Here is a 71,535-nt window from a genome sequence, read left to right as displayed (position 1 = left end):
ATAGCTTTAAGGACCACAATTTATAAAGACAACAAGAAAAGGGTCCTTATTTAGAACAAGAGAAAACAAGATGGAGGAATTATCTAATGGACCACTTTGAATTCTCAACACACATGTTTTTCTATTGATGAATAAACCAATGAGGTTGTATATATATTTTTCTGTTCTCCTCAACTTTTTTTTTTCACTTATAATTAAAATAAGGAGAAAAGTTCTTTATGGGGGGAGTGTTCTTTATGGAGGGAGTGTGCCGCCCACATCCAAATACAGTGGGGGATGAAAATCATGAAATGACCACTGCCTCCTGTGAAATATTGAAATCCTGTCCCTAAGGTGCCTCTCACCCCCACTCTGCCCCTACCGTACTCTAGCTTGGTAGTTTTCATCGCTCGTTCAGGGTTGACTTGGGATTTTATGGTGGACTTGAAAAGCCACCTACAGACACTTTACGCCCAATCATTCTGGATTAAGCATGCATCCTCTGTATTATCGCGGCTATTGGGACAGAGTTAGCTGATGCTTATTCCTCAGTTACCGTCATTGCTTCTTCTTTGGGAAAAGAAGTTTATAACCCGTCGGCCTTCTTCCTCCCTGTGGCATTGCTCCGTCAGGTTTTCACCCATTATGAAAATTCCCCATTGCTACCTCCCGTAGGAGTCTGGGCTGACGAAATCCCACCCCAAGATACCTCTGCGCCCCCTCTCATTGGTCCAATGCATGTCCAAGAGCTGTGCTTCCCCACAGAGAACAGTTTCCCATAAAATAATTACCTTGTGAGATTTGGTGGTAGAGGTTCTCTCCTTCTTACTGACTTACAAGTCTAGGCATTAGGCATACAACCTTCCCCAAATAAAACTTAAATGTAGTATAATGTATTTGGATTCTATCATTCTAGCAGGCATTTAATAATAATATTATAAATGCATGAACTCAATGTACCATGTGCCTTGTCAATTGTACTCTTTTAAGGTTGGTCGTTGCCACATGCCAATTACGTATGCCTATCAACCTTTTCTCCACACTTGAGTTATTTAAAAGTTAAGTTCTTATGTGAGAACTGTAAATAAGGTTCTTTAAGTGATAATTAATGTGTACCAATTAATAAAGAAGCAAAACAAAGAACAACTTGAAGATTGATTATTACTTAGGATGATGGAGTGTCACATTGGTATATCTTTGAATACAGATATTATGTTCACCTGTCAAATTTTAGTCCAATCTGAATTTGTCAAGTAGATATATACAGTTGGCTGTGAAAGATGTACTCAGTGCACAAGGCTCCCACCACTGCAGGGTTTGAGGAGGGTCATAATATATGCATCCTTATCCTTACCTTTGCGAAGAAATTGTTTCCAGACTCGAACCTGTGACCACTTGGTCAAAATGAAATAACCTTACCGTGGCACCAAGGCCCACCCTCTAGACATACACAGATGAATATTGCAAATAAATGAGAGGATACATTGAATCTCAGTTTCAAATTCGACATGTGGCAAAATCCACATCATTTTCTAAACATCCAATAGTCAAAATTTTCAGACCATTGAAAGCACCAATATTCTCATAATTTGTGTGTGTGGAAATATATTCCCATTGTTTACCATAGGCACTGGAAGCTTTTTTTTTTGTTTTTTCAGTTAGTCATTACCATGTTTACAAGATATTCCTATATAATTTAAATAAAATTACAAACATGTTATATACCACACAACTCTAGTGGCTCCTATTCTTCAAACAATTTCCCCCGTTCTTTCCTCCCTTAAAGTTTTATAAACAATTTTTTTTTTCTTTTCTTTTAGGGTTGAAAATTTCAACCAAATCTTTAGTATGAAAAAAAAAAAAAAAAAAAAAAAAAACTTAAGTATGAAAATGCACCCATATATAATTAATAACTATTGCAATGCATTGAGCTAGCAACTCCTATAAATTCATGGACTCTAGAACATTCGAATGGCCAATGATACTCCTTTTCATATGAATATATAAGTTGGTGGGCTTGGCGTATGAATGTGATTTAAAATATTTGTGTCTATGTTGCTGACAAATTGACAAGATTGAAATATCAAAAGAAAGTTTCTTTAGATGATTCAAAATAAAATATTTCGTCCTCTTTATAGTAATTTATTAGATATAGTGATATTTCTTTACTTGATTGAATATATTTTATGCCAACTAAGAACAATAACAATGCAAGCATGTTAAGATTTTTTTTAATTTCAATTTTCTTCTCCTTTTTGTTTTATTTATTTGTCTTGTTTTTAGGGGTGGGGGAGACTAACCGCACTAGAATACCTAGCTTGGTAGAATGTCTATTGAACGGATAGATACCATTAGTGAGGAAAGTGAACAACAGCATAATAGTAAGCCTTCAACATGAAAAGCAACAATCTAAGTTTGATAAACAATTACTTGAAACCTAGATGTTGTGGAGAATATTTCCTTCAAAGGTATTTTTAGTATTGTTGCACAAAGAATGTTGCCCTCAAGCACTGCACTTTCAAACTAGGCTGGGCTAGGAAAGGTTATGGAAAACGAATACTACTCTATAACGTTTCTTGATTTCTTTATTGATTGAAGAATGAATTACATGGGTGCCAAGACCCTTATTTATACAGGTCCTTTCTCAATCCCTTTCCTATGGTATTTCTTGGATCCGCCAGAGGGCTTTCCTTTCTGTTAAGGTGATCCCCATATGCTCGGATTAGGAAACCCTTGCAAGAAAGGGGGATACTCCCCTCAGATCTCAGGATCTTCCAACTTCTTGAACGTGAATTACGGTTATTAGCCTATATCCATTTGGAGGTTCTCAATTGACTTTGCCGATGTGTCTAGGCCTGCATAACCATTTCGTCCATAACCCCTGCTTTTCTGACCAAGGGCCGATTACTGGTAACCCAAGTCGGTCCATGTGTCAAGCAGGGATAAGATAGATAAAACATGGTATACCAAGTATAAAACTAACTAGAATTATGAGGATGTTGGTGTTGATTCTTAGAATCTATTGCATAGTTAAGTTGAATTTGTATGAGGAGATATTTTGTGAATATCGTTTTTGGTTTATAAGAATTCTAAAATATTTAGTTAAGTTTTCATTTTATCTGTAAATAAAATTGTATACTTCATATGCAAAACTATAATTATGTTTTATGTTTAATCCTAATGTTCTTTATTTCTTAAAAAATAACTAATAAATTTATTTGATTTTCCATGTAAGAAACCATTGAAGTATTTAGAAGTATAATGAGTACTTTCTCTGCATGAGGGAAATATCTTAAGAAACTTCTTTTAGATACCTTAATTGAAATTTCTTTAGAACACTCATTTCACTTGGAACTTTTGGTTGAAATGTAAATTTTCTCCAAGAAAATTAAGCTCAAATAAACTCCATGCATAGGTCTCTCTATTCATCGATGAATTCAATCACAAGCTTCTTATCCAGTAAGAAAGAAATATTTTATTATTCAATCAAATGCTAGTGGCCAACATACTTCTAACAATGTTGAATTTTTGTCTTCCAAGTAGTCCATGTTTGCCGGTAGTTCTTGATATTTCATCAATAACAAAATAAATTCCTTCAACTTATTAATTACAAATAGATTTTTTTTAAAAAAAAATCAATTTCGAACTTATTATGAATATCTTGATACATGGATGAGTATTTTGGCCAAGTCAAGAGAGATCGACTCAATTCCGATGTAAGGCAATCTTGACATATGGAATTTTCTAATTGACACCCCCTTAAAAGGTGTCAAATAATTTGAACCTTATTTTTTACTATTTTAGTATAATACACTATTTTCCAATTAGGATAAATAATATCATTTCACATGAGTCTTGAAAATTGTGTAAGATAATGACAATTTTTGATAATGACATAATAATAAATTGTTTTCATATTTGAGTTATTTCAAAAGTTACATGAGCGTTGTATTTTATCAATATATATATATATATATATAAAAGCCTTGTTAGTGACCATTGATAGTTATGGCATATTAGGTGTAAAATCAAAAAACAAAGCACCTCAAATGTCAAATCCCGAAACTTAAAATATCTGCAATACATATTGCCTTTTTTATTGTAAATGAAGAACTAATCCAAATACTAATTAGCTTGATGTTACATACTATTATATCCTATGTTATAAATCATAATCTACGATGAAATTTGTCGTGTGTGTTTATGTGGGTAAGGGTTGATTAGGTAATGTAGTAGTTACAAAAATTATTTATGTCATTTTCTTTTATGAATTTACTTTTATCTTTTTTACTTTGAAAAAGATGTAGGAAATTTTGAAAACTACATATGTTTCTTTCTCCTACTTCAAACCCTAAAGAATATGTGTTAATGTCATCGTGAAAAAAAAACCCCAAAGAATGTGAAAATAATATAACATAATTGGGAGCAAGAAATAGATACTAAAAAAGGGGGGAAATACTGAAGATACCATTCTTTCACCACATGAGATAAATATAATTGGAAGGATTTGTTACAAAAAATAAAAATTCAAAAACTCATTCTTTTCTACAATGAGATAACTAAATATTTTTCTACCAAAAAAAGAGATAAATAAATATTTAATTGAAGGAGAAAAGGGAATACTATGATACGCATTAGAGGCAACCATGATAGGATGATAAATTGTGACAATAAAAGATTATTAGCTAATTCTATATTCTTTATTAGAGTTGACCTTGAGTATCAATAGAAATTTCGATCCATATCTTTAGATTAAGAAAAAGAATTAGGTTCTAAAATACAATAGAGCTTTCTAGAACCAATAGCCATTGCCCTTCCATTGCTTGAAATAAGATAGATGTATAAAAAGAAAAAAAATATAGATTCTGAAATTTTCCAACATGTGTGCACTATGCAAGTAACATGCAAAGAGAGTGGTGAAATTAAAAATTCATTATCTATTAAAAAATTCTTATGCTAACTAGTGTACACTGTCCACCTAACCCATTAAATTAATATAGGGAAAAAGAAACCCAAGACCTTTGTGTGTAGAATCATACACAGCTTTTTCATATTTCACCTGTGGATCTAATATTCTCTCTCCTTACTAATATTCTTATATCGGACGATCCAATAACCCATCCCCTCATTGGTGGGAAATTGCACTATAGCGTCATAGTGTTTTCTTTCATATTAATGTAATACATGCAGGTCTATTGCCGTGGTGGAAACATTTCCTCATAGGTGGGGGGTCGTTGCCAGTTGGGTGGCTTGCACCAACATGAGAACCAATGATGGTACATACAAGGGCATTAACATGGGTGAGATTTTCGTATTTCATCGAAGTGGGCCATCATTTCACTCTGTGTGTTGTGGCGCAAGTGCCATGCAACCTGGCAGAGATTTTTTTTCCAAAAATTGAAAATAACATGTTGTGTTGTGTGGAGTTGTGGAGGCGCAAGTGCCATGCAACCTGGCAGAGATCTTTTTCCCAAAAATTGAAAATAACATGTTGTGTTGTGTGGAGAGGAGATTGGCAGTTGGTACAATGGACTTGCGACTCACGATAGCAAAACCCATGCACCGAAGTCGGTCGTCACGTTTTTCGAATCTTTTTAAGTGGGCTTCACATGGACTTTATTGTGGAGTTGGTTGGGTCTATAATTCTATATGTATAGTGGTGGGCCTGGTGGTGCTCAATTTCTCCCTAAAAAGGAAAAAAAATGGTCCAACCCAGACCCAGGCCCTACTCTCCACTTACCAAACATAATCAAAAGCCAAAAATGTACATTGTGATCGTACACCCTGTCCCCCTTTGAATGGCTCTTTGGAACTTCGACTGCACGCACCCACATGCATAGGACCCTGGACCCATTCATCCCTTTGTTGGGTTGGTTCTGTCCCTCGGTTCTGGTTCATAATTTGTTGTTGTTAGTAGTTAGCACAAATGAATGGGTGTGTGTGATTTACAAAAAAACGAAAAAAAGGAGGTGTAGGTGCATGGTTTTAGTGCACGGTATCGGTAACTTGTAAAATCAATTTGATAACGACACGGTATAGGTCTGGATCGATTGTATCGAACAAAATTATCCTTGATTTATCTTTAAAAAATTGAGTTTTCTGATTATTTCACCCCTTATCCGTACCGTGCTACCGATATGGTATCGACACGATATCGATCTCAATGACTAGTAAAACCGATATGGCGGCATAGGCATCATTAAAATAGATTCTTTTTTATATTTGAAAATGACCTTAAAATCTCTAAATTGATCAAAATAGATTGATTCAACTACTACGTATGGTGGCATAGGCATCGTTGATTGGATCGATTTTGGATTGGGGTTGTTAATCGGATCTGGGTCTTGCCCATGAGGGGCGACTTGACCCAACCTGCAAGCAAGGGGAGGGAGCCATTCACTTTAAGTGAACTACTCCCTCTTCCCAAGGATTTGTGGTGTGGAGTTCTTCTTCATGGAGAAATCTTTTAAGATATTTGAAGATCATGAGGGAGATCGTTCGAGTTTGTGAAGCTTGTAATCAAACCCATATGAAATCCTCTTCCACTACGTTCCCATGTCTGTTCAGATAACTACACCCTAACGGGTGATGATTTATTTACAAGGGTATTATAACACCAAACCCAAACCGAATCTTATTGAAACTGATAAGAAACTGACTCGATTTTAAAGTCTGATGGAAATCCTCTTCCACTACGTTCCCATGTCTGTTCAGATAACTACACCCTAACGGGTGATGATTTATTTACAAGGGTATTATAACACCAAACCCAAACCGAATCTTATTGAAACTGATAAGAAACTGACTCGATTTTAAAATCTGATGGAAATCAAATCCAAACCGATAAAATTCGATAAGAAACTGATATCAACTCAAAAATAATAAAAAATTTACATAATAAACTGAACCCAAACCGATACAAAACCGGAACCAAACCAAATCTCAAGCAATGCACCTTTATTAAATTGATCTTGAATTCACGCATTTCCACACAAACCGATCCAAACCGTCGGATCGACACCCCTAGGTACCGATCTCGATTCTCGACAATGACGAATACTATGTTTTATTATTAACTTTGTTTGAGAGTAAAAACTGTTTGTCGCCGAGGGCACGAGCGCACATAGCTCACATGCGAGAGAAAGGGGCGTTCACCGGTCAAACCGGTAGCTGCACCTGCACTATACGGCTTTGGGGAGGTTGAGAAATTGAGAAGATAACAACTATAAATTAGGATGGGGCCCACTTCCACGTGGGGACCGATAGAGACTTCCCCTGTATCACATGTCTCATCTGCATTAGCACATGCGCTACCATTACCTTTCTTTGACAGCTGTCACCCATATCTATTATCTATTTTCCCTCACTTTCTCCCTCTTTTCTTAGAAAATTAATTTTAATTGACGCACGAGATGGGAAATGTTTGTTTTCCTCGAATAAACAAGGGAGAGGCCGGGCAGCGTCCCTTTTTCGGTACTGTTTACTGGGATTAGAATATCGAAAAAGATAAAACAAAATAATATATATATTCGATGTTTGTTTACTTTACTTGCGAAAGACATTGGGTATCATTTTTAATTTTTACTTTTTAATTAATAATTTAAATAAAATTTATTTGTGACCATTGTAATGGAATCCTCACTTAGATTTATGAAATGACCAAACCAGGTCCAAATTAGTTCCATTTTTCATTGATTCAGTGTTATTGGTTGAGTCATGTGAAATTCATCGAGTTTGTTTTTTTTATTAGATCATATGCCATTCATAGACCATAAAGGGCGGATCTCGACGTAATGATAAAATTGTTCCATTGCGATCAAGTGGTTGTGGATTCGAGTTAGTAAACAGTCTCTTTGCAAAGTGGGGTAAAGGCATAAAGCTACGTATACTATGACCCTTCTCAAACTCTATAGTGGTGGGAGCCTTGTGCAAAAAATACACTCTTTTATACTATTCATATATCATAAATTTTGTCAAAAATTAAACAAAAACCCTAGAATTTTTGTTTGTTTTTAATATTAGTCCACTATTTACTTTTTCACCTGCGAAGTAATCATAGCTTCAGTTCCTCCTCACTCAAAAAAAGAGAAGGAAGATATTTAAAAAACAAAAAACGACTCACCTGATTTATTAGTTTTTTAAAAGGATGAATCAAGTAGAAAAACCTGGTTTTCCAACTATAAAATGAAATAGTAATGGAGAAAGGATTTACACGTTGTTCACTTGTATTAGTATCTTACTTGATAAACCAATATTGAGGCGAGTAAACATATATTTAATGGGGAGAGAGAAGATGACCCCCATATTTAATGAGAGTTGAAGATCGAGAGAAAGGGATGAACGGGCCAAATGTCAAATTTTAGAACCTAATTCAATCAAGTACCTTCATATGTATTGCCATGCATGCCATGGTGAGTTCAACCACTATCATGCAATGCCGGAGGAGAGTTGTTGAAAAAACATTTGACCGACCGCAAGGATTATGTTGAGTGGTAGGCGTCAATGTCTATAAGACCAATCCTTCCTCCACCCATGAGGACAGACTCGAACTACCTGATCAAAGGAGGTCAAGTTGCATCCCATATTGGTGAGCTTGAGGAGTTATTCCAAGAGCTGTATTCTCCAAGGTCTACATAGCTATCAGTATCGATATCAGTGGTTGAATCAATTACTGTTGATATCGATATTAGTTTGATATTGATATGATACAGATCAGGCTCATACTGAGCATAAATTAGAATGAAAAAAAAAATTAATTTTTTGGACAATATTCGGAATTCATATTGGTATCATATCGATATTGAGTACCACGATACCAATGCGTATTGACTAATATGAAACTGATACCTTGATTCATGGTCTTCCCCAATTGAGAAATGTGTATAGATTGTATACCTGAGAATCAAACATTCTCTTTCATCTTGTATATTTTCTCATTTTTTTAAAACTCTATTTTATCGTTTAGAATGGAAGAGCCAAAGAAGGTTAGGTATGTCGGAAGCTCTCAGTGAACCAACGACATACATCAATCATAGGATGTCCATGTTCTCAGTGCCAGACACACGGGCCTGCCATTCAGGGGTAGGGTGATCATTTCATCCACTTAAATAAAACATTATAAATGAACACGGGCATCTTAGGATTTATATTTGAAAAAAATTTAGGACCCACCTAAATTACCAAGGTAGATATTTAAGACTACATTTAGAGATTTGTACGCCCTTTCTTAAACCAGAAGATTTTTTAATGTCAGATGGTGGGACGAAGTTTCCTTCACCTTTTTTTCCCCTGACATTATTGAAACGTGGAGGGATATTTATCAGCAACCTGACACGTGTGTGGAGCTGATGGGTTACCAATTCCTCGCCGACCTCGCCGAGTAGAAGAATAACGGTTCTGATCGCAGAGTGCGATTTTTTTTTATTTATATTTCATTTAATTAAAAATAAAATAAAATAGGGATTGACGGGTCGGGTTCACCAATGATATTGTAAATAGGCCAAAACGTGCCATCAACATCTATGATCAAACACATGGGCATGGGCCATATTTGACAAACTCATGTCTTCAAATTTATCGGCTTTTTTAATAATAGAAAATGTAAAGATTCTCATTTGGGAGCCCTACAGTTGTCATGTGGGACCCACGTGGGCCCAACAATGGAACCATGCTTTTTGACTCAGGCAAGCACAGTAGTAGGTAAGGGTGTCAACTTCCAACAAAGAATAATAGCTCGAATCGATCGGAACCGACCGGTTCAAACCAAATCGAACTCTGTTCAATTATATATATATATATTTGGATAATAGGAGCTTATATTATATTATAAATGAACAGTAAAAGAGTTACAATTGGATATGTCTCTTTCCCCTGGCATCATCCTGCATAATAGCAAAGAGAGCCGAAAGAAAAGAATCAATACAAAGGGAAATCTCCATAGGAGATCCCACCAAGGAAGCCAACAAATCTGCACAGCCATTAACCTCCCGAACGTGATGCGAAAACGAGCAGCTAAGAAAAGAATCACGAAGGAGCCAAATATCCTCAACCAGCCACCTAACCTTCCACGAGATAAGGAAGGTACCCACGATCATCTGAATGGCAAGCAAGGAATCAGAACGAACCTGTACCCGAGTCAGGTAGAGAGCACTGGCCTTCAAAAGAGCAGCCTTGATGGCCTGTAATTCCATTTGAATAATGCTAACATCGCAAGCACCACCCGCCACGGCAAACAAGGGATGTCCCACGTGGTCACATCCAATCGCACCATAACCACCCCATTCCCCTTTAACCGACCCATCACAATTGAGAGCAACCCAACCGAGTGGGGGAGGTGACCAAACATGCAAACTAGCTTTGGGGTGCACAAAGCACACGTCAATGCCCCACCCGCTAAAGAACTGCCGGCTCCACATGGTGTCAGGGCATTGCTTGCTAAGGAATGAAAAGGCACCACGAGTGTCCGAGACAATACGGCGAAGAACAGTGTCTGCTGAACTGCTCTGGTTCAAAAATATCCTTGCATTCCTCTCCTGCCACAATTTATAAACTGTAGCCGTGAAGCTGAATTTCTTGACCCTGCAAGGATAAGATGAGCCAGAAAAATGGGATTCCAACCAAAGAAGCTCTTCATTCCTAGATCCCAAAGGATCCCTAATAAATCCATTCATGCGAAGGACCTCCCTCCAAACACTAGTCGAGAACGAGCATTGGAAAAGGAGATGGTCCAAACAGTCCTCACCGTCCTGACAAAGAATGCATGAAGTGTAAACAAGCACACCCCAATAAGCAAGCAAACAACGGGTCGTCAACCTCCCTAAGCACGCCAACCATGCAACAAATGAGAAACGTGGTTGGGAAGAAGGAAACCAAACCAAATCATACAAAGACAGTCTAACACCATGGTTACGAACAACATCCCAGGCTGATCGAAGAGAGAACAACCCATTAACCGTGGGGGTCCAAATCGCCAAATCCTCATGAAGCATAGAGTAAACCTTAGTACTCTTCACTTCTTCCTAACGATCAACAATCACTGGATTAGAATTAGGATTCACCCAAGTACACCCATCAACCAAAAGCCTATCCACACGGTCATACATGTCCCTCCCAAGTGCCTCAGCCAAAAGAATACCATGTCCACCTAGCTTGCCCTCTGGATGCCACGGATCACTCCAAAGATGAGTTCCACCGCCATCCTTAATTAAATACCGAACACAACCAATAGCCACCTCTCGAGTGTGTAAGATCTCACGAAAGGAAGAGGAGCATACTGTAGGGGTCGGAAGTGACCAAATGGAGTGACGCCTAAGCCACCTGTGCCTCACAAAAATACACCAACAAGACTCCCTTCCAGAAACCACTGTCCAGACATGCCGCATCAGGGCAGCAGTATTCAAATCACGCAACCATCGTAACCCCAAGCCTCCCTCCTCCTTTGGACAACAGACTGCAGGCCATGAAACTTTGTTAGTTCCCACTTCAGAACACCCCTTCCAGAGAAATTTAGCCATCAACTTTTCCAAAGCCAAAATAGTACTGCATGGTAGCCAAAAAACACTAAGCCAATAACTAATGGTGCCCATAAGAACAGACTGAATAGGTGCCACCCTCCCTGCAAAAGATAGAGACTTGGTAGACCATGACCCCATCCTATTTTGCACCTTTGAAATAAGCTCCAAGAAGTCCTAAGATCTGAGGTTCTTAGAGGCAAGGGGAACCCCTAAGTACCTGAATGGCAAGGAGCCTATAGCAATCCCTGTAGACTGTTCAAAAAAACTCTGCACATCCAGGGGAGTGTTCGCAAAGAAAAGTGATGACTTCCCACTATTAATAGCAAGACCAGATTGGCATGAAAAACCTGTTAATAAACGAACCAACTCACTAGCATTGGCTATGCTAGCCCTACCAAATACAAACAAATCGTCCGCGAAGCAAACCTAAGTAATCTTAGGCTTATCATAGAACTGATGATAAGCAAAAGTACCTGATTGTGCCACCACATCAAGAGAGTCTGTAAAAAATTGTAAGACGATATTGAACAAAAAGGGTGACATTAGGCAACCTTGCCGCAACCCCCTATTAGCAGAAAACCGTGGGGACTGGGATCCATTCAAAAACACCACATAGCTTGGATTTACAATACAAGTAGAAATCCAATTAATGAAACAAAGAGGAAAGTTCAACCGGGATAGGAGCGTGAAGAGGAAGCTCCACTGTACCGAGTCATAAGCCTTTTTTAAATCAATCTTTGCAGCAAATCTAGGCATACCAGTACTAGCATGATAACCATACATGAGCTCTTGGCACAAGAGAACATTATCAGCAATATGTCTACCCTCCACGAATACTGATTGGTTATAAGAAACCAATTTATGAATGACTAACTTCAATCTATTTGCCAAGAGCTTGGAAATAAAGCGATAAACAAAAGAACTCACCGCAATAGGCTTATAAACATTAAACGTGGTCTGTGTCACCCCCTTAGACACAAGAGTTAGCCTGGAGAGCTTAACCTGATCAGGCATATTCAAGTTACCAAAGAAATCCCAGATAGAATTGCACACATTGTCCCCAATAATGCACCAAGCTTTCTTGAAAAAATATGACCAAAGCCATCAGTCCCTGGAGAGCTATCATCATTAGTAGAGAAGACCACCCCCTCAATCTCATCCCTAGTGAAACACCGGGATAGCATGGCACAATCACTGCCATCAAGGGAACGGTCTATAGGAAGATCAAATGGGGAGCAAACAGCCTGAGGAGACCCCATAAACGTAGACTCAAAATGTCGTGCAGCTTCAAGTCGGATGGAATCCTCATCTTCAAGTAAAACACCATTGGAATCATGAATAGAAGTAATCCGATTCCTACTCCTCCTAGACCGTAATGCTCTATGGCAAAATTCTGAATTACAATCCCCTTGTTGCAGCCAGCATACACGAGCTTTTTAGCGCAACTCCGACTCCTTGACATTAAGCAAGCACTTCAGCTGAGAAGAGCAAACCCGCTCTCTTTCCTGCAGAGCTAGATCGAGACCCCCAGAGGCCAATTCACTCTGCAACTGATCCAAATGACAAGAAAGAGAGGCCACACGCTCATCCAAGCAATGAAAAGTCCTCCTACTCCAAGTTTTCAATCGTCCCTTAAGAGTTTTTAACTTGTACATCAGGCAGAGAAATGGAGAACTAGAAGAGGGTAAGCGCCACACATCACTGACCATAGGCAAGAAATCATCATGGTCGGCCCAGTGATTGAAGAAAAAGAAACGCTTCCCCTTACGCACATGTCTCTCAACTAAAGTCACCACCATGGGGCAATGGTCCGAAATGCCAGGATTTCTTAAACAAAGCATGGGAGGTAGGAAAAGAATCCAACCAAGCCGAATCAACCAACACCCTGTCCAGCTTTGAAGCAATGTGATCATTACCAATAGCCCTGTTACTCCAAGTCAGATGACACCCAGACCATTTAAGGTCAACCAACTCAGTCACAGACAAACAATCGACAAGAGGACGTGTCATTGAAGAAGACACATGCCACCCTCCCACCTTCTCAGAAGGGTTACAAATGGAGTTAAAATCACCCAAAGTAACCCGTGGCACGTCGAAAGCACTGAGACTCCTCAAATTAGACCATAATGCCCTCCTCTCAGGGTCAAAATTCGCCCCATAGACAATTGAAGCTTCAAAAGCAAGAGGTGGGTGGTTCACCATCACCTTAACATGGATGAGCTGAGGGGTAGCAAGGATTGGAGAAATCTTAACACACTCTTCATCCCATAGAATCCATATATGACCAGAATCAACCAACTCCGAATTGGTACAACACTTCCAACGATTACCAAACAACCGATAGCAGCTATTAAAATTGCATAACTTCACTCGAGTCTCAACCAAGCCAAAAAACATCAAATTATTCCTACTAGCCCAATCGAGAACAGCCCGACACTTACCAGGGTCATTCATCCCCCTGATATTCCATGCGCCAAACTTCAACATTAGGAAATCGGAGAAGAGGGATGATGCACTGGGCCACCCCTGCCCGGACTGCGTTCCCTTTCCCAAACTGTAGAGCAAGCAGCACCCTGCACCTCCACCAATTGTCCATTATCCAAATCACCCAATGCTACAAAGCGGTTCCCATTAGATGCCAAGGTCCCATGTAGTGAAGAATCTAACGATGAAACCCTGTCAAGCGAACCCGAGGCTTCAAGTAAAGGAGGATCTGACGTAGGCACCACTACAGTGGAACTAACATGCATGCAGCCTGTAGCACTAGGGCTACAGGGATTAACCACAACGCCAATGGTAGCAGGGGCAGTAGGTTTCAAAGGAGGAGAAGCCGCCATGGGAATATCCTTCCCGTTGCCACGCGAAGCAATAGGTTCTAACAACTCAGCACGTGGTTGAACCTTAGGTGAGGAGAACTTTGTCTTTTCAACACTCGAACCAGCAACCGTTAACCCAACAGATGTAATATTTGAATAATCACGATCTGATCAGCCACGTGGTGGCTCAACAACCATGGAGGCCTTAATCGCAGTAACTGCCTTACCAGAGACAGTCGACGAAGGTACTGATCCAGCCGTAGGGTTGTTCTCCTCCGGTGGTAAGGGTCGCTTACCACGTCCAAGACGCCCCCTTGGTCTCTGCCAGCCCTCTTCAACCTGCATGGCCTCAGGCACTGAAGCACCACCCTCTTGAGCACACTGAATTGCAGCAACTGGGCATGCCTTATCACATGGCCAAAAACTTTGCAAGCATTGCACATAGGAGGCATCCAATCATAGTGAACAGATTGTTCAACCAGAGATCCATCCTCTTGTGCAATCAAAATGGTGCTAGGAAGCCCATCAGAAGCCTTAATGGAGACACAAAGTCTCGCAAAAGAGAGCCGCTCTTTCTACGTAGTCCTCCTATCAGAGCAGATAGGCCGGCCAAGCACACTGGCAATGCGTCCTAATGAGCGTTTTCCCCAGTAATGCAAATTAAGTCCATAGAGCCTAATCCAAAGAGGCAATTCAGACTCTTCTTTCTTAGAAAGAGATATCTCTGGTGACCAGGGTCGCAAAATCAGAGGACGATTACCAAGAGCCCAAGGCCCTTCGTCCAAAATCTGTCGACTCAGATCACTTCCTTGAAAATCAAACACGAAGATACCACTCTCTAACCCAAACACTTCAACACCGCCAACATGCCCCCACTTCTCTTTCACAAAATGCTGCATTGCTGAGAACGTAGGCCTTGGACCGAAAACATATCCTACTAAAGCCGCATCCCATCAATCCTTCTCCTCCCCCAACTCTTCAGCAGTACACTGTGCAACTCTTTTGCCATTAACAATACTCGGCTCAAAGTATGGGATTGCACCAGCATCCTCTCTTACTTTTCCACCTCTAAACAGATTCGCCCATGATCGCTGGACACCACTTCGAGACCCATTACCATCCATAGTAATGGGGGAAGGAGCACCATGGGCTACCGGCTTAGAAACTTCGGCAAGCATAAATGATAAAGAACCTTCAGAGAGCACTTCAAGCCGTTGGATTCATTGACCATCCAACCCTTGGTTGGTTTGATTTTTACATCTTATTTCCAATTTTATATTTTATATATATGGAAAACTGAAACTAAACAGATAACAGTCTGTTGAGCTATCCTGATAAAACCAATTGATACCCTAATTTTTAATATGTTCCTTAGGGACCGATTCACTCCGCATAGTTTGATTGAACATAGAAAGCCTTCCATTGGCAGGCGATTGTGTTTTCACAAGATTTCTCGTTACTCATATCAACATTATCATTTCTGATATCTGCAGGTATTGTCGCCAAAACCTTCCTTGGTTGATAGAATGTTATATGATTGATATTAGACCAAGACATAACTTGCTTGTTAGTGCTTATTTGCAGCACCAACATGAACCTTGTGGAAAATTAATTATAATAACAAGATCAATCGTAATTTATAAACTTATTTTTTTTTTTTTGGTAAAGATTTAATGAATATCCAAATCTAATAACACCTTAGGGGTATCAATAAGAAAATCCCATGTTTAAATGCTTCTTGGCGTAGGTGATAATGACAAAAGAGATGCATATTAATTTAAAGGCTTAGGTTGGCTTCACGCTAATTATAACTACCATATGGCAGCTCGGTTAGCATTCAAATTTAGTGATACCAGGAGATGGGAGATGTATTGTCTTTCAAAGGATGCCTTACAATAGAGAGGAGGGTGGTTATTTATAGCTACCCTAGCCAACAACATAGACACTATTACAACTATCAATGGTAACTATTACAACAACAACCACCAACTTTAGTTACTATTACAACTACCACACCCAACAAACCATGGTTACTTTTACAAACCATAGTTACTTTAACCAAACCAAATCAAACCAAATCAAATTAATCAGTGTCTGGACCAGTGTCACTGTCGTAGGACCCATCAATATAATGTTGTGTCAAGAAATCCTCATGGTTCTCCATGATGCGATGGATATCCGGATCTTGAAGAATATCATTAGTCTCTCATGCATTGAACATGTATGCTCACATCATCTGTAGACCATGTGTTAAATTGCTAGCTTGTCTAACCTTTCCATCTATTCTAATGTTTTGAAAAAGTCAACTTTGTAAACGAAACTCTTACATGTTCAAATTGATGTGGCTTATCAAAATCACTTAGCTAAGAATGGTGCTTTCTTTTTATTTTTTAATTCTTTTATATGGCATTAGAGCGATCCTATTTTGAAAATTGACATAGTTTACAAGCCTAACATAGACATCTTCAAAGAGGTTTATTGCTTATCCAATAGTACAAATAGTGGCCTCACTTTCTCTTCCTTTTTTTTATATGTTACCTATTTAGGGTTACATGAATGTTTAAGGGAAATTAGTCAAAATTATATTAAAAAAAAAAAACACAAATTCCTTTTCTGCCACAATATTAGAGTATCTATTGGATTATACAATTTTTTAGAAACATATTGTTGTTGTATATGGAGTTGACACCGCTCTTTCCTTATTTATAATGAGGGCAATTTCTTTCAGATTGGCCTTGTCAAGTCAGCTAAAATATCTATCATGTAATGGATCAGATGGGTCCAAAGAATGCCTAAAGTCTATGTTAACATTAAGATTCTAGATAAAAAAGAATTTACCAATTAATAAAGTAGATGTTTGAAAATTCAGGACCATGGGAGAGTGCACAGTAGTGATCGGAGTATTGTAGGTGTGCATGGATTCTTGGGAATGTATGCCAACACACAGAGATAGTATTTGATTGAACCGGGCTTCAAAATCTGATACGTTGACTAATCCACACAATCTGCTATCTATCAAACAATTAAAATTGTCATATCATCATTCCACATGGCATAATGAAGATGAGTCACTTTGGTAAGCCTATCAAAGCTGGGTTGCTTAAATGAGTTTTTCCTTTTTAAATGTGGTAAAAAAAGAAATTTTTTGAAGATATATGATAATTTCTTTCGTTCTTTTGGTTTGGGTAAATCACATATAAGGATCTGGACATTGAACTTAAACAAATATATATATTTGAAGTCCATTGGATGGATGTAGTCCATATTTTTCAAAAATTGGATTAGAATCTCAAGGACATTTGTATAGATATATGTTTGTTATAGCAAACACCAACAAAATCACGAAAAGAAACAAAAACAAAGCAAAAGAACACAGAGATATAACGTGGTTCACACACCAGTATGGTGTGCTACATCTACGGGCGAAGACGAAGATGATTCACTATGCAAATTAGAGAAAAGATTACAATGGAACTCTCAAGAACACCCAAATCGGTGCTGCTGCTGCTCTCTTAGAAACCCTAGAACGCAAAAATCCCAAATCTTACTCTATCTTTACAATAAAGCGGGTAAGGAACATAAATACTCCTCCATCGGATCCGGGTCGATCCATTGGGTCGGGTCAAACCGTACCGCGGGGGCTTCCCCCCCCCACCCCCAATGAGATCAGTGATGGGCTCGGGCCCAAGCCCTCGCTACCATCACAGATCTCAAAAAAAATTTCATTCGAATCACTACCAAAAATGTCGGAGCGGATCATTCTTCGAAACGGGTCCAAGAATTCGAGACATACATAACAAATTCATGTAGAAGAAATTGTTTATTGGATAATACAGTTGTTTGCCGAAAAATCTGACAATTGAAAGCATCGATGGTAGGCATTCATGTTCATTTTAAATAACTCATAAGAAGAATAGGAAACTACATTCGAGAATATCAATACCCTTTAAGACTTGTTAGCTTAATTTCCGAACACTGTATATCTAAAACAATATTCATAAAGAATTTAGTTACGAGTCTTTGAAGTTATGCTAGTAGGTTGCCTAATTGTTCACTTTGATGTTTAGATACTATTTGACATTGAGTTCCAAAAAAATAAATTGAATTTCTTTTTTGAAAGTCAACCTCCAATTACATTAAATAGGAATAATAGCAATGTTGATCCATGTGTTCAATAAAAAGAGAAAACAAATCACATATGTTACATGCCTTCGACAATTTTGTCAAAAAATAAAATAAAAAACAAAATAACATGCCTCTGGCAAACTATTTTTGGGGAGGGAGAGGGATGCAAATGCAATCTACGTTAAAAAATATCTATATCCTTAGACTCAATATTTAACTACTAACCACCCCACCTAACACAACTATGTGTATAGGAAATTCATATGTTTGAATCTTAGTGCTAAACCTATAAGTTTGACTACTTAATCATTTTTATGTTTGAATATATAAAATAAATTAAACAATAAAATCCCTTCATTATTTTGAGAAGCCAACTCTCGCGTATATATATATATATTTGAAAGAATATTTAATACAAATAGAAATATACATCAACCAAATGATAGAATCCACGTGTTTATTTGACCCAAAAAAAAATATATATTCTTACAATCACAGTTGCACAATTAATATATATTATCAATAATAGGCATTGCGTCCTAAAATGAAAGGGGAGTGGCTAAATAACAACTGATAAGGTTCCAGGGCTCCTTATAGACAAACATTATATTTAAATTTATGCAATAAATAATTAAGTCATCTTTTCTTGAAATTTCTTCTTGTTTAGCAAGATAATAAATTTTGACAAGAAGCAATTTCTCTTGAGTCAAATATGTTTTGATGGGATAATAATTTTTTATACAATAGTTTCACAAGAGTCTGTATATAAAATTATTTTGTATAAGAAAATTACTTGGTGGTGCATTTGGTTAAAATCATATGACTTTACTAGCATTTGTAGCTCAAGAGGTTTAATGAATTTAATTTGTTTGATAAGCATATATACGTTTGAATGTTTATATTGAGTGAAGTGAATGAATTACTCATTTTTATTCTTTGTGTCACTTTTGGGTGGAAGAGAATTCAAAGTAAAGCAATTCTCAAAGTGAAAATTGGGGACAGATATATTATTTTCCCACCCACTACTCATTTTAATTTAACCTTCTTCTTTGTGACAATATTATAGTTGAGAGTTCTAATGCATTAAAACCTTTGATTCATATTTTTCTTGATTAAGTAGGAATTGTTAAACCTATTTAAGAATAAATGTAAATAAAAATTCGAAAGGACCCCATTTTATGGCAGTGTTTATGAATGAATTTCTAATTTATAATTTATAGAAACAAGTTCTGATTGTACTAAAGTTTCAAATCCACTTGAAGATAGAGTACTTAACGGTTCAATCGCTTGATAAACGTTTGTGCTATAATATTTTATGGGAGTGGGGGGGGGGGGGATCACTGCCAAACTGCATGACTCATGCACTAGTGCAGAGACCAATGTGAGCACACTTGGGGGTATCCAATAATGGTGGAATTTTTCATTTCACTAGGGTGAGCAATCATTTTACCCTTCCTGTGTATGGATATAGGCGTCACACAACTTTTTTATCTTCTCATCTTTTATGTATCACTTTCCCATTCAATGAGTTCAAATTGTTGATTAATATTTAATTAATATATTTTTGATACTTTATTTCTAAATTTAATTAGTTGAAAATTTTTCATCTTAATTCTTTTTTGGGAAAGGATTCGTACATGGGAGATTCTTTCCCATCGATGATTCGTAAAATAGGGGTGTTTTGGGTTTTCGATGGATGCTTTTGTTCTCATCCAATGATTTTATGCGTAACTGTGCACCATGCGCAGTAGTGCACAAAGCCTTTTGTCATTTTTTTCTTCAATTTTTTTTAAAACAAACATGGCTAAAGTTTCTTTGAAAGATTTTTTTTTTTTTTTTGGTAAGAAGTTGCTTTAAAAGACAACCGTTTATGTTAAAAAAAGAAAGTTTCATGTTCAGGAGCGTGGTTTCTACACCTGCACCTAGTGTCACTCTCCTCCTCCCTATAAAATGATCTCTTTGTCCCCTATAGATTGAACCAAAAGAGAGCATTGCTTGGGTCTCCGGCAGGTATAGGAGGAACGTTCTCAAACATAAAACACTTCCCCTTATGTTAAATAGGGAGTGACCCCACTTTTAATTAGATCCTATCATTAAAAAAAAGATGGGTGAGAGAATACTTCCTGGGCCTCTAGAGCTTGCATGCACGTGCTGGCCAATGAAAGAGCGCATGCAAACATTGACTTGGGTGGAATTTCCGCTTTTCTATGGTGGCAAGATAATAATACTGTGTTTAGAAACAGAAGTCCCGCTGGCCACTCAACCAGGTACCATTATTTTTCTCAAAAAAAAAAAAAAAAAAAAACTTTTTATCTTTTTCCGGTCTAATCCAAATCCAATAAACTTAAAATCTCCTGTCCAGAGAATATTTTCACTATCCAATCAATGGTAGAGCTTAAAATCCAAAATTCTGATCATGATTGACGCAACCCCATGACCAAGTTGTGTTAAAAAATAATTTAATAAGTGATAGAAATCAACATGGCCGGGTCAGTTCCACAGGTCACACAAACCCTATCCTCATTCTCACGGTCCAACCTGACTCAACATGAGTGGACCTCATCCTCTAATGCAACGAGTCGTTTTTCATGGCTTTGGGTCGGGGAGAGAGTTGGTCTAAACTCTAAAATAACAACAAAAACTTAGTCTTATCTGAACTAAATGAGGTTGGCTACATGGATCTTTGCCCTCCAATTAACACTATTTGATGTCAGACTTGATTAAAGAATTAAGCTATGCATGTCTTTCTCCACTTCTCTTAAGGTCGTTTTAGTATGCCTTTGGTTCTTTTAGTTCTTTTAATCTGAACCAAATCGCTTCTCCGTACTGAGGCATCAAAAAGCCTCTATGAACATGATGACCATATATATCACTTCAAATTATATTGTAACTTAATATGTATCGAAGCTATTCTCAAATCAACTCTAATATGATCATTCTTTACTTTATACCTTCTATTTTTGCTACTCATCCGTTTCAACATCGTCATATTCGTTACATTGAATTTATCTATATGTGTACTTTTTATAAATTCTCATATCCCAAAAGTATTATATGTGGTTGAGTGTTGAGTCTGTTGACCGACTCTTGAGAGATTTTTGAGAATGATCTAAATATTTCTAGAGAAAATGATTTCACTCTGTTTGTTTAACTTATTTATCTATTTTTAATCATTTTAGGTTACTCATGAACTCTTTGCTTAACTTATTTATTTATTTTGAATCATTTTAGGTTACTTATGACAATATTATCCCATGCAAAGTTATAGGTATCGGCATCAATGTCCGTATAGATCTCGACCGTTAATAATACGATATTGATATGGATCGGTTGGAATGTGATTGTATCGAATATAATTTGAAAACTGAATCACTTTTTTATCTGATTAACTTGATCCACATCAATATTGTATTGGTATCGGGATTCGATGATATCAATATCTATCGTCTGGTACAATATCAATACCTAGAACCATGTTACCGCCTATGGGTGTCAAATTCTAGCCCGAATTGGTTGGATTGATCGAAACCAACAGCTTTCAGTCCGATAAGAAATGAATCGAACCCTCAGTGGTTGGGTTACGAGTTGGGGTTTTAAGGAACTGGTAGAAACTGAAAACTGAATCCGGCTTACCAATGCACAGACGGAAGTTGAAAATCATATCAATTAGGATAAAAACCAATATCAATCCAATAGTAATCCGATAGAAACCAAGAAAAAAAAGCCAGGATTCGCCCATCAATTTCATTATGTATACATGTAACCCGAAAATCGAATTGAACCAAACACAATAGTAGTCTGATTACAAAAAACATAATCAAACCAAAATAATTTTTTTTTTTTTGGAATTGAGAGCTTTTTTATATATTTTTTTTAGGTGGGGGGGGGGGGGGAGAAGTTGGGAACTAGGGAGGGGCGAAGGTAATAGCTAGGAGATTCGAACTTGAGACCTCTTGGTGAGCATGGGCATGAAGCGCACCACAACTCACTTTACATTAGGTTCTAGTTTGATCGGTTAAAATCAATTTAATTCGACCAAAACGAGACCAAACTAATCGATTGACACCCTTATCCTTGTGCTATCATCAGGGTGTGAAGTGTATTTTATTGGATGGTCCAATATGAATGATAATGCACGATTTTAAAGGTGATCGATATTGATACCTAGCTGATATTGTACCAGTGTAATGGTACGGGCAAAGACTAAAATCGTTCAAAAAAAAATCTAGAAGTAAACTGGTCCCATACGAATGATTTTGAAGATGGTTGATACTAGATTTGATACCATGCACTAAAACCATGACTATCATGAGGCCGGATCTGGTTCTCCTACACCTACAACCATTCACATGGATTCTAGAGGAGTGGATTGATTGGATTCCATTTGGATGGCTTGCAAGGGTACGTGAATGGTTCTTGTACGAGAGAACCCAATCCGTATTCAAGGAATTTCCTTCTACACTGGCAGCTTGGAGAACTTATCTTTTTCTCAATATTAGATGTAAAAATAAAACTAAAAAAAAAAATTAATTTCAATGGAAAAGAGAGTCACCGAAGAATGAATTGTCACAATTTCCGATTAATCGTCGCAGACGGCTCGGCTGACTCACGAGTGACACTCTCTAGAACTCGTCACGGTGCGCACGATCAGTTGCATCCAAGTGGCATCTGCTTACTTATGAAATGTTGGTTGGCATGGACCACGATTGCTTATTTATTTTTTTTTTTCGTAGAACGGACCGCGATTTCAGAATGTGGGTATTTGTTACTGGAGCACGTGGTTTTCCCACCGGAACAACCGGTGTCGGACCGGTTTTTCCGGTAACCAAGATTCTCATTATCCGACGGTTCAGATTTACAGTCCAAAAGTGTTATTAAAGTCATCCTCTCTCTCTTTCTGCCTGTTTACGGGCAGGCAAGCAGGATTTCGGCGGTGGAGAGAGAGAGCTTTGGTTGTTTTTCTAGTTTTCTTCTTTCCTGGAGTAAAAGAGGGTTTGAAAACTTCTGGAGCTTTAAATCAGTTTTGGGGTTTTGTGTTTTGAGGAAGAAAACGTGAAGAAAGCTGCTCAGTGAGATCTTTTTAACAGTTGTTGAAAGTGGTGTTAGTGAAGTTTTTTGAATCAAAGAGATGGAGAGAGACTTCTTGGGTTTGAATGCGAAGGAGTTGCAGGCGGTGAAGGAGGAGAGCAAGGAAGGATCGCAAGATTCTGGTATGCCTTTGATTCGATTCTGAAGTCTGAACATGAATTGTCGTTTTCTTTTCTCTTTCGTCAATTGTTTTTTTTTTTAATGTGAAACATTGAAGCTTCGAGCTTTTGATTGATTTTACGGTTATTCTGAGTAATTTATTTCCCGCGAGAACTCGTTTTCCCTCGGGATCTTTCATGTAATTTTTTTTTAAAAAAAAAAATTTCAAGTTTAGTTCTATGGCTAACTATGAATAATATTGGAGATCGAACCTATATTCGATTTTTAGGAATCTGTATAATTAATTTAACAATTTTAGCTCCTTAAAATTGCATGTTTTGAATGGAAGTTGGGTTCCATGGATGGTGGGGCTATGTGGTTTGGTTGCAGAAGCATGCCGTGTTTAACCTTCTCCCAACTCCCGACTTGGAGCTTATTCTAGGACTTGCTATTTTCTTCGTCAGAATTAGAATTTTCTACTCTTGGATCTGTTTCAGGTCTTTCTTGTTCCTTTTTTTTCCTAAATAAATCTTTTGGGTACTGGTTTCCCGTTTCTGTTCTGTTCCTTGAAAAACACATGTTGATTTGATTAGGGTTGCAGACTTGCAGTACGGGGAATTGGGTCCTCTCAATTTTTTTGCAATTTTGTATTTCTGTATTTCTTTAGTTGGTTAAGGTCTTTTGCTAACATGCACCCTTCCATGTGAGGAAGGAGCTTCGCTGTGCCAGTTCATATAGGTTAATTTGTTTTGGTCTCTGTTGACTCTGTTCTCTTTCTTCTCTACCAAATCCATAGGAAAACTATTTTATTTAAAAAAATGAGAGAAACTTCTCCCAATTCGAAAATTTAGGTGAAAAATAATATTTTCTTCACACGAAAAAAATTGATATTAAGCATACCTTATATGGGTATGTAATAAAATGTTGTTTTTTTCTCTTGTTTGAGGAAGAGAACATGAAGAGGAGCTGTATTTTCTAGTTAGAGCCAACTCTTCCCAACTACTGTAGACGTGGTTCCACATGAGGAATATCGAGATTCGCGTTTTTTTATGTTTATTGTTTATCTCCATTTTGACCCTGTACTGGCATCTCTTATTATGCTATTCCCAAAGATCTTTAACCTGATTTTAGCTCTTGATCTTCAGTTTTAAACTAGTTTCACGGTTAATCAGGTCAAAATTAGAATTGGGTTTGTGTTATTTTCTTTGAAATTCCTTTTCCTGTATGATTTGTTCTAGTCACACATAACTAATTTAGCTCCCTTTGTTCTTGTATTTGACTTTCAGCTTTCATGAGGGGTTCAGGTCCTTCAGGAATGCAGTGGCCTTTCTCAAACAAAGTCTCTGCCCTGCCTCAGTTCATGTCTTTCAAGACTGTGCAGGAAGACAGGGCAAAGAAGATGATATTTGATCGTCTGGCCTCCTCTGCATTTATGCCTACCATAGCTACAGCAGATGCTTTTGATGCTAACCACAAGTCGACTGCAAGCATAGTCCAGGTTCGATCTGAACGTTCCTTGGATTTTCTTTATAAGTTTTGGTATTTCTGTTAGTTTGAACAGATCTGATCTTGCAACCCTGTGGTTTGCAGAAAAACTTCAATTTTGATAGGCAAGTGGGTACTCATAATGCAATGAACACTTATGCCGTTCAACATGTTGATGTCCATCGTCCACAAGAAGTTAGGGCCCTTCCTGTCTCTAACCAGACCATCTCTATTTCTATGAGCAATCCTTTCTTCAAGACCCATGTTGCTACCTCAAGCCAAAGCTTGGCTCCTACTTCTTTGAAGCAACAACCAGTTGGAGGGATTCCTGTTACCACCTCACATGCAATATTTCGGGCTTCTGGTTCTATTGATCCAAAGTAATAACTCATTTCTTATTTGTTAATTTGGTATCTCACGATATCATTCACTGTGAATGCTAAACTGAATCGAAATTTTTTTACAGGAACATCTCAAAGCCCACTGGGCCACAACTGACCATCTTTTATGCTGGTGCTGTAAACGTCTATGAGGATGTCTCTCCTGAGAAGGTATCTTTCTTTAACGGACAAACGCATACACAGAGACAAAAACAGGCCTTTTGGTGGTTAATTGGCTGAAAAAATATTCTCTCCTGTATCTAGGCTCAGGCAATTATGTTTTTGGCTGGAAATGGAGCTTCCATGAGCAATAACCAAAGGGCTCAAGTACCTGCACCAACATCAATGCCAACAGTGTTTGAAGTTGTTCATGGGAACCAGTCTACTTCAACTCCACCTTGCTCAGGCCTTCCAAGCCCTATCTCTGTTACTTCCCATTCCGGTGCCCAATCGGGTAGTGGGTCTAGCAACAATGATGAAGGGATGACAACAAAATCCAAAGGAACTTTGATTGCTCCTAGCAGCAGCCAACCTGAGGCTCCAGTGATTGTCACTCCTATAGCATCTGCTGCTACTACTCTCATGCCAGCAGGTATTTTTAATATCTCTGTCTTGTAAAAAGTTTTATACAAGGAGCATGAGATACTGTATATACTGTCTAATTATCCTAAAAACTGACCAAGTCTTTGGTTCTGCAGCTGTGCCTCAAGCTCGTAAGGCATCCTTGGCTCGATTTTTGGAGAAGCGCAAGGAAAGGTAATTTGTTGAACTCCTTGGCTGTTTTTTGAGAGAATTTTACCATCGAAAATGGATTAGTTCATTGTGTAGTATTGCATTTTTTGTGGAAAGTTATTTTTTACTATGATCTGTAGCTCAATCTCTCTTCAGCTTGCCTCTTAAATGGGTTGGGGGTGGGGGGAATAAAGAACTAATTCTGTGGTTTGGAAACTTACTTGGTAAACAAAGTTTACTAATTGGAAACAGTTTCATGGGTCTCTTGCTTTGGATGATGAGAGGTACCCTTTAATATTAAGGGTTTCTTTTTGTTTCTGTTTAGCGTCATTCAAGTATGATTATACGACTCTGGAACTCGTATTGTTTAACAGAAGCTTAATTCTGACAAGCGAATTTGAACCCAAAAGAATTTACATGGGAGCAAGGATTTGGAGATCAGAAATGGGGGGGAGTAAAATAACTGATACTTCAAAGCGCGGGAGTTGTGAATCATGATTCAGCTCTTATACTCATTTGACTGTTTCTGTGTTTCTGTGTTTCTGTGAGAGGGCTAGAGTGTAATGGTAAATGATGGGTTTTTCTGAGGACATATTTTTCCTTTGTACTCAATCCGGAAAAAAACAAAAAAAGGTTTTTCTTTTTAACTTTCTCCTTTGGTGTTTACTCGGATCAATCTAGTTTTTGAATCTCCACAAGTGGTGGTTTTTTTGATGTAATGATAGTTTACATGTTCCTACAATTAATTCCCTCTTTGTCCATTTAATACAGGATGATGACTGTAGCTCCATACAGCCCAAGCAACAAACCAACAGAAGGCACCACAGCCTCCTTATCCTTCCCAGACAGCAAGGAGCAGTCATGGTGTATGTGCCCAACTAAGATGGAGGCTAATAATGCCAAGTTGCATTCTACATAGAAAAGATGCAAAAACGCTGAGGAGGATTCTCCTCCTCTCTTTTTCCCCCCCTCTTGTTTTTTCTTAAGCCCCTCTATTTCTCTTTGAAGATAATTAATTTAGTTTCAATTCTTTGTCATTTGAATATGATCAGGAGCCTTTTCATCCTACAATACTTCTTTTGGAGAAGTTTGTAACCATTTTAACTTCCTGTCATATTGTAAAAATTGAAGTAACGTACGCATATAACAGCCCATATTCCTCGTATTCTTCTTATATATCCCCTCTTTAAGATTCCTTTTCGAATCATAGCTTAATGGTGAATGAATAATTCCTTTATTGATCGTATTAATGGGTTTTCGGATTTTCACACGATTGTTTATGATATATGGTGTGGAATGTTGGGTGGTTAAGAAGTACAATATAGATAAACGTAGTATAGTTGAGATGAAAGAGTGGGAAAATTAAGGAGGAGAAATAAGACATGATGATATTAGAGCAAAATAGAGAGTAGTTTCAAGAAAAGCATTTGAGGTGGCATAGTTATGTACTTATGTTCAATGGAGGTCTTGGATGTTTTAGTATGAAGGAGTGATTTGATTTAGATTGAAGTAAATAAAACAATTCGAGGGAATATTTCACCGCGGGAGAAGGAAACTTTCTTGTGGCTTGGATTGAGTTTTTCTTTACCCAATCTTGAAGAGAGTATCTTTGTCCAATTTTTACCCATTTATCTTGGGAGTGAAATCTCTCTTTAGTATTCGATGGTTATGTTCACCTAATGTTGATTGCTCTCTCTCACTCGGGTAGGGGTAGGGTGGTCATTTCATCCTTCTTTGTTAGAGGAATTGGGGAATTGGGCCGAGCAAGGAATTGGAGGGGATAAAGATCTGAACTGAGCTTGTAAACCTTTTCAGCTTTCTTCTTGTATTTATACCTAAAAAACTCCAGTGATAAACTGATTTCTTCTTGTTGAAGTTACCTATGTTATACTTGTTTACACTGTCATTCTCAATCTTCTTTTCACACAACACAGATTTCAAAAGCAAAGCACGTGAAGATGGGGAAAGGGAAGGAAGAAGACACCTAAACAAGGGAACCTAAATAGTATTTAGGGTGAACAAAGCTATCTTAGGTCTCCTGCTAAAATAGGACTGGACTGTCCAAGGAAAGTAAGGCCAAAGCTTTCTTTCTCTGAGAGTCTAACATGTGGTGGTGGTTACTCAATTTAGAGACTGATTGACATGGACGACTAAGCCACCAAAAAAAAGGAAAGGATTGTTGGTGGTGGGGCTACTATTCTTTCATCATCTATTACTGTCGTTGCTGAAAACAGTACTGATGGGTGGTGCTTGACCCACAGACATGCATGTCTTGGAATTTGATTGATGGAAATAATCCTTGTATGTTATAGGCTAAGTAAATCTTTCCATAATTAGTTCTATGAATAATAAGAGAAAACTGTTTAAGTGTTGTGATTATTGGCTAAATATAAGTACCCAAAATGTCAAATATGTATTGAGGGAGAATAAAGATCTTATTGGCTTGAGGGGTCCTTGATTTGGACCTCATGGAGAGTTAATGTGCCAATGGAGATGGTTGGGAATAGGTTGTGTTAAAAGCTGGCCCGCACCGGTAGGTCTGATTGGAACCAATTGGTTAAAGTAAAAAATTAGACAACCAGTTAGTAAATTATGTGTTTTGACATTTATAGTGTTTGGTTTTAACTGATAAACATTCAATCGAGATTAATTAACACGGATAGATTAAATATAAACGTGTCCATATCTAGCCTATCAGACATTTAACTAAATGATGATAGTAATGGTACGAAACCGACAAATTGACACCTATATGTGGGAAAATAAATAAATGCACCTGATTAGACAAACTAAATAATAACATTTTCTTTTCTTTAATGCTCATATGAGTAAACTAGGGAAAATATCTACAATGGGGTATTGGGATATATATGTGTATAGGAACCAATAGCTACTATGTGTACCTAATTTCTAACAAAAGAAATCATGTATCACATGTCCAAAAGATCAGACTCTATAGAAGAATAGGTCCCATCTTAATTCTTAAGGATTATAATGATAAAACCAACATGAGTGGATGATCTCTAACTATTTTATCTTATAGGGAAAAGGCTGACACACTAACTAGTTTATCCAATTTGGATTTTCGACTGCCGCCTGCCCATCCTGCGTCGTGTTGTGTAGACATAGCAAGGCGTGCAATTATCGCTTTACCCTTGCTCGAACGCCTTGCTGTGTCTGTGCAGCACAGTGTGGGACAGGCAGACAACAATAGAGGATCTGGATCCCTAGTTTATCTTAGAGAAAAGGCTGGCCACACTAGTGGTTTGCTCAGTCTTGTGTCCATCTCTTTCCCCTCCTGGTGAAAAGACCCCCTGTTCTTTCTTGTTCCACCTCTCATGTGTCGCCCGTTAGCTTATTTGGAACGAGCAGCATGCCTATCCCTTCTCCTTTATCTTATATAATTTTTTGGTACACGCCGCTAGGGTGCCTAGCATGTGTTATCTTCACTCCTCCCCTTTGCCTTCCTCTGTCCAGTCCTGTGATTGGTGTATGCCTCTAATTTGTTAAAGCCTGACAGCATACCCAACCTTCTCTCATAAACTATTCTTAACATGGTTTTAAATCTTAGGCAGTGTTTGGTAAGCATTCTAGATCAATTTCGCATTCTCAGACAATAAAAACAATTATTTTTATCTTCTGAAAATACAAATTCGACTTGAAATGCATACCAAACACTGCCTAAGGTTCAAAATCGAGTCAACACAGGATTGGTGGTAAACTATCTGTTTGATACTACCTGAATCTAACCATGGTTTCAAGAAAATAATTGGGATTTCAGCTGATTCGAATTTACCCATACTTGATTTCTATTATTCAAGCTGATTCAGACCGGATTCCAACCAAATCAAAACCGAAATCCATGGAGGCCGATTCTATTTTTACTGTTTTGATGATTAACTTATTTCTCTTCCCGACTGTGCTCTAAAATCTCCATTAGTATTTTGCCCTGTTTGGTGATTTACTGCCTTGCCTTCATTGTATTACGTCTATGGCTTTTGGTCATAAGTTCTCAACCCAAATTAGAAAAAAGTTTGAACTATGAACAATTTGAATAACTACCACTCCAATATATGCCTTAATACCCACAACCAAACATGTAATTTAACTTAGAATAAAACATTTAGGAATCCAGATTCCACAACCATTTGGTACCCAAAGAAAGAAAAAAAAAATAAAAGAGAATAAAAGGAAAGGGCAAGGGTTTTGTGCACGGTCGTTCATGGTGCACGACCATACACAAAGCCATTGAATGAGGTATGAGGGTCTACGGTGCACCCTCCTCAACTTCAATCGACGGCTGTATGTATGGTTGTGCAGCATGCATAACCATGCATAACCATGCACACAAGCTTTTGCCAAAAGGAAAATTCAACATTTCTTCTTCAGTGTTTTCCTCTTTTGGTGCTAATGGAAGAAAGGCACTCTAATGGAAGAAGGATGCGTTTGATATGCATTCTGAATCGATTTCACATTCTTGGATGATAAAAATAGTTGTTATTATTGTCTGAGAATGCGAAATCAACCCAAAATGCATATCAAACACAACATATAAGTCTCCAAGGACAGAAAATGACTTACAATTTTGAGAAGATCTTCAGGAAACGAGGTCTCACATAGTCCCTAATGTGGGTAACTCACTGCCCATTTTGCAATGGAGTCGGCATGAACATCTTCTGCTCTTATGTACCAAAAAAAAAAAAAGCAAAACTCAAAATTTCCCAATATCGTTGATGATATATACTGTGATTGTGTTGTTTGTTCTTGTCATAGGTCTTTGGTTAAAAAAAAAATGCTAACACTAGCTGCAACAGGGCCGAGTTGGGACGAGTTTTTTAAAACCTCAATCCAATCCTGAATCCTCCAAACTTAGCTCAGACCTGTCCTAACCTTGACTCAGGGCCTAAAAACTTCAACCCTGACCCTGACTAGCTCAGCCCAGCCCAAGCCCGCCCTGATTGACCTTGACCCACAGTTCCACATTCACAGACCAATTTCTATGCTTTTTGCCATTAGTGACTTTGGAAATCAGTTAGCATATCGTTTGAAGTTTCTTAAGAACACTTCCAACATTACGCAAGTGGTTTCAATTATAATAATAAACAGAAAGAAAGAGAAAGATACAAACTCTTCAATAGATCAGGGTTTCCATTATATGGCATATTATCAAAGGTTCAAAGCCATCTATACATAGAGCACTTCATGAATTATCTTATAAAGGAATAGAAAAACTCACAACAAATTATAGGCTCTAACACATGATCTGCCATAAACCTTAAAGAAATAGAAGTGAGGTATATAGCTAGAAGCCCAACATCCAAAAGTCCATTGAGAAGCATGAAGCTCAAAAACCGTCTTCGGGTGTTGGGGGGTTTCTCACCCGTTTTTGAGTTTTTAGGTTTTAGATTCTAGTTTTTTATTTTGTTTAATTAAATTAAGAAACATAAATATGTATCAATACGACACTTAATATGACAATTAGTACAGTTTTTCCTAAGAGTTATGTACAAAATTAAACTACCTCATAGAATACTATAAAAGTCGAGTTATTGAATTATACGATCAAATACGGCAATTAATACGCGGACTTACCAACTATGGGGGAAGGGATGAAATAGAAGGAAAAATGGTTTAAGAAAAAAAGATTGTACTTGAAACCTCAAGGAAATAGCATTCAATTCTTATAGTTAAATTGTAGGCTAAGATCAGCCATAGTAAATTTAGGGACCAAAAAAATATATATATGGTGTACTGCTCAACCATGAGCTTCTCACGTTATCTTTAATAATGTTTTCTTACCAAAAAAAAAAAAAAAAGATATGGTGTGTGTGATAAGTTCAAGTATATTTGCTTTTAAGAGATAAAAATGCCAATTAAAATCTGGCACACATTTAAATGTTTGTAAATTTGCAGACATCACACATAAAATATGCATATATTGGCATATGTAAATACAAGATTACATATGTAATGCTAGTAAAAATACAAATATTTTTCAAAAACTATCGATTTGAGATGCATGATGAAACATTTTTGTCTATATACAAATTTATTGTCGGGGAGAAGGTTTCCTGTAATGTTAGTCTCCCACACCACACCAATGGCAGTGTAAGAATGGTATTATACACATGGGGCCACATGATCCTGATACAAGAGAGAAAAAATTAAAAAATCTCATTTGAGAGGGTGATAGTACAATGACGTTAAGGGTGTCAATTTAGTATTAGAGTTGGAAACTGGACTAGGACTAGTAAATAGGACGATGGGTTGGTACTGGAACGGGTTTCCCAATGGTTTCAGAATGGAAAGAACAGTTTGGAACCGACGAGAACTGGAACTTTCAAGAAATGTTTCAAACTTGCATTTAATCATATATTTGGTGTTGGTTATGTTACCATAATGCCCTATTAGCATTCAAGAGTCATTTATGACTCAATCTTTTTAAGCCGCCACTTCTTCCCCCTAAGTATATGGAAAAAGAATGGTGCCGGGTTGTCTAGATCTTGCGCCTAAATATAACAGCACTAAAAATTACTATCCCACCCGCATGAAATAAAAAATTTCATCTATATTGATGCTCTTGCGCACGCTCTCATTAGTCCTGTACTAGTGCATGGTCTACATGCACAGGCTGCAATCTCTCGAATTTTGGAAAAATGTTTTCTGTGGGGGAGTGTACCCCCTACGCCCAGACATAGGGAGAAGAAATGACTGCCCTGTCCCCCATGAAAGGTGGTAATAACCGCCCTATTGATGTTGCTAGACGCAGACACGGTGCACCCTGAGTTCAATAGGGCCGGGTCTGAGTTGAAGATTCCCAGCCTGACCTCTATCTGGGTTGGGCCTATGTTAACAACCCGGCCCATTCTAATCGGGTTGCATACTTGCACCGTCGGAAAAAGGTCCTCTCCAACCACCCATCCAACGGCGGGACACCAGTAGGGGCACCAGTAGGTGTATGCGAGGGCATTTCCAGTTAGATCATGATCACCTCTCTTTATCATGGTCAACTCTGGATGTATTTTAGTTGACCAGTTAGATCAACCGTTTGAAAGGTCGGTCAAAAGGGTGCCCTGCATCACACACAACACGAATGACTAGTATATCGTAAACGTAATTTTTATTCGTTGCGTTCTTGTCCCGCTGGATTACTAGAAGGACCGAGCCGACTGCCAAGAGGAAGAGAGAGAGGGAAGAGCAGCAGAAGAGATGGATTCTTCGAAGGTTGCAGAACTGAAGCTGTTCGTCAATAAGTTGAAATCAAACCCTTCAATTATTAACGACCCTTCTTTAGGGTTCTTCAAGAGTTATCTCCAAAGGTGCCTCTCTCTCTTTTTACTTCTTTTGTTAATTCTTTGAAATTTTGGGAAAGGAAGAGGGTGAGATGGTCTTCGGATTTGAATAGAAAGTTTAACTTTTGTTTTTTTCCTTCAAATGTTGTTGTTTCAGCCTTGGTGCTCAAATTCCACAAGGCCCAGAAACTGTAAGACTCCTTACTTCGCTTACTTTGGTAGTTTTTTTTAGAGAAATGTTCTTTTACTTGGTGACTTAAACTATATCTTTTGATATTGTGTGTTTCTATGTTCTCTTTTCATCATCTTATCCCTTGTCTGATGGAACATTTTTATTTAATTCTTATTTATTTAGCTGAATTTCGGATTTTGGAAGTCTAGTTGATTTATTTAGCTGAATTTCGGATTTTGGAAGTCTAGTTGATTTATTTAGCTGAATTTCGAATCCCACAAGACCCAGTTGTGCTTTGAATTTTTTTGAGAGATTTAAACTTCTTTTGCATTAAATTCTTAGAAATTTATGTATTCCTGATAAAAGAGGAGTAATATGCAGGATGAAAGTGATGATGAATCATCCAACCCTGAAGAACATGCTGATCCTGATAGTTTGGAGGATGAATTTATGGAATCGGATATTGAGTTGGATAATGCTGATGTTCTTGAACCCGATAATGATCCTCCACAGCAGGTGGGACATGAAACTGTTTAATGGGTCATGCAGTCAAAGGCTACTTTCCATTTTGGTGCTTGAATGATGCTTAGGTAGCCCTGTGTAATTTTTTTTAGTGTAGATGGGGGATCCCTCTGTAGAGGTTACAGAGGAAAATCGAGATGCTGCTCAATTGTCCAAACTGAAGGCTATGGATACTATCTCTGAAGGCATGTTCTAAGTTTGATCCCAATTATTATTCTTCATTTTGCTATTTGTTTTTGTGTTTCTTAATTAGCATTTCGTTTGTTGGCTGAGCTATTATGTTTTACAGGTAATCTGGATGAAGCCATTGGACATTTAACAGAAGCAATCTTGTTGAATCCTTGTTCTGCCATCTTATATGCAACTAGAGGTAAGTTTCTTCCTCCTTTAATTGCCAGAAATTTATTTTCACCCAATGATGACTTGCATATACTGTACGGTTTTTCCTCTGGAAAGCTGACAGAACGAGGAAAGCTGACAGAACTGTATTTACCTTCAGCTAGTGTCTATGTGAAAATGAAAAAACCAAATGCTGCTATTCGCGATGCAAATGCAGCTCTGGAGGTTTGACTCTTGTTTCCTTACAACATGATTGAATCAAATTGACAAGGAATAATAGGTTGCCTTATTACCTTACCTTTCTTTTGTTAATGGCCTAGATAAATTCTGATTCAGCCAAAGGGTACAAATTCCGAGCAATGGCAAAGGCCATGCTGGGCCAATGGGAAGAGGCGAAAAAGGATCTTCATGCAGCCTCGACATTGGACTATGATGAGGAAATTGGTTCAGCGCTTAAGAAGGTAATTTGCTACAATCTTTCAAACATCAACATTGGAGAATGGTGTTATGTGGTGACACAAATATGGTGTGTTACATGGAAATAATTATTTGGGTACACAATTATACATATTTAATGCCGCCTACATATGGCATATAGTAGGACATTCTGGAGTGCAACATGTCCAAATTTCTGGTCAAAGGTGAAAGCAAATCAATGCATGGATTTATGATAGTATATGTCAGTAAAGGAAGTTAGTGGGCGAGCCTTGGCGCAACGGTTAAGTTGCTCTATTGCAACCAGCAGGTTGTGGGTTCAAAACATGGAAACAGCCTCTCTGTGAAGCGGGGGTAAGGCTGCATACGTTTGCCCCTTCCAGACCCTGCAACTACGGGAGCCTCGTGCACTGGGACGCTCTTTTTATGTCAGTAAAGGAAGTTGAACTTAATACAAATGTAGGACACTGAAATCCCAGCCCAGACACCAACCCTTTTGGCTGCTGGTAACAGGTCAATCTTTTTGACTGGGTGGACTCGGCCAGATCTATGTCAAAGCCTGGTATTAAAGAATGGAAAATAAATAAAGACTTCTATTGTGAATTTTTTTATTATAGAGGCACAGCCGTATTCAAATTGATGTTAGAATGTTTAGATGTGTCTGAACATGTGATCAACAGAACATTACAAACGTATGAGAAACCGATGAGGGGATGTGTCCCATAAATTATACTTAGTTTGTGTTTTGGTGAGTGAAGAAGTTGTTGATGATATATTTCAATTGCAGGTTGAACCTAATGCGCACAAAATTGAAGAGCATCGCAGAAAATACGAGCGGCTGAGGAAGGAGAGGGAACTAAAGAAAGCAGAAATTGAACGACAGAGGCGGCGAGCTGAATCCCAAGTACTTGAAAGAGATTATTTATGGAAATAACTGTCTTTGACAGGAAATTAATTCATTGTTTTGGCTAAATTTTTTTTTTTTTTTTTATATTTAATTTCTTGCAGGCTGCTTCTGAGAGGGAGAAGGCAAAGGTGCATTCGTCAGAAAAAAGAAATGTAAGTTTGTGATTTCGTTCTTCCAATTAATCAGTATTTATTATCCTATTAGTGAATGATGATATTCTTTTCTCCATTCCACCCTTTATATCATTACTCTAATTCATGTAATTCTTACAATTTGATGCAGGATTCAGAAACCACTCCTCTACAGGATGGTATGTAACTTTTAGTTTAGTAGCAATGTGCATCCTGATGTTGTCATTACTTTTTAGTATGGATTTAGTGACTTGCATTCATGATCTGTAGAAATTTGTGTTTGTGGTTGATTTCCTGAAGGTTACTTTGGATATAGCTTTTTATATATTTGTCTCATGGCTGCCTCTGTGGTATGCATGTGGTTATATTCCTGTATTTTGTTATGCTCTGCCTCATCATGTTTGTAACTTCATATGATTATGCCAAGGAACCCCCTTTTTGATGCTTGTTGTTAACCCAAAGGAAGAAAAGGGGGGGGGGGGGGGGAGATGAAAACTGTGATGTTTTCTACTTTTCTAATGTAGGATGCGGGATCCAATTATAAAAAGGGCGTACCCAGTGCACAAAGCTCCTGCAGTAGGTCTGGGGAGGATTATAATATATGCAGCCTTACCTCCTCTTTGGGGAGAGGCTGTTTCCCAACTCGAATCCGCAACCTAGTCCACTAGGTTGCAATGGAACAACTGTATAATAGGGGATGTAGGATCCAATTTTATGGTATATAAACAGAAGAGAGTTATTTCAGTTTGATCAAATGTATATTTGTGTAACATTCCAAGTTTCAGGATGTTAAATGTGCATCGTACTGATGCTCTTCCATTTCAATAAGGCTGAGTATGACAAGCAATGGCTTAGAGTGGGTTGTGATTTTTTTTTGGTCTCTCAAGAGTTCTGATCTAAATAATTGCATTAGTGTTAAGTTTCTTATTGATGTCAATAGTTGTAATGATAGAGTTATTATTGTTCTAACTGTAAATTGATGGGAAAACTGAGTGCTTACAAGGGTTGGGCGTTCTATATATTGACTAAAATATTAGTGATTATTCGACTTCACCTTATCGTGAAATTCTTCACTCTGTTAGATCCATTTCACTCAGGGCTGCAGTACTCTTGCTTCACTTCCTTTTAGAGCTCATGACTCGTTAAAATTACTCACCTACCTACCTTTAGCTGTCAGATTTTTGGGGTTTGTTCCATCTCTTCTCAAATAGCTTTGCCAAGTGTTCCTAAAACTCCCCACTTTGATAGGCATTACAGAATTCTTATCTTCTAGCTCTTTCTTCGGTTTTCGAGTACTTAGGTGTTCGACATTAAGAGGAATCCATATTCAAGGAAACAACTTGGGTGAATCATGGAAACTTATGTATATTAGTTTCTTATTTTGACCTTCCTAATTTTTCCACCACTGTTGTTCCCTTGAGCAACATTCACCTCCACTCATCCACCTCAACATTCAGCACAAAAAACAACTATGGATAAAAAAGAAAAAAGAACAAAACTCGAAAGATCCAAATATAACAGGAAGGGAGCTGTAATTCTGTGAGTCTTAACTGTTATCTGTTGCTCATTATCTGCTTAAAGACATGTTCTATGGTCCATTATGATAGCTCTTGTTGAGTAAACCCTTCCTGCATATACACAGGTTAGAGAAACTATTTGATTTGTTAAAAATAGTATGCGGATGACAGTTTCCTGGATTTTAAAAATCTAATTGCATCAGTGATTTTGTGATTGACAGGACAAGTTCTTAGTATTCACTCTGCCAGTGAGTTGGAGACCAAATTTAATGCTGCTTCTAGTTTGTCCCGCCTGGTGATCCTGTACTTCACTGCAAGCTGGTGTGGCCCCTGCCGCTTCATTTCTCCTCTTTACACAAGCTTAGCAGGGAAGTATACAAAAATTGTTTTCTTAAAAGTGGATATTGATGAGCTGAGAGATGTGGCTGCACATTGGAATATAGGTAGCGTTCCAACTTTCTTCTTCATAAAAAATGGTAAAGAGATTGATAGGGTAGTAGGGGCAGACAAGAATGGTCTCGAAAAGAAGATTGCACTGTATGCAAGTCAGTCCTGAGGAACAACTGGGTGTCATCGATGCACTCACCATGGTGTTTCTTGCTTGGAGAAAATCTTTGGGTGGTGTGAAGCATACTACATAGCTACATGTCATGGTTACTAGTAAAGTTTCTCACATGAAAATACACTGCGGACTGAGCAAGTTTTATTCTCTTGAACTGTATACTGAGACATATGCTTGAAAATACACCTTTTTGTTACTGTTATTTGTATATGGTGAGAGTGTGTGAAGCAGTTGTGTCATCTCTTCAATATGCTACTGTCCTAATGAAAGGGTACATTGGTCAATGCATATTTTAGAGTAACATTGTTGTAGTAATTTCTAAGCTCAAGATGAATTTTATATGCAATTGGTTTTTATTCTGCTGTCCTCTTTGCATTACAAGTACTCATCGGTCTGATGGATTAAAAGGCATCCTTGGATGTTGTTACAGATTATGGTCTTCATTATTTGTTTTCTGGTAGTCACTGTGTTGTACATGGGCGAGCCTGTTAAAGTATTGTGCCTGAATCCATATTGTTTTTGTTGGGTCTATTTAGAAGGTTTTAAAAAAATTACACAGCTAGTTGATTCATAGTTCATACCCCTAACTACTGTGATAAGCATCTGTTTCATCTAAGCTAACATTTGGAAATTATAACTGGAACTGCTGGCCTAATCCACTAAACTGTCAAGTATCTCCTTAATTTCCTTAACTAAAAAACTTAAAAATCAGGTTCCTATAAGACAACCTATAGAAAGGTCGTGGGGGAGAACCCGGGGGGAGGGGGCATTGAAAATTTAACCTGAAACAATGGCCGTCTACAAATCAAACTATTTGTTGCAATAAATGAAAGTGCTCCAGAGTGCCTTTGGATTTGCAAGAATCGTCTGATTTTGCTGTTTTTCAAGGACTTCTTAGGGACAATTCAGTGTTTGCTCCTGATCCTTTGAACATCATAATTGGTGAATTTTGAGGAGTGTAGATCACCTCAATGGATGACGAGGCCATGGTTTTAAAGAACAGTATCAGATTGGGCATATCGGTTGATCCGTATTTGTATCGGCCGTGCCCGATCTGTATCGACGGAATGGTTTTAATTGGGAGGTAAAAATGATTTTTTAATTGAAATTGAGAGCAAAACTGTCCGATTCGACTGATCCATATCAGTATCAGCTGAGAGTTATACCGATCTCGATACTGTTTTTTTAAACCATGGATGAGACGGCCAACTTTCTCCATTTATCTAGACTTCTGTCCATAACTTATTCTGAAAACCATTATGGCAATGCCAACCACTTGTTCTATGTTACAACTTGTAACAGACACAAACACAAGTATCATCTAAATAGAAAACTTGGACGGCAAGGAACATAAGGCAGCTTCTATTCACATCATTTACCAAGTGATCCTCACCTAGGCATCACATATTTCTTACTCATTTCTTTTCTCCAGTAAGACAGATAAATCAGTGGGTTGCTATATCATATTGGACTATGAAGATCATCTTCCCATAACTAAATAAAATGTTTCACATTTGGAAGCATACATGAGTTATTGGGTACAGTCCATACCCCCAACAGGTTCTGCTTCAGGCAAATTTTAACTCAACAAGTTTCATGGAAGCAAGCAACATTGCTACTACTTTCAAAAGTTATTATACTCATCAACTTGGGTTCCTTCCCTAAAATCATCGATAAATACATTATGGAGATCTGATACTCCTTGAACATGACACCGACGTTGGTCACATTTCAGGATAATTTTAATCAAAATGCCGGTATATACCACTCTATTCTTTCTACACTACAGATGACAAATGAGTTTCACATCTCTCTACCTGCTCTTTTTGCTGCTCTTCTTCTGACTCCTCTTGAACTTCATAGCCTTCACCAACAGTGCACTTGATGCACTCTTGCCTTCGAACTGCTTTGTCAGCTTTACCACACTAGCCATACCCTTCCTTGCAGCTGCTCGCTGCTCTGGTCTACGGCTTAACATTTTGCGATCAAGTGGCCAGTATGCATATGGCTCAAGCTTTCCCTTTCTCGTCACATCGCCACCAGCCTTCCTACTAGTGTACTCGTTCCCCGTATATGCCCACCCAGTTTCTGATGTCTTTCTGCGCTTCTTTTCGGTTTGTTTGGAAGACTTTGTCTTTGCAGACACATGGCTGCTCCCTTGACTTCTGACATCCATGTCAGGATCAGCAGGGAACTCTCTCTTCTTTGGCTTTCCTTCCTCACGGACTACCAAGCGTCCTTCAGAGTCAATCTCTGGCTCATCATCTGAATCTGGCTTCCGTTTGAGGTGTCCAGAGGATCTGAGGGCCGACCTTGTCTTTTGTTGATCCAGTAAGTCAAGTGGATCATCTCCTAATTGGGCAGAAAAATCCTCTGGCAAGCTTTTGGCTGCTCGTTGAGTTCTCTTTGACCTACACAGTTTATTCATGATCAACTCAGTCAAAATATCTTGTTAAAAATAATTGCAAAGTGGAAAATTATAGCATGGGAAGAAGCCATCAGCCTGTCATCTCCTGCTGGACATGCATTATGGCAGCTAATATACTGGTAAAAGGTATTAGCTCTATGCTAAAACCTGTCCAAAGGAGTCTTACCAACTCCATATCATTCTGGCAAACCATCTAAACAGTCCAAATTAATGCAATTAAACAGATCTTGAATAGATGTTCCCATTTATCCCCAGAATAGGGAAAAAAACGTGTTCTTACCATAACACAACATATGCTGTTCAAAAATGCAAATACTGACCTTAATAAAGACAATTTGGACTGAGCAGCCTTGCTGCGGTGACCACCAACTGTTGTAGCTTCCATGTACACTGCATCACTGCCCTCAGAGTCTTCATCCCCAAAATCAGAAAATATTTTTGTATGATTCCATCCACTAAGCCTGAAAATATTCAATGATCAGAAGCCACCATCATTAACCAATAGCATTTTTTGAGACAGCACCCCATGATTTAGTAGGACAGTTCTACGATCATCAATGATGTATGGAACTGAATGTTCAACATTAAATAAACATATAAACTAACTTAGTGTAGCTGAAATGAGGATGATGAGGTGGATGAGTGGTAAAACTAGAAAAGATAAAATAAGGAATGGACAAATTAGAGCTAATTTAGGCATAGCTCTGATATATGATAAGTTGCAAGAAAATCGTTTGAGGTGGCATGGACATGTGCAACGGAGACGGCCTTTGAATGTTCCAATATGGAGGGGGTGACTTGATTCAGGTTGAAGGAGATAAAAGACCCAGGGGTAGGCCTAAAATGACTCTAGGGAGAAGTGAGGAAAGACACATTTTTTAGGACTAGTATCAATTATGGCTTTGAATAAGAGCTGATTGGAGAAAAAGGATCCATGTAGCCAACCCCATTTAGTTGGGATAAGGGCCATAAGGCTGAGTTGATTTCAGTTCCAAGGCAGTGAAACCCTCTGTTAAAGTTTCGGTTTACAAGTAATTCAATGTTTCCACTAATAAATTTTCATTGAAATTGTCCACATGCGACCCCAGAAGATCTTATATTTTACAGAGTACAAAATAGAAGGCCATCTGGGAGAATGACACATGATTGCATAACCCAGGTTCAAAACCACAGAGCATTTCTTATATTTGATTTCTCACTGAATTTCAGGCCTCAAGCTGTCTGTAGGAGGATCTAGACTTAAGGCAAAGACTAAGGATAAAGAAAACAAAAAATTACAAGCAAAAAATCACTTCTTTAATTAGTTCCGTTAATGACACACTTACCTGGATGTGGATGCTTTTGAAAGACGAGATCTAGCTTCGTCCTCAGAATTACCTGAACTTTTCCGCTCTTTCCGTTCATTTATCTGTGTTTAACACAAGAAGATTTTGAACAGGAAAGTTCTAATTTAATAAGCATTTCAATCAGAAGAATTTTTCTAACCTTCCGGATATTTGTAAGGAGTTTCATGTGTTCTTCGGGCATTACAGCTTTAACAGCCTGTAGACCACATTTCTTAACAAGCATTTCAAGGAGATGCTTGACCTGACAATACCAAACATAAGTACACAGCAACATCAATAATGAGGACATGTGTTTTTCACCTCAATTCCAAAAATAAATAAATAAAAAGTTCAACAGCTTTAAGAGACAAAAACTGGACAACATTGCAACTGGTACTGAGAGTAAAATACATGCTTATTAATCTGGAATATACAGCAAATAGACCCAGAGTAGAACATCTGACCAAAAAAAAGGCCCAAGGAAAAAATCAGACAAAATCTGCATTCCATTGATGATCTGGAAGCACTCCACAAGCACAAATCCTCGGCGCGGAATATAATCCCAAAGTACCCCTGGAAACAATCTAGAAGGAATTTTATTTATTGCATGACAGTAACATCAGATCCCATCTTCAACTGGGGGGTAAGTTGGGGGCGTTTCCAAAAAAAAGTCCACATTACAAATCCTTCGTGTGCTCTCTATGTTGTCTATGGAGACAATGAGTTGAAGAGTTTTGGTTTCCTGCCATTCCCTGTAGTCCTATTGTAGAAGTTGTACATATGTTTTGAGTATAAAATTGCGCAAAACATTCTTGACTGTTGAATCATGACTTGCCAATTTAGATGGATTAAAGATGACAAGGTAAAGGCATGGGGGAGGGAGAGATAGAGAGAGAGAGAGAGTTATTCCAACAGTCCGACATACAACCCAATTAGAAACTGATTTGAGAAAAACTGCCATCACTGTTTACAAATCAAACCAACATCAAAAAGTTCTGGAATATTCATCCAAGCACCACATCTTGATCTAAAACCCAAATTACAATCTGTTACAACCCTCCATTAAGCCAAATGGTTTGAGAAAATTCTGAACATAACTGTTACCATACAAGGGAAGTTACCTCTAAGGCATCCATTCTGGGGAGCATGCTATGGCTTTCCCTTCCTGTTGTGGTTCCCTGGGGTTAATGGCTGGAGAGAATTCAAAGGTAAAAGTGCCAGTATAGGAATGCACACAAAGCAAAGGAATTGAATATACCCTTGGCACCCAGTTAATGGCTGGAGAGAATTCAAAGGTAAAAGTGCCAGTATAGGAATGCACACAAAGCAAAGGAATTGACTATACCCTTGGCACCCACTTTTGAAGAACTTGCAGATGTTCCTATGACTGAAGTTCAACGACTAACTGCAATAGGTTTTTTGTGTAGCTTTTGGTTCACAGACTGGTATAGTGGTATATTAAAATAGTGTAGAACTGGGGACACTCATATTGTTATTTGATTAGGGGCCTTCATCATTCTAATAATCTATTTACATGAAAAAAGAAAAACCTATTTCCCTCTGCTACCCCGCCTTTTTTTGACATTGCATTGATAAATTTCAAAAGACCCTCCAGAAAATGACAGAGCCACTGGGTCTTGACTAAGCCCATGCTGTTTTCTTCAACGCAATAAAATTCGAACTCCCTTAACCACTCTATCAGAGTCATCATCAACCCATAAGAATTGATTCCAAGTCACCACTATAATTGATTTCAAGCTCCAAGAAATGGAGTCCACAGAACAAGAGAACAATCCACAAATAGGAAAGGACAAAGAGACATACTAGTAGCCACTTCTGTGAGCCACGGCACCAATCTCCTTCCAAACTACCACATCTAAATGTAAGATCTCACAATTCTCACCCTCTCTGCCCAACATCATCAAGAATAGATCATCCCTTTCACATAATATAGGTCACAAATTCCCAGAAAACAATCCTCCAATAGAAATCAGTCACCTATTAAACCTCAACCAGAAGTTCTCTAGACTCGGAACCCATGTGACGAGCTCCCACAACCGATGATGTGGACCCACTTATGCCTGAGACTCAATTAAGTAGAGATATTTATGATGCAGGGGAATCAGAGTAGCCAACTAAAATGGCTTGGATATGCCCCATTGAGCATTGGATCAATTTTTCTGTTTCGGAGCCTTCTACTAAAGGAAACTGGTTTCTTCTGCCACTTTTCTTAGGCTTAATTTTAGATGGTCACCATCATTTTGCATTTTATTGGTGAAATTTGAAAGGCTACTGAGAATAGTATTGAGACTTGAGAGAGTTATAATTGATTACTGGTAAGCGTCCCAGGCTTCTGCTTCTAGGCTTCTAAAAGCCAGTTTCTGGGGTTAAAAAAGGGATGTGCTAAGAAGAACATTCGTTTAGAATTTTTCCATCAAAAGCTGGAGAAGCCTAGAAACAGGGGGAGGGGTGCTTTTGGGCTTATGGCAGTACAGATCCAAAAAAAAATGTTCTTAACACCAAAAGCTGGTTTCTAGAATCATATAAGCAAAAGCCTGAGATGCTTAGCCAAACATGCACCAAGTCTAATTAGCTTAGGAGTCTTATTTTGTGTTTATTTCTTAGCTAGTTAAGGAGTACAGCACTCATAAGAGTTACTAAATTGTAAGTAGAGTAATATAAGAAATTAAGAATTCTTTTGAGAGTCTAATAGTCAAACACGTCAGAGACCCAAGGGTCTGGTTATTACCTATAAAAGGCGATGTAAACAACCTATTTTGAGTGAGATTGATTGGCTTTCTGGTTATTGTTAAGGGAATGGCTGTCTTCCAAGTGGTTTGATCAGATGTAGTTCATGGTGAACAAGCGCCCCCCCCCCCCCCTCTCTCCACACACATTTTTACCTATAAAAAGTGATGTAAACAACCTATTTTGAGTGAAATTGATTGGTTTTCTGGTTATTGTCAAGGGAATAGTTCTCTTCCAAGTAAATTGATGTTAGTTCATGGTGAACAAGCCTCTCTCTCTCTCTCTCTCTCCAAGAGACTGGAAACAAGGCCCACAACCTCCTGCAGGAGACAAGCCAACCCTCTGGAGATGCCTCCTCCAACCTTTCCAAAACAACTAAAGAGAAGTCTTCTTAGACCTTTACTTCATCAAGATACTGGATCTGCACTCCTTTCGATGCTAAAAGCATCAAAAAGGTTCCTAGCATTTCCTGGGTCAAATGCAACATCTGCATCTGCCAAAAGAGGGTTGCATTGAGTACTAAATTGAATGAGATAAACCTTACTAGACCTGGAGGTCATCTGGCTGTTCCTCGAGGCAGACAACCTTTTTCTTAATATTTATGATAATAACTTTCTACTTCAGAGGTTCAAAAATGAGAAAGACAAACCTTGGCTTTAAAATGGTTCTTAGCGTCATCTTGGGACTTCAACAACAGTCCTTCGACCATGCTTCTCAAGTGTGTTTGCAACCGGTCAGCTTGTGATTTGGCAATCAATACCTTTAGTAGACCTAAATTAGCCTGCATTAAGAATGAAACCAGACAAGCTAATCAACGAAAAATACACTTGACGTACTAAGGGATTTGAGACCTTTGATTCATTTGGCAGTCAGCTAAAACCAAATAGTTACGAATATGAAAATATGTCATATTGAAAGAGAGGGATAAACCTTCATTATTTCTCTGTTCTTTCTCTGTAGGAGGAGGAAAGCAGATGGAAGCAAATTGTAAGCTGCTGAGACAAGATCTGAGAATTCATAAGCAAGGCGAGCTAAGCCTTTCACTGCAGCACTGATCATATGTGGTGTTTCACCAGCCAGGCCTCCAGCAACCTGTAATCAGGAGAAAATGAGCCAACAGAGGCATATGATGGTCAGTTAAATATTAGCCTTCCAAGTAACATCTCCAAACTTCACAATGTAATGGAATAAACAACATTTAAGAAAAATAATTATGAACAAGCAATCATCTAGGATAATACCATGTTAAAAAACTGCAGCAAAAACTCCTTTTTGCCGCCTCTATTTTCATCTCCACATGCATGACCAATTTCGACAAGGATGTCATAAGCCTTATTTCTTGTTTTCCTATTAGCCTGCAAAGTTAAATCCACAAAAGACACTCGATCAGCAGTTACTAGTAATGAATTCTGAACTTTCAAGTGAAATCTGTTGACATTGATGAAACATTTCTGTTTCCCAGGCTGTCAAAATCACCCCTTCAAGTGACACTTCAAGATGCTACTAATCAAGTTATTCTGGATAAAATCTAACACGGGTATATTGCAAAACCATAAGACTACAGAAAACAGAAGCGAGAAGTGCAGAACAAACCAACTCTGGTGTAGCCATGTAAGAAACGTCTGAAAACATGAACTAAGGATAAATATGGGAAAAATGGAAGAAGTCCATTTAATTATTATTTAGGACTTGGCAGTTCTTTCTGTTTCAGTCCAACTCGAAAACTGATATTAGGACTTCGGAGAATAATTAAAGGAAAGTAGGATATTTATCCCCAACTTTGAGGTGGAGGGATGGAGGTGGGATGTTTCTCTACAGAAACACCATTCCTTACATTTTTCGATTGGATGCCAGTTCAAACAACTGTTTTTGGCTGAAACAATTTGACAGAGACTGGCCAGTTGCCAGCTTTGACCTGCTTTGGATGCATCTCTGGGATGAGGAGCCATGAGAATCAGTCAGCAACCCAGTTCCCAGACCAGCCTGTCTGATTCTAGATAAAGTTTTATATTTCATGGACAGGTTAACTACCATAATAATGACCAAGTCAATAAAGAAAAACAAGTTCCAACAAATACCTAACGGAAGATTCCAGGAGGTTACAAGGAATACCTCTTTCAGTGCAAGTATTATCTCAGTTAGGAAAGAACTAATGATGTTGCTTTTCCTCTGTTCTGTTGCATCCTGTAAAAATAAGAATAGCTTATAGGCTTCAAGATACATCAGGGGCATAACTGAAAGTCTAAAGTAAAGATGAGTACAATTTCTAACAACCTTGGAAACATAGACAGTTAAGAAATATAAGCAGTCAAGTCTATGACGTTTGGCTGAGAAGTGACAGGATGGCAGTGCTTCAATCATCAGTCCTAGCAAGTCATCAAGTTTGGTTGAAAGGAACTCACCACGATCCTGGCCATGATTAAGCAAAGATATCAGTCAAAGACCATCTATTTTCAAGATGCCAGCTTCTTGAGCTGGTAAAATCTGGGGATAGCTACTTCAGACTGGGTTCAAATTATGTTTTCCCCAGTAAGAAACTAAACACAGATAGCTTCTGCATCAAAGTAAATAATAAATAAGTGTATCCTTCAAATATTCTATAGACTTCACGACTTGGAAATCCAAGTTCATGCTACAGCTCTACCCAACAGGATGGCTTTGAGAGTGTATCCTTCAAATATTCTGTAGACTTCACGACTTGGAAATCCAAGTTCACGCTACAGCTCTACCCAACAGGATGGCTTTGAGCTTCAATCTATCAACTGCACTTAATTAAATCTTATCACAACTAAATCAAATTTGACTACAATAATCCCGTACAGGATGGCTGTTAGCTTCAATCTATCAACTTGACTCAACTAAACCTTATCACAACTAAATCACATAGGTCTACAAGATTCCCATTAGGAATAATAATCTGAATGGAAAAATCTCCACTAGAAATTTCTGAAATAGTTAATAAACAAATCATGGGTCCCTCCTTGTCTATATGTCCATGTTTGTGGAAAAAACAAAACAGATGGTAACTACAGTTAAAAGATGGGAGGAATCAATCATATTCCGAATTACAACATGATGCATCATCAACAAGACTCCCTTTACATTTGATAATGTTTGGTTGCTTTTGTTACATTATTATTATTATTATTATTATAAGTAGGTGAATTCTTATTGTCACAAAAGTCTGTTCTTTCTACAAATGTCACAAAGCATCTATTTTGCCACGTGGATAGATGATATGTCCATTCCAACCGTTGAATAGAGAGGACATGGTCTAGATTAGCCATGTGTCAAATTTAGTCTAATTCAATCAAACACCCCCTTTTATATTGGCACACATCCCATGTAATGTGTACCAGTACTCTAGACAGTACTGTACACAGTCCCAACTCTGCATGGAAACTGACATGTAGATTTAAAAAAAAACAACATAAAATGGATAGCTCAGATTTGTCTCGAGATTTTCAATTGTTACATAGGAAATTATCCTCATTATCATTATCATTATGCCAATTATCATTACCATTGCCATTACCATAGTACCATAGTACCATTGTCATTATCATTATCATTACTGTGGACAGACACAGAGCTTGAAAAAAGTTGAATAGAAATCGTTACCCTGAGAATAATTGAAAGAATTTTGTACGCCTTTTTCTGGATCAAACCTTCATCATCCTGCAAATCAGAAAATCTCAAATCTTATAAAGGCAACCTTAGTAGAGTAGAAAACATGATTGGAGTACCCTTGGAAATGAACTAGAATCAACAATAATAGGTAGAAAAACAGACCCTTAATGCTGGTTTTATTGCATAAAATAAAACATCAACCCCTTCAACATCCAAACCAGGCAGAAGAGATACAGCTAAATCCAATACTTGTGCCCTGAAAATGCAATGAAAGCGAGGTATAGACTGTCAAAAACTAACAACAATAATAATTAATAAAAAAAACTACAGATGCAATCTTCATAAATCCCACAATTAAAATCTGGCAGTTTCTACAATTAAAAATGTGACCATCTTTCCATAAGCAACAGCACTGAGAGTTATTAAACTACTAAAAGAATGAACCCATATGCATTGGAGGAGAAAACATACCTGGCAAGAGATGGTGAATGTTCAGTCCCTGCACCGTCAATCTGCATAGCGCTGTTTCTGGACTGTTCAGCCTTAGCAGCCTCCTTCGTCACCTCCAAAAGCTTCTGCATTGTAGTTTTGTAGAACTTCTTGACTACTTCCTTATCTGATATGGAAGCAAACTCGCCGATTGTGGACTGTAAATGGTTCAAAAAATTGTTGTATTTCTTAAACTCCCAAACACCATGTGTGAAACAGATGACAGCTAATATCATTTAGATGAGTTCAATCATAGATGACTATACAAACCAATGATTGATGATTCTAAGGTTAAGCAAACAGTGTGCATCAATACTTATTAACACTTCTGTTGTTGTAAACTTTTCAAGGAAAAAAATTCCAATAAATATGATACCAAATCAAACTTTTTATATTATAAAAGAGAGACAGAGAGAGAGAATTAAAGTGGGAGTGCTTAGAGGATGCATTTCACAAGACAATATCTCAAGATCCTATCAAAACAGACAACACCGTGGCAAGATCCAAATTCAAGATACACTGCAACAAAATAACAAGGAAGAAGTTGACATAGTTACAATAGGCATGCAACTACTATATATGCATAGCAAAGTACCTGCAAAGATCCACCACTATCTTTTGAAGAATGCATGAAGATCCCTGATAAAACTGACAAGAACTCACGAGCAGAAGACTTCAGGGCATTCAAATTATCTGCTGCAACTTGTGGCGTATAATATGCCCGAGCTCTCTGTTCAGGAATACTTATTTCATCATTAGACTGATCCTTATTCTCTTCCAGCAATCTCTTATTCTGTTGAATGAGAATCTGCAGACTGGAACATATGATCCCATGTACATCAGGCTCTTCACGAAGGGCACTGCATAACGCTTTTTTGAGATCCTTGAAACTCTTAGCAGTATCTAAAGGATAATTGCAAAAGGCAGGCAACAAGGACCACAGTGAATATGCAAGTGCTTCTGCACTTCTTGCTGAGACGATCCGCCCCTCTTGCTCAAGCTGCCAAAAGTAAGGCATTACTAGTAGCACAAACACATACTAGGAAGCAAAACCAAGCTACCTACTAAAGCAAGGTTCGTACCTTCCGGGATTTCTGCCTCATCAGTCCTACCATGCCCAAGATTGACTTTGTAAAGAAGCTCAAATGAGCGCCCACAGTATAATGCTTCAAAATCGGAAGCAGCCAAATATTAACCTCAGAGAGGTCTTCTGCCTCCAAATTAAGGGGTATTAAGCTTAAAAAAGTTTCAGGCCCCATTGCACCAAGAGCTGATCCTAAACATTCATGAAGCTGCAAATTCCGAATGACATCAACATCTCAGCATGTAGATCAATTCTAAAAAATTTAGAGCTCAGAACAGTTCAAGGAAAAAGTTTGGGAAATAGATTTTCTAAATTTGAAATAATTTCGGAGAACAATGGCATTGATCATTAATAATGTCCTTGATAAGGTATTGATAAAACCAACCATACAAACAAACGAAATATATTGTCAAGACTGAAATTAAAGATGGATAATTCATCTTCATGAAGAAATGAGATTCATCCTATAAATGGAACTTTCTTTTTATTTAAAAAAAAAATGTGGTCACCTGTTTCCTGGAAGGGAGGTCTTCCTCTGGTAGCTTCTGCATATCTGCTAGGCCCTTAATGGTTCCTCTCAATAGATACGAGGAATATTCTCCTGAGCATTGGATAATAATCACAGGGAGTAAATCAAGTACAATGAATTATAATAATGTCAGCATAAATTTAGAACGAAAAAACAAAAAGGTAACTTGTAGTCCTACACACACAGACAGAAGAGGGGAGGGAACACTAACAGACACAACATTCATCCATATACCATGTGACAATACAAGATAATGCAGACCTGGGTTGGAATAACCCTTACCGGGCTGCTTGGGGGCCCACTCAAACAAAGGAGCACTCAAATCCAAGAGAAAAATGACAAAACAGTAATTAAATATTTAAATCAATGTTTCCAAAAGGAGGGTGGCAATTCTGTAATTAAATGGAAGTTTAAACATAAGAGAAAAAGAACAAAAGGGAAAGGTAACGTACAATATGGGGCGGGGGGCAGACTTGGAACTAAAAGAAAATAGGAACAAATAGAAATAAGAATGGAAGGAAGGGGTATTTAGGGAAAGTGGGTAAATAAAATAAAAACACAAGGAATCGTGAAAAGAGGGTTGTCTTCTACCTCAAGCCAAGAAGTGACGGAGAAACCAGAATTGCTTCCAAAGAAAAGAATCCCTTAAATCTCTGTCAGCTGGATCTGAGACTTCAGGCGAAGGGGTGTGGCTCAAAGCTCTATTGATTCCAAACCTTCACAGTGTCCATTCTCAACTTAGAAAGGAGTATTTAATCCCTGAAATCAGACCTGGAGAACTTCACAGTTGCAGATTTCTCAAAGACTCGAATCTCACAGCAAAGGAGGACTTACGAAGCAAGCTCTTGGGGTTTGAGTCACCCTAATGTCAGGAATATTAGCCCTAAAGCCTGAGGAAGCAAGGCTTGTAAGGGAAGAGATCGAACCAGAATAGAAGGGGCTATTATTACCGCCCAGAACAGAGCAATAGCTTGCTGGTTGTTCAATCTTCTTTGTTTCAGATTTACCTAGTGCCAGAATAGGGTATGCAAAGAGGAAACAGAAAAGAAGAAGCAGAAAAACAAGAGGAGAAGAAGAAGAATTCAGAAGTGGGAGGAGATGCACGCACAGCCCACGGCAGCCATCAAACTAAACCAAATAAAATGTCATTATCCAAAACTGAATATTACGCTGGTTACAAGAAATATTTAAAGAGAAATTAAAATCCTAATCCTTGTCGAAATCTAAATTAGAACCGACTATCTAAATCTAAAACAAAATTTCAACTCTAATTGGACTGTAAAACTAAAACAACTTTGATTCAAACTCTACTTGTATCTACGGCTGAAATAAAGGAAAAATAATAAAAAAAAAACTAATTCCTCATTTATCCAACGTCTAATTGCATCAACAAGAAGCCTGACATCATTAAACCAAGTAAGAGAGATCTCAAGACAGGCCATGTATGTAAAGCTCGGTCACTGGGCACTTGTTTTCTGCCACATGGCAACCCAACTCAAACTGAACTTGTGGACATATTGCCTGCCCCCTCATCCTCTAGTTCCAGTCAAAGTACATATCACCATGTAGAGATAAACTTTTGACAGAAGGTTGAAAAGACAGTTTTGAAAACAATTCGTAATGATGAATAAAAATTCAAGCCGGGAAAATTCAACACGAAATTGGCTTTATTTACCCCAAAAAAATGGCTTTAACAGGATCAAATTAGAACAGTCAAAGGAAAAATGCTATAACCCAGTAAAGGCACCCGCCTAGGCAACAAAGGCACCTAAGGCGTTGCCTAGATCAAAACAGTTAATTTCTGAAGAATCCTACTGTGATAAGGATTAGTCAAAAGCAAGAGCATAACTGAGAAATCAACTAGGGTTCTCAGAAATTCAGAACAGAACTTCAAAGAGAAATAAATCTAGTCTTAATGAAGTAAACTGAAATCAGAACTAGAAGCATATGACAGAAACCAGTAAACAAAACAGAACTAAAATATTGAACAGAAACAGTATAATCGCAGGGGTGTGAGTGTTCAGATCTGACTTTTAGCTTGATTGATAGATAGAAGAACAAATAGAAGGATAAAACTGGCTAGGAATTCACCAAAGCTTGTGAAGGGAATCCACACTTGCACTTAGGAATCTACTTTAGTCTTCACTTGGAACCGCCAAGTGCACCCAGAATCCACCAGGTAAACACCACTGAATCCACGGGGCTAATACTGAATCAACAACACATAATTCAGAAAAAAAATAAACTGAAAGCCTTTCTTCAAATTTTTGTGAGGGTCTATGGGCAATACATATATTTATAGCTACCCCAAAAGCCTGTGATTGGCTTATGAGAGAGCTTACATCATTCAATCAATAGGAAATGAGAGTTCCCATCATCCATCCAATAGGAAAGCTCCAATCTAATCCCAATCCAAGATATGCTTTACAATAAAAAAAAGGTAACTTCTATAAGATCACCATAACTTGAGCTACTATCAAGATAAGATTCCTATTGTAACTGCAAGATGTCATGTCACATCTAAGGCTTTGTTTGGCAACATTCTTATGGAACATCTCTTGTGTTCTTTTGTGCCACTAGAACAAAAAACACCTAATAAATGTTTGGCACACCGGTTCATCTTTTTGTTCTTTGGGAGAAACTTTGCACATCTGTTCTGTCTAGACAATGTGACAACTATGGTTTTGATCTCAGATTCAAGACAGATTTTACAGAATAGTCTCTTCCTGCAGAACAGGTCCATTGATTACAGTTTCAGACCTATCTGATCTAAATTGCCAAAGTTATTATCTTTCTCTGTTTTGGGTTCTTATTCCTACAACCTGTGAGATCCTGTTCATGCTAAATTTCTGCTGGATTTTCCTGGCTTGAGTGTAGTCTTCATTATATCCTCTCCAGAAATCACCAGTAAATAAGAAATACAAACTGTAGCAGACTGCATTGACCAAACATTCACGAATACAAATAAAAGCAGCAATTTGCAGGATATCATAATAAAAAATCGCATTGAGTCTAATTATTTAACCATGTCATTATGTCTTGCTTGAAGGACAAAAAATACTTGTTAATTGTACATCCAGGAAGAAAAGAACCCCTGAAATGAAATGAAATATATTCCAAAGGACTTGGAAACAAAAGAAATACCTAGTTTATCAAACACTGTTGAAACAACCTGAAACACCATGTCCCAAACTGCAATGTACTGATAACCAAGTAAGCTTTCAATCGTGGCACATATTTTTTCGATGACAGTTGGCTGTGACCTTCTTGCATCAATTTCAGTATTGACCATAATCTGATCCACCCCTTGCTTGATCAACCTTTCATCAATGCACGCAATTATTAGACTCTTTAATGCTTCCACGGCTGCAAACAAAGCCTCCTCATGCTCACATGCCAAAATTTCTGTCAATACCAAAATACAACACTGATTCATTAAGTACACAGGGTGTTATAATATTGTCTTCAAGCAGTTCCAAATTCTCCACTGATTTCTTCATATCCAAAACTTAAATATTTCAATTAATTCAATATCTATTACAATAGATTTTAAGACTTCAATCAATTCCATTGAATCACTATCATATTTCAATACTGGTCCCACTCACAATCAAATATTGTGGTGATTTCGACCAAAGTTTGTCCAATTCCATTGAATCACTGTCTTATTACAATACTGGTCCCACTCAATCAAATATTGCAGTGATTTCACCCAAAGTTTGTCCATATTTAATTCTTTTTTTTTTTCCCCATAACAAAGATGGATCCGGACTTGGACTAGGGAAATGTTTGTAACCCTATGTAATTTAACAACCTTAAGAAAACATACATTTATAAATAAGGAAAAGAGAAATCACAAACCTCCAAGCGCATTGAACACAAGAGGAAGCTTAACCACGCAGAGTTGCCTATTCAAGGCATAAACTTTTCGCATGCCACTATCTAGTAAGCGTGCAGTGAAAGTCATGCCATCCACAGACTTCTCATCAGCAGAAATAGATGATGCAAGAGAGCATAACAGATCTAGCAGAGCTTCAGGACAAACTTCTGATGTTGGATAGATACAAAGTGCATGCAAACAATCTGTTATTCGTCTAATAACAATGGGTTGTCGCACTTCCAAGAGAGTCTTAAAGTACTTTAGAATGCCTGTTGTGGACTTAAAGGACATTAGAGGTAGGCAGTCTTTCAAAGCATACAGAATATGTAGAACCTCTTGCGCTCCTTTGGGCCTTTCTGAAGCATTAGGATTTGATCCACCAGCAAGTAGGAAAAATTTTGCAAAGATTTTTGTGATTTCATCACTAGCACGTGCCAGCACCAGTGACCCTTGAAAGCTCCGTAGGACGTCACAAAGACATGTATGTGATTGCCTTCTTATCTGTACAAAATTGAGCTGACCATGTTATTCCATGTTATTTTTATGTTTAATCCATAAGGCATGGACAGAAAATTACCATATACTGCGTATACAATTCAATGATTTCCAAAAGATATTCTTGGTTAAAAATAAAGTAAACATGATAAAAAATATCAACCATCCATGTTATTCAACAAGCATATAGGGGACGCTCAAAAATACAATGTCTTCAAAAATAAATTTTCTAACTCCATGAGATACGCAAGGGTAGGAGGCCAGAAGGGTAGTGATAACTGAGATACATGACTAAACAAGTAATTGGGAATGTATAGTTAAACTACACATACATAATACACAAAATTTCCTAGATTGAAGAGCTTTAAAAATAACGAGGTCAGTGTTAAGAAGTATCAACACTTCACCCATTAAGAGAAGATTAGCTTCCAATGGAGCACGGGAATTATATGGAAGAAAAGGGTAAAAAGAAATTCCTCTGCCGGCCTATTCGAGTTTTATCTTGTTAGTTGTTATGGCAAGCAGTGGAAAAATATATGATATTTATGCAGAGTGTAAGTACTAACAATTTACCTTATCGTCAGAATTGGTAACGAATCTCAGAACAACAGAATAAAGATTTTGAAGACAATAAGGGTTAGAATCCGACCAGATATCCTTATCACTGACAATAAGCAAATGCGAAATGCACTTCAATCCCGACGTCACAGCTCCTACATTCACGGAGTCACGGTGAAGGACACGAACTAACGGTTCCGAAACAAAATCTCTCTTCTTTCTCAAAACTGCACCTGACACCCTCGGAAGAATCATTGATAGAAGAGTAAGAAAAGCTGGGATTTTAGGATCAGAAGCTCCGGGTTCATTGGAAAGTCGATTAAGTGAAGAAACTGTTGCGCCAAAGTAAGCTATAGCTGTTAATGGAAGTCCTTGATCTTTGAGTTCCTGGGACATGGTACCGATGACTAAGCAGAGGTGCTGATGGTCTTCCTGTGCCGAATTACCGAATCTTGAGAGGATAGAATTGCAAAGATCTTCACTTTCTTCCATGGGAATTTGGGGTTCGTGAAATTCCAAGCCCTCCATGGTTGCCGAGGAGGAGAAACCCTATGTTGGTGAGATAGACCTGGTTAGGGTTTAGGGTTTCGGCAAGGAAGAAGAGAAAAAACGGTAAACAAACTACAGTATAACTTAAAATAATGGGAAAATTACACTGCCACCCCCTAAGGTTTATATTAAATACTAAGAGACCCCCTGTGTTTCTAAATTATACAGCTGCGCCCCCTAAATTTAGGTTAGTTGTTACAGTCAGCCCCACTTCGTTAGTTAACTGTTACAGTGTTGGTTAAGTTTGCCTTCAAATGATTAATATACCCCTTCTAGGGTGTGAGTTTACCATTTTATCCATAGGGCATCCCTTACAGATTTGCAACAATGCTCCCAAACCAGAGAAGAGGGAGTCGGGGGTGGGGTTCGCAGGGGTCCTGTGTCTAAAATCTCATCCGACCATGATCCTCCCAAACCAGAGAAGAGGGGGGTAGGGTTCACTGAAGATTGCGAGGACGACTAGCTAGAGGAGCTGTCGTTCTCCGATGAAGCCAGACCTGGGTCTTCCATCCATATTGGAGAAGCTGGAGAAGAAAAATGAGAATTGATGGAACCAAGTGGAACCCAAAACCAGAAACGAACAGAGAGAAAATAGTATTGGAGAGAGATTCAATTGGGTTAGGTTTTTTGGCAAGAATGAAGAAAATGAAAAGAGGGTTTCAGTCAGTGGTGCTCAGTCTTGCAGGAAGGGTTTCACTTTTGATTTTCTTTCGTTTTTGGTTTGGATCAATTTCTATCCCGATTTGATGGAGACAATCCTTTGCTAGTGCTTGAAGGTTTTTGGTTTATGATCAGTTTGAATAGGTTTTTGGTTTTTTGACATACGAAGCTCTGTTCTCTCTTCATCTAGGGTATTTTAGTCTTTAACCAATTGGTGTTCTGTAACTCTGTATTTATGGAGATAATTGAAATCGTGAATGTCAAGAAGTTCAGAGCTTTCAAAAAAAAAAAAAGATTTTTGGTTTATAATCTAAGAAGAGGGTAAAGTTAGTATTTTACATTGCATTATTTAACAATTTTTGATTAATGATATTAGATGAGGGTAAAGTTGGTATTTTAAAATTATATTATTTAACACTGTCCATTCAGGGGTGCGATTGTATAATTTAAAAACACAGGGAGTCACTTTGTATTTAGGACTTGTATTTAGGACAAACCTCAGGTGATCACAGTGTAATTTTCCCTAAAATAAAAAACCAAAAAAAATTAAAAAAAAAAGGAAAAATTTCTTCTCTCCCTTATACTTTGCCTTAATTACAAATATCTCTCCTCTATTTTCAATTATTACACCTATTTTCCTGTAGTTTATAATCTATTACAAGCAAACCCAGGCCATTAGGGTCCATCTGTTAAGTCGTGATGTAGATAAGGAGTAATAATTTTAACCCCTAAAATAACCCTAGGTGTATGTTAGTATGCAACATGACTCTTTTACCCTTGGGATAAAAAATGATTAGAAGAAGCAGCATTTCATCTTCTTCCTCCTCACCGTCACCGTCGGTCTTCAATTCCATCTTTTGGCAAACCAAAAACTAGAAATCTTCCTCTCCAAGACCACGTTTTGGCAAACCATCTCGACAAGGAAAGCTTTGAAGAGTGGGTGTAGGATGATAACATGGGCCTGGGCCTACCTTTATTCTTTCTTGATTCACTTGAAAACACTGTGTGCGCTTTGGGATCACAAATAACGTCTCGGTGGATGATTTGTGTCTCCAATTTCTCATGTAGATAGAACAGAGCAGTCGCTAATCATCTTTATTATAATTGGAGTCATATACAAGAAGCAATTGGTCCTCATAAATTCACCAACCTCTTAGGCAAACAAGGTTTCGCTTGCAGAGCTGTGCGAGCGCCATCAATTTAGCGGCGAAGGTCTTCTCGTATTGTTCACCTTTCTCAGTTAAGGACTTGACGGCGATACTAAAGGTTTTAGGTTTGTTGGAGGTTGAAGCGGTGGTAGGGCAGTGGTGTGCACAATGGGGTGTAGTGTAACGATGGTTTGAAGAAGAAGAAGTGGTGGTCCCACTTTTTATATTAATAGTTTGCTCCCTTCGAAATAGGACCCACACCCAAACTACAATGAACCATATTCCTAACTTGTTCACTAAATAGAACACCATTTTTCTAAAAATTGATCCGCTGCCTAGATGGGTCTTGATACAGATTAAGAATAACATGCATAATAGATATATTATTCTTGTTAGTTCTACAGAAAATAAAGGTATCATTAAGAAACAAATAAAAAATTACCATTTGTTTAGCGGATTCATTAACTAGGAAGACGCTGTCAATTTCGTGTACGACAGAATGGCCGAATTCTACTATGTGATTGAGGGAACTTTATAGCTCTTCCATGTGTTTAACATGAAATGAATTGCCTTTTTCCTACCAAAAAAACTGCCTTGTGGGTACAACGATAGGGGTGAAAGTTTGTCCGATGAGCATGTGCCACCCAAAAATTTCACGTCCTGGGCTGGGCTAGGATGGGATTTAGGCTCAGGATTGGGCCGTGCTGGGCTTGAGCTGAGCACTACCTGGCTGAGCCCTGCCCACATCATTGATTTAATATATTAAATGGGAGAAAGAACGCTAACCGGTTCTGTATGTGGGTGTGTAATTGCGCCCAAACACAACCCGACGCAAAAAAACCGCTTTACGCGCTAGGCTATGTACCTAATTATTCTTCTTAGATGTTAGGAACTCATTTTTCAATTTATATAAAAATAACTAAAGAAATAAAATGAGATCTTTAGAATTACTTTGTGCTGAAAACTAGAAAACAAACTTGCATTTTCATACAGGATACTTCAAAAGTTAATAGAGTTCAGTAACACATACATCTGATTTATTATAGAGGTAACAATCCAATATGATAGATTGGAGAGTTTACCCAGCTTTCTAAACCCAGTCCCAAACCCAGCATTCACTAGTCTGATTTCCCCTAGAACACAGCAAGGGAGTTTTAATTGCTTCCCAATTATTCTTACAAAATATATAGAAACCCACATTCCAAAGAGAGCCACATGCACCTGCAATAGAGAAATTAACCAAGAAAGATACATAGTAAATTTAGAGTGTTAAGCCTGAACCATGCAATTTTTGCTCAGTGATGTGGTCAAGTTGCTCAATCATCTCAGGTGTGAGGAAATTTGCTGAGTCTCCAACTTTACCTCGCCCGAAGAAGAAACTGTTTGAAACACCAGGATAACTTGTTCCAGTTTTATTAACTGGCAAATTGCTTAAATTCTGGAAACTACAGAGCTTTATTATTTGATCAATCACCCCTTCTCTCTCTTCCATTGAGGAGAAGGGGTATCCCATAAACTCTGCCAATGATTTCAAGTGAAGAGCTGGTTCAGCTACCATCTCTTCATACTTGAGGAACAATACATTTTGAGGCCTTGCTAAGCTTTCTTTCCAATAACCCAACACATGATCCCAAAATGGGCAACATGAAAGCATCCCTTTGCAAAACATCTCGAATGCATCTTCCAGTTGCAGAGGTTCCAAGGAAATATTCAACCTGAACTTGTTCGCGAAATGCCACCATGATACTAGAGTATCCTTGGTGTTCCTGCAAATATAAACAATCCGGGTAGTCTCTGAATGTGTAACAGATTGCGGTAGCGATGTGTAAGGCATGTGTGTGCTGAACAGAGTAGGCGATGGAAGAATGTCAAGGTTAGGAATTCGGTTGTCATTGACATAATCGTTATATAGACTTGCCTCTATCACTGGCACTAGATGGTGTGAGTTGAATAAGAGCAAAGGGTGCTGCTGATCTGAAGGAGGATGAGATTCGCGATTCATGACAGCAAAGGCTAGTGATCTTAGCCAAGTTGAGCCACACTTGGGGGTGCTAGCAATAAGAATATCACTGGGTTTTGGCTTGAAGTGATCTTGAACTGCTAATGGTCCACCACTAGTTAGTTCCGAATCATACCAAAAGCCTTGGTATTGGTAGAGTGTACCTGACCAACCTTCTGTTGTGGGAAGTTTGGCAATAATCTCCCTGTATCTCTTGTAGATTTTTGAATCTTCTTCCTCTTCTTCTCTGCTCTTGGGTACAAAACATATTTTGTAAGGAGCACTTTGGGCCATGACTGAATGAAAGTAATGAGAATATGAAAGGAAGAAGAAAGGGTCTCCACTCTCCAACCTTAAGACTGAAAGTTTTTCTAGACCACTGAAGCTAGAGCAGCAGGCTTTGGAGAGGTTTTATGAAGCTGGTCTGTGATGTAATGGTAGATATCCAAAAGAAGAAAAATGGGAAAAAGATTCCATCCACCATGTTCTCAACTAGAAGGGTACGAGTCATGGGTCCGACCCCTTGGTTTGTCCATATCCCTGGTGAAGAATGGTGTCTGAATGAAATATTTCTCAGAATAGTGAAAGAAAAAGAGAAGGAGAAAAAGATTTTGAGACAATCTTGACTCCACGTCCTACTCGACAATTATTTCTCAAATAATTTATAAAGTGACTCTCTTCCTTTCGACCACCCACCTGATCTGACTCCACTACTAGACAATTAATACATAATTGATGGGATCGGGCTCCTCTATGATTGTGCTGCCATCGAGCTACCTGTCACCACCTCAACACATATGCCCACATCTAATAGTTGGACATCGAGCTCCTTTTAAATTTGAATTTTGAATAGCATTTGGATGAGCATCTGTGCTGAGGTGGCGACCTGAGAATTGCACATGAAAGGATAACAATAGAAGATAAGATAGGATAGACACAGGAGATATTGAAGATAAGAATTCACCGCACTCTTAATCTTACGGTGGTGTTGTATTTATATTGTATGTGACATTTACATTACATTTGAATTTAAATTTCAAACAACAAAGAGGAGTTGAGTTTGAATGCAAAACAAACTCCTACATACAAGGTGATGAAGAGAAGAGATAAACAGAGGATAAGCTGTTAGCACTTTGTGTGGGATAAGCCTTGACTCGATCAACATGCAATCCGTTGATGATGGAGTAGCATGCAACACAATGGCCGCACAACCCCAGGTCACAGAGGATTCAAATCCTAATTGATCTCAATAAATAACTGATCTCGACACTCAACCACTTTAACACCAACAACTAAAGTACTGATCATCTTTTTCATACCCTTTCAATTAAAAAAAAAAAAAGATTTCTTGATTTTTGCAAGGTCTTATGATAGCCCTTCATGGGTGTTGGAAAAAATAAAATCGAGAAAGAAATTGTAATCTGCTTTGAACGTGCATTCGCTATCTTAAAGGAGATATTTGCCTCCACATGACAAATTTTCACCTTCAGGACTCAACAAAGCTATAAAGACAAAACACAGAATTTCTTTGAGAGACACTGATTACAAGAGAGAGAGATATTTTGTTTGAACACTGCACTTCTATTTTATAGAAGTGAAGCACCTCTTCTGAACAGACATATCTGTTCATTTATTTAAACCATTAGATCGATTGCCATCCGATCTAATGGTCCAGATTAAACCAGAGATGAAGCTGTTCACAACGATCACACCATATCAAACGTGACTGTAGGATCTTCTAATCCGATGGATATGATCACATCAAAAAATCAGCGTACAAGTGCTAAGTGCGTGCTACGCCATCCTTGCATATACACCGCAGAATGTCTCCCTTTTCGGTTTGACTCAAGAAACAAAGAAGATAATATAATAAATACCATTTATAACTCTTGTAGTTTCCCGATGTAAGACTAAAGCACTTTACCCCAATAATATAATATTTATTTAATCTCTCATCTTATTAGAATCTATCTAACAATGGGTGCTATAATGAATTCTTTGTGTAATGATGGGAATCATGAAGAATTGATTGGAAGGTATATTTGATTTTTGAAGAACAACATACCATTCTTGTCTAAGATGTAAATGGATTGAATACGGTTTCTCTGGAACCTATCGAACCTTCAAGAAACTTCAATACTATTAGATATTTAACTTTTTTTATTATTAGTTGATATTTATCCAATTCGGATAGATTTTGTTCCGGATTATCCAAATTCGGATCCGGATACTCTTTGATGAATACAGATATGGATGAGAATCGGATTTGAATTTTTGACTATCCATTTACATCCCTATTCTTGTCTTCCCATGGCCCCACGGTTTCATTTATTGATATTAATTCCAATATGCGTACAAGCTTGAAATGACTTCTAATTTCTTCTTCAACCGGTTCCAACCAATGAGGCAAGGGTTGAGTTATAACTGCCCAGACTTCCTTCTCCATGTTGCCTAAACAAAGCATCAGCCAAAACATTACATTGCTCCTTTTTTTATTAGATGGCAAAATCATATAATTCAAGGGAAAAGGCAGGGCACACCATTGGCGTAATGTAAGCTAAAGCCCACTGTGTCTATCTCTCTTTTTCCCCTTTCAAATGACCCCGTGTCCATCTTGTATAATTCCCCATCCCGCTCCCCCATTGGTGTCGCCTACTAGTTTACTACTACACACAAGCGGTGTGTATCCCTCTCCCTTTTTTTTTTGGGAAATTTACGAAACACCCCCTGAAAATGGGTTAAAACTCGGATCACCCCTTGAAATTGAAAAATACTCAGATCACCCCCTACATTAGAGCCCAATACTCAAATTAGACCCTACCGTTAGTTAATTGATGAAGTCAGCTTGTTAAATTTTTTAAAAACCCTAAACTACCCTTGAGAAGAATTAAATTACTATTTTACCCTTAGATCTAAAAACTTAACATGTATAATTAAATTTACAATAATACCCTTCCTTCATCTTCAACCTAAAATACCCCACCCTTTTCCTGCAACTCTGTTTGCAGCACCGCCGCCGCCGCCACCGCCGCTGCCGCTGCGGCGTACCTCGTGGAGAAAGGTAAAGATTCAACGAACCAGCTTGAAGGGAAAATCCTGTACAGCCAAATCTCAATATTATCCCTGCTCCTTTCATCTTCTCTGTCTCCGTTCCTGATCGATTGCACCAGCAGGAGCATACTCTCCGTTCCTCTTCTCTATCTCCTCTCTGATATTCTCTCTCCCATCCCAGGTAACGTTTCTCTTCTGTTCTCTTTATTTCTTCTTCTTCCCTTTTCTCTTTTTTATTTCTGTTTCTATTAAACCTACACTGTTACTTTGTTTTCCATGTAACACCGACAACCACAAAGTTGGATCAATCTCCCTTGATCCTTCGTTTCTACTCAGATTTAGGGGGTTGAGGCCTTACCTTTGGGCAACCCATCTTGTTGAACCTAAGCTCCAAAGCTGGCTGGAATAGTGGGTTTCAAAACCACTTTCAAATATGAATCTAAACCTACCACTATAAGTAGTTTCAGTCATATTTCCTTGAAATAAAACTTGATTTCTGATATTGTTATTGCCCATCCCTAAGAGAAATTTATAAAACTCGATTACAAAGGTTTCAGGTTTTCAATTCAATTTATAAAACTCGATCTAAGCTTTTAGGTAGATTCGTAACACATAGATCTCTTAGGTTTCAGGTTTCAATTGAAATAAAACTTGATTTCTGATTTATAATGAGTTTTATACATTGAATCGAAAGAGGGTTTCCGCTGGAAAGAACCCTACAGCCACGCTGGAAATTCCCCTTCTCCCTGCTCTGCTTGTTCGACTACTTCTTCTTCCTCTCCCACTTTCTCAGATTCTTCATCATCATACGCATGTGCTCCACCTTCACCCTCCGATTCAACATCCGAACCGATCCCAGGTCTTGTATCATTCCTCAGCTGCTTCTCACTATTCTTGATTCAGACCGGCGACTGCCGGGATTGAGTTGCAGGTGTGAGGAAGCAGAGGCGGCAACGGTGGTGCTGCCTGAGCGAAGCAGAGGCAATGGGGTATTTTAGGTTGAAGATGAAGGAAAGGGTAGTATTGTAAATTTAATTCTAATGATTTAACACAAGGGTAAAATAGCCCTTTTATACCAATAACTAACAGCAGATTAACACCGTTAGTGTATAGGGGGTGATCTGAGTATTTTCAAATTTCAAGAGGTGATTTGAGTTTCGATGATTTTTAGGGGGTGTTTCATAAATTTCCCTTCTTTGTTTATATATATGTCTTCAAACTTCATGGTATGTCCCAATCAATTGTGTGACAGAGACCCTACCTTTATTAGAATTGTTTAGAAGGAATTATTCCATCATCTAAAGTAACGTGGACAAATTCGGTTTCGAATTTCCCATGTGCTTGAAGGCGAGGACAATTTCAAGGAAGAAGGAATGACACTTGACTACAATAAGAAGTGTTCTAGTTGTATTGTCATAGTTGTCTTTTTTTCTAAAATATAGTTCACTAAGATCAGTTATGTATTAAACTATTAACTGTCAAGTAGTGGAGTCAGTTAAGGTGGTTGAGAAGAAGTGAGTCACTTATACACCAAGAGTCTCTCAAACTCTTATCTCTTTTTCTCTCTCTATTTGAGGAGAAATATTTCATTCAGACACCATTCCTCATTGGAGTCCAGTGAATCTTCACTTACGTGAACTGAAAAACCTCTTCACGTACGCTGCTGAGCCGACGTGTGGCAACCCATTGTGACAGACTAGCCTTATAAAACCTCTTCAAGCTAGCTGGCCTAGCTCAATAGCCAAGAAAAACTGAGGCTTGAGGCTAAAGACCCATTCATATTCTCATTACTTTCTTTTCCCAACTTTACAATTAGCAAGAATTAAGATCAGATCGACCAACCTTTCTTTATCTTCTTACTTTCACTCATGGCCCAAAACGGTCCTTACAAAATAAGTTTTGTACCCAAGAGCAGAGAAGAAGAGGAAGAAGATGAGAAAATCTACAAGAGGTACTGGGAGATTGTTGCGAAACTACCCAAAACAGAAGGTTGGTCAGGTACCCTGCTCTACCAATACCAAGGTTTTTGGCACAATTCCAAACTTGTGGGTGTTGGACCATTGGCAGTTCAAGATCACTTCAAGGCACGACCCAGTGACATTCTTATTGCTAGCACTCCCAAGTGTGGCTCAACATGGCTGAAATCCTTAGTATTTGCTGTCATGAATCGCAAATCCCATCCTCCTTCAGCTCAGCAGCATCCTTTGCTCATATTCAACTCACATGATTTAGACAAATCTATAAAGCAACAAAGTCAATGGCAATCGAATTCCTAACCTCGACATCCTTCCGTCTCTTAGACTTTTTAGTACACACATGCCTTACACATTGCTACCGCAATCTGTAGCACATTCAGAGACTCCCCGGATTGTTTATATTTGCAGGAACACCAAGGATAATCTAGCATCATGGTGGCATTTCGCGAACAAGTTAAGGTCGAATATTTTCTTGGAACCTCTGAAACTGGAAGATGCATTTGAGAGGTTTTGCAAAGCGTTGTCTACATGTGGCCCAATTTGGGATCATGTGTTGGGTTATTGGAAAGAAAGCTTAGAAAGGCCCCAAAATGTGTTCTTATTCAAGTATGAAGAGCTGCTAGCTGAACCAGCTCTTCACTTGAAATCATTGGCAGAGTTTGTGGGGTATCCCTTCTCCTCAATGGAAGAGAAGGAAGGGGTGATTGATCAAATAATAAATCTCTGCAGTTTCCAAAATTTAAGCAATTTAGCAGTGAATAAAACTGGTGCAAGTTATCCTGGTATTTCAAATAGTATCTTCTTCAAGGAAGGTAAAGTTGGAGATTCGGCAAATTTCCTCACCTCTGAGATGATGGAGCAACTTGACCGCATCACTGAGCAAAAATTACAGGATTCGGGTTTGACACTCTGAATGTACTATGAATCTTTCTTGGTTAATTTTTCTATTGCAGGTGTGGCTCCATTTGGTATGTGAGTTTCTATATATTTTTATTGCAAGAATAATTGGGAGGAACACTCCCTTGCTGTGTGTGTTCTAGGGGGAAATCAGACTAGTGAATGCTGGGTTTGGGACTGGGTTTAGAAAGCAGGGTAAGTTCTTCTTCATATTGTATTGTTACCTCTATAATAAATCAGATGTATGTGTGACTGAACTCTATACTCTTTTGTGTATATACTATGAACAATGAATGCTTTTATATTAAGCTCTTCTCTCTCTCTCTCTCTCTCTCTCTCTCTCTCTCTCTCTCTCTATGGTTTCAAGGTTGAAAGGGGTGTTTTCTCTAAGTAATTCCCTCCTTTAAAACTTGACCCCTCAAACTTCCTTCAAAAATAATAAAATAGAGAAATTTCTTTCCAACAATTTCTTTAGACTAAAGTTTGACTTGCTATTTGGAAATATCTTCTCAAACTTGGGGCCTAATAAAGTAGAAAGATAAATTTCTAAAGCCTTGCTACAACATATATATATATATATATATATATACATAATGAGATTCTTCTAATAAATTGCCAACTCCCCAATGCTTTTGAAAATTCCTCTAACTCTACTATTGAGACTTCTTACAAACACCTTGTTGCAGAAACTTCATCTCACTTACTTGGCTGAAATCATATATTGCACGCAATCCGCAAGTAATGTCCGCATCATATATATCATGTACACATCCCACCTATTATGCATCATGCTCACCTACACACATACATCTCAAATATAAGACATAGTCATTTACACCTTAGCATGCATCATCAAATTAGACCTAAATCATGTGTAACTAGCATGCATACCAATATTAGAATTTCCAAAAGTTTTGGGGTATATTATATGGCAGATTTGCAACCCAACTGATCACTGCTATGCTTAAGAAAAACGATTTCAAATGTGGCCCACAAGTAAAGAAGGCTTTTGAAGAACTCAAACATGCCATGCAACAAAATCAGAAGCCCATTGCATATTTCAGCTTGGCATTACAAGGAAGTGCATAATCTCAGTCAAAATCAGAACCCAATTTTCACATCCATCCAGGACCTTTATCTGCTCCATTTCCTCGGCAGGTCCATTTCCCCAAGTTCTTCTAATAGAGGGGGCCCGGAAATGACCACCCTACCACTGCCTGAACACACTGCCCGGGTGGGGTCCACCCCCCTCTATTAGAGGAACTTGGGGAAGTGGAGCAGATAAAAATACATCCATATACTGCTCCTAGTGTGGCACAATTATTTTTTTAGGAAAAAGGCAGGGCACACCGCCAGTGGAAAACAAAACTTGCACAACAAAAGATCAAGTCTCATGAAGCCTGGAAACTTGGACTTCCCATTTCTCAGCTAGAAATAAATTCCTACCAGATTTCTTCCCTTCAAAAACTGTAATTTTGTGCTGTCAAAAATGGGATAAGAACAAGTAACTACTATATATATCAGTACTCAATAGGTACGCTACTTGATACCAAGTTCATCTTTCCTTGTGATTGAGCTACCTGCAACCATTAAAGATGAATTATAAAAAAAAAGGATGTTTCTGAACCATTAATTATCTAACTTTCTTCTTGGATGTTTGGAACTCATTTTTCAATAGCTACAAAAATAAATAAAAGGAGACCCATTTAGAGTTATTTTGTGCTGAAAATTGGAAAACAGAATTCTTCAAAAGTTACAGTGAACTACTAATACACCTCCTTGCAAGATACAATGTTTACAAGAGGAAACTGTATTTTTTTTTTATGAGAAAGAGGAAACTGTATTCGAACACTACAGCAATAAACTAAAGTATAATACAAGAAATTTCAACTTTGAAGACCATACATATGCTTTCTTCAATACCAGCCAGATTAACCCTATAATTTTTTTTTTATATAGAATCACTTATACAAAAGCATTCATTGTTCATAGTATACACACAAAGGACTAGAGGTCAGTAACATGTCTATCTGATTTATTATAGAGGTAACAATCCAATATGATGGAGAACTTACCCAGTCTGATTTCCCCTAGAACACACAGCAAGGGAGTGTGCCTACCAATTGTTCTTACTAAAAAAAAATATATAGAAACTCACAAACCAAAATGAGCCAAGCCTGCAATAGAAAAACCAAGAAAGAAAGTAAATTTAGGAGGCCAAACCATGCAAGCTGCTCCATAATCTCAGATGTCAGGGAAGGGGTGGTTGATCAAATAATAAAGCTCTGCAGTTTTGCAAATTGGCAGTGAATAAAACTGGAACCAGTTATCCTGGTAAAGAAAACACTGTTTGAAAATAAGAGGATAACTTGTTTCAGGTTATTCACAGCCAAATTGCTAAAATTTTCTGCAGAAATTTATTATTTGATCTAACCACTCCTTCCCTCTTCCAATATTGAGAACGGTACATAGATGAAGAACACTGGTTCATAAGCTCCAGGGAAATCCAAGCTGAGCAATACTTGAATTCATGACAGCAAAGGGAAGCGATCTCGGCCAAGTTGTACCACACATGGGGCAGTTCTACCAAAAACCTTTGTCTTGTTAGAGCCGTGTACCTGACCATCCTGCTTGTCTAGGTACAAAGATATTTTGGAAGGAGCCCTTTTAGACTTTTGGGCCAGGAGTGGAATTTTCATCCTCTCAACCCGGTGCTGTGCATCATACCTTGAATTTTCAAATGTTGGGTGGACGATTGGATTCTTAAGTGTGGTGCATCCGATAATGCACTGCACTTGAGAGGATAAATTTATGAAGAAAGGGTGTTTTATTTTTTAACCATTATTAAATCCATGATTCTAGCGGCTCCTTGCTAGCGAGCCCATCACCCAGGTAGTGCCCAATGAGGCATCCAATGACTAGGCTGGTTGGACGCACATTGGGCCCCATGCAGACACACATCTCGACATGCGCCTAACAGCCCAGCCGTTGGATGCCTCATTGGGTAGTCACTAGGCAGGGTGTTCGCCCAATGCGATTCTAGCCATGGTTTGTATCGCCCGATACAGGTGATACATACCGGCTTTGCAAGTGATCGATCTTGATACTGTGTCGATTTTGTATTGGTGACACGGTATGGATAAGAGATAAAATGATAAAAAAACCAAATAGAAAAATTTTCACATACGACCCCTGAGGTATCACGAAAGTATAATCATACTCCCTAGTTTTTGAAAATTCTATGTAACCACCTTAAGGTTTACTAAAATTAATTAAAAACATGGGATGAACTGACAAAATTGACCTTGCAAAAAAAACAAAATCTACAATTCATCTTCCCTAATCCCCCGAAGATGAGTTGCAAGTGTCCTTGTAGGGAACACCATGGAAACCGAGATGAAAACAAAAGAAGCATCACTTCTCCTTTCATCCTTCTTTCTTTTTCTTTTTTTTTTTTTTTTTCATTCTAAATACCCTCATCCCACCATCACCCGATTCTCCTCTCCATTTCTTTCTACTTTTAACCTAACCCACATCCTTACCTAAACAAGGAATTAAGATTCCCAATATCGGTGGTTAAGGATTGAAGTCAAAATTGCTGGAATTAAGCTGAAGCGATAGCGAAAGAGGAAACTGGGGATTCTGGCCAAACAGAGGGGAAAGAGGATTTAATTGAGGAGAAGTTGCAGAGAAGGGGAGAGAGAATCCTTTGCTGTTGTTGTCGCAGAACGCCTTGCACCTATGAAATGGAGTAGGGAAAAAAGGGGCAGGGTGATGGGCTAGGAGCCTAGGAGAGGGGTGGGGTGGTCGTCACGGGAAAATTTAATGGATCGATAAGGGAACGACGAGAACTGAAATTGGGCTTCTGCTGTTGCGGCGTTGAGAGATGCTGAGCTGGTGGCGGAGATGGAGAAGGGCCGGTCTGGTTATGCTAATTGAGGTGGAAGGCAGATGCTTGCTTCTCTATATCTTGTGGGTAGAGCGGCATCCCAGCGTGTTGCGTTGCTCGACTCTGGTGTGTAGTTTTTTTTTATGGGCATCTCGTTATCTATCCGCCTAGGTAACTCATATACAGATAATAAAATCAAATCAAATTCTGGTAATCGGAGCAATGAAGCTAACTTAAAGAACGTGCGAACAAGACGAATTATTCAGAGAAGGGCCATGTGCGTTCATTTCTCCTTCAGCAGTCAAAACGAAAGGATGATGGAACCGAACCATGTGCTCAATGCTGGCAAAGAGAGAGATCATGGCACCCAAGAACTGTGAGATCCAACAGCACCATTTCCTTGCTTCATTGGTTCAGTTAAGAAGGAAAGCTTTCGACCATATTAATTTCTCTGTCCCTCTAGCTGGGGATAGAATGAAAAACAGCAGCATCTCCTTGCTTCCTTGGTTTGTTATGAAACAAGCGTGCAATAAAAAATGTTGCTTCAATCAAAATCTGACACAACAGGCTTCACAGCAAAATACAAAAATCCAATAAAAATGCTTCAGATAAAAAAGTCAAGAAAGAAACCACACAAAGAATTACAATAATCATTCCGTCATGTACACAAGGCACTTCTCTTGGGAGAATGGGAGCACAACACTTATTTTGGGGAAGAGCAGTTTTTGCCAGGAAGATTTTGCGTTAATAAGCATGGACTTTCAGTCTTCATTCTTTAAGATTGATCTCAATAGGTACAGGGGGGGGGGGGGGGGGGGGGGGGGGGGGGGGGGGGGGGGGGGGGGGGGAGGAAAAAGAAAGAGGAAAAAAAAAAAAATAAAAAAAAAAAGAAGAAAAAGAAGAGGGTGTGTGAGGAGGGGAGGGGGGGGGGGAGGATGAAGAAGTTTAAAAAGGAGGGGTGTGTTTGAGGGAAGAGGGGGGGGGGGGGGGGAGGAGGGGGGGGGGAAAAAAAGGATGATTGGGAGGGAGGAGGGAGGAGGAAGGAGAGGAAGGGGGTATGGGGGGAAGATGTTGGGGAGGGGGGGGAGGGGGGGGGGGGGTGGGTTGGGGGTGGTTGGGGCGCGGGGGGGTTGGGGGGGGGAGGGAGGGGGGGGGGGGGGGGGGGGGGGAGAGGTTGAGAAAAGGGGGGGAGGGAGGGGGGGGGGGGGGGGTGGGGGGGGAGTGGGTGGGTGGTGGATTGTGGGTTGGTGGGGGGGGGTTGTTGGTTGGTGGGGGGGGGGTGGGGTGTGGGGATGGTGGTTGGGGGGGTGAGGGGGGGGGGGGATGGGGGGGGGGTGGTTTTTGGTGGGGGGGGGGGTGGGGGGGGGGGGGGGGAGGGTGGGGGGGGGGGGGGGGGGGGGCGTGGGTTTGGTTTTTGTGAGGGGGTGGGGGGGGTTAGGGGGGGTGATTTGGGGTGTGTTTGTTTTTTGTTGTTGAGTGGGGGGGGGGGGGGGGAATGTAAGGGGGGGGGGGGAAAGTTGGGTTTTTTTTTTTGGTGTTGTTTTTGGGTTGGGGTGGAGGAGGGGGAGGGGGGTTGTTGGGGTTTGTGGAGTTTTGTGGTTTTCGGGTTAATGGGGGGGGGGGGGTTGGGGGGGGGGGGTTGGTGTTTGAGAGTTGGGTGGGGGGTTTTGGGGTGGGGGGGTTGTGTTTTTGTTGTTTTTGGGGTTTTGTTGGGTTTTTTTTTTTTTGGGGTTTGTGATGGGTGGGTGGTGGGTGGGGGGGGTGTTTGTTGATGTTATTTGGAGAGGGGGGGGGAGGGGGGGGATTTTTGGGGTGGGGTTGTGGTTGTTGTGGGGGGGGGGGGGGGGGGGGGGGGGGGTTGTTGGGTGGGTTTGGGGGGGGTGGGGGAGGGGAGGGATGATTTGGGGGGGGGTGGGGGGGGTGGGGGGGGGGGGGGGGGGAGGGGGGAGGGGGGGGGGGTGTGGTGGGGTGGGGGAGGGGGGGGGAGTGTTGGTGTTTTGGTGGTTGGGTGATTGGGGGGGTGAGGTTGTGGTTTTGGGTTTTTTTGTGTTTGGGGGGGGGGGAGAGGGGGGGGGGGTGTTTTTTGGTGGGAGGGGGGGGGGTGGG

The 71,535-nt window shown here is 38.7% G+C and overlaps 6 protein-coding genes across 8 annotated transcripts in view; 3 read left to right on the top strand and 3 right to left on the bottom strand.

Moving 5' to 3' along the window:
* The first annotated feature begins 23,493 nt into the window (after positions 1 to 23,493).
* LOC122646245 (protein TIFY 6B-like) lies at positions 23,494 to 27,378 on the top strand. Of its 3 annotated transcripts, none has more exons than XM_043839748.1 (7): positions 23,494 to 23,638; positions 24,902 to 25,118; positions 25,211 to 25,485; positions 25,572 to 25,656; positions 25,750 to 26,077; positions 26,184 to 26,241; positions 26,989 to 27,378. In XM_043839748.1, the coding sequence occupies exons 1-7, from the start codon at positions 23,562 to 23,564 to the stop codon at positions 27,134 to 27,136; spliced, it is 1,188 nt and encodes a 395-aa protein (XP_043695683.1). In that variant the 5' UTR covers positions 23,494 to 23,561; the 3' UTR covers positions 27,137 to 27,378. The 3 variants fall into 3 exon arrangements, with proteins under 3 accessions (XP_043695683.1, XP_043695684.1, XP_043695682.1); XM_043839749.1 differs by having other exon boundaries at positions 23,494 to 23,643; positions 24,934 to 25,118; XM_043839747.1 differs by having other exon boundaries at positions 23,494 to 23,643; positions 24,907 to 25,118.
* Positions 27,379 to 33,364: 5,986 nt separating this feature from the next.
* On the top strand, positions 33,365 to 38,293 carry LOC122646246 (TPR repeat-containing thioredoxin TDX). Its single transcript, XM_043839750.1, has 11 exons — positions 33,365 to 33,536; positions 33,667 to 33,700; positions 34,063 to 34,197; positions 34,301 to 34,388; positions 34,493 to 34,573; positions 34,703 to 34,767; positions 34,863 to 35,003; positions 35,765 to 35,881; positions 35,986 to 36,036; positions 36,167 to 36,194; positions 37,754 to 38,293. Exons 1-11 carry the CDS (start codon positions 33,427 to 33,429, stop codon positions 38,086 to 38,088), a joined length of 1,185 nt encoding a protein of 394 aa, XP_043695685.1. The 5' UTR covers positions 33,365 to 33,426; the 3' UTR covers positions 38,089 to 38,293.
* Positions 38,294 to 39,728: 1,435 nt separating this feature from the next.
* Positions 39,729 to 55,825, bottom strand: LOC122646244 (RRP12-like protein). Its single transcript, XM_043839746.1, has 18 exons — positions 55,276 to 55,825; positions 54,189 to 54,708; positions 53,472 to 53,732; positions 50,308 to 50,399; positions 49,797 to 50,006; positions 49,310 to 49,714; positions 48,697 to 48,872; positions 48,388 to 48,481; positions 48,217 to 48,273; positions 46,870 to 47,004; positions 46,708 to 46,779; positions 45,837 to 45,950; positions 45,526 to 45,687; positions 45,245 to 45,376; positions 42,008 to 42,109; positions 41,848 to 41,930; positions 40,843 to 40,983; positions 39,729 to 40,505 (listed from the first exon to the last, which is right to left on the bottom strand). The coding sequence occupies exons 1-18, from the start codon at positions 55,786 to 55,788 to the stop codon at positions 39,908 to 39,910; spliced, it is 3,867 nt and encodes a 1,288-aa protein (XP_043695681.1). The 5' UTR covers positions 55,789 to 55,825; the 3' UTR covers positions 39,729 to 39,907.
* A 3,053-nt stretch (positions 55,826 to 58,878) lies between these two features.
* Positions 58,879 to 59,910, bottom strand: LOC122645314 (cytosolic sulfotransferase 5-like). The gene has a single exon (XM_043838629.1). The coding sequence runs from the start codon at positions 59,908 to 59,910 to the stop codon at positions 58,879 to 58,881; it is 1,032 nt and encodes a 343-aa protein (XP_043694564.1).
* A 5,073-nt stretch (positions 59,911 to 64,983) lies between these two features.
* LOC122645313 (flavonol 4'-sulfotransferase-like) lies at positions 64,984 to 65,556 on the top strand. Its single transcript, XM_043838628.1, has one exon. It carries the CDS (start codon positions 64,984 to 64,986, stop codon positions 65,554 to 65,556), a length of 573 nt encoding a protein of 190 aa, XP_043694563.1.
* A 4,634-nt stretch (positions 65,557 to 70,190) lies between these two features.
* Positions 70,191 to 71,535, bottom strand: part of LOC122645312 (basic proline-rich protein-like) — a gene marked incomplete at its 5' end in the record, with an annotated part of 8,461 nt that continues 7,116 nt past the window's right edge. The window contains 3 exons of the mRNA XM_043838627.1: positions 70,191 to 70,280; positions 70,501 to 70,829; positions 71,259 to 71,397. Coding sequence (XP_043694562.1) covers positions 70,191 to 70,280; positions 70,501 to 70,829; positions 71,259 to 71,397 — 558 coding nt within the window. The remainder of the gene's footprint in view (positions 70,281 to 70,500; positions 70,830 to 71,258; positions 71,398 to 71,535) is intronic.

The sequence above is a fragment of the Telopea speciosissima genome, chromosome 11 (assembly GCF_018873765.1).
Source record: "Telopea speciosissima isolate NSW1024214 ecotype Mountain lineage chromosome 11, Tspe_v1, whole genome shotgun sequence".
In the NCBI taxonomy this organism is placed as follows: domain Eukaryota; kingdom Viridiplantae; phylum Streptophyta; class Magnoliopsida; order Proteales; family Proteaceae; genus Telopea; species Telopea speciosissima.
Note: the sequence above shows the minus strand (reverse complement) of the source record. Positions and strands in the feature narration are given on the sequence as shown.

Coding starts and splice junctions, on each gene's coding strand:
- LOC122646245 (XM_043839748.1), top strand. CDS start 23,562: ATGGAGAGAGACTTCTTGGGTTTGAATGCGAAGGAGTTGCAGGCGGTG. Junction 25,119..25,210: donor CGACTGCAAGCATAGTCCAG/GTTCGATCTGAA, acceptor TGTGGTTTGCAG/AAAAACTTCAATTTTGATAG. Junction 25,486..25,571: donor TCTGGTTCTATTGATCCAAA/GTAATAACTCAT, acceptor ATTTTTTTACAG/GAACATCTCAAAGCCCACTG.
- LOC122645313 (XM_043838628.1), top strand. CDS start 64,984: ATGCCTTACACATTGCTACCGCAATCTGTAGCACATTCAGAGACTCCC.
- LOC122645314 (XM_043838629.1), bottom strand. CDS start 59,910: ATGGCCCAAAGTGCTCCTTACAAAATATGTTTTGTACCCAAGAGCAGA.
- LOC122646244 (XM_043839746.1), bottom strand. CDS start 55,788: ATGGAGGGCTTGGAATTTCACGAACCCCAAATTCCCATGGAAGAAAGT. Junction 50,400..53,471: donor AACAGTGTTTGATAAACTAG/GTATTTCTTTTG, acceptor TCCAATGCTCAG/GAGAATATTCCTCGTATCTA. Junction 45,951..46,707: donor TAATACTTGCACTGAAAGAG/GTATTCCTTGTA, acceptor TTAACTTTGCAG/GCTAATAGGAAAACAAGAAA.
- LOC122646246 (XM_043839750.1), top strand. CDS start 33,427: ATGGATTCTTCGAAGGTTGCAGAACTGAAGCTGTTCGTCAATAAGTTG. Junction 36,037..36,166: donor ATTCGTCAGAAAAAAGAAAT/GTAAGTTTGTGA, acceptor AATTTGATGCAG/GATTCAGAAACCACTCCTCT. Junction 36,195..37,753: donor AACCACTCCTCTACAGGATG/GTATGTAACTTT, acceptor TGTGATTGACAG/GACAAGTTCTTAGTATTCAC.